The 72,089-nt window shown below is 43.6% G+C and overlaps 1 protein-coding gene across 2 annotated transcripts; it reads left to right on the forward strand.

Moving 5' to 3' along the window:
- The first annotated feature begins 25,278 nt into the window (after nt 1-25,278).
- On the forward strand, nt 25,279-57,665 carry LOC141144076 (fucolectin-like). Of its 2 annotated transcripts, none has more exons than XM_073629439.1 (5): nt 25,279-25,339; nt 47,519-47,595; nt 50,823-51,108; nt 55,449-55,611; nt 57,440-57,665. In XM_073629439.1, the coding sequence occupies exons 1-4, from the start codon at nt 25,308-25,310 to the stop codon at nt 55,609-55,611; spliced, it is 558 nt and encodes a 185-aa protein (XP_073485540.1). In that variant the 5' UTR covers nt 25,279-25,307; the 3' UTR covers nt 57,440-57,665. The 2 variants fall into 2 exon arrangements, with proteins under 2 accessions (XP_073485540.1, XP_073485539.1); XM_073629438.1 differs by having other exon boundaries at nt 25,316-25,339; nt 47,480-47,595.
- The last annotated feature ends 14,424 nt before the right edge of the window (nt 57,666-72,089 follow it).

Raw genomic sequence — 72,089 nt, forward strand, 5'->3', positions numbered from 1 at the left:
ACTGTGCAGAGGACGCACTACACTAACTTGTAAATACTACAGCTGCCTGTGGTACTAATAGGTTTAGAAGAACACCACCAATTTTCTTCAGGTAGCTTTAGGTGCACACTGTGCAGAGGACGCACTACACTAACTTGTAAATACTGCAACTGCCAGCTGTACTAATAGGATCAGAAGAACACTACCAATTTTCTTCAGGTAGCTTTAGGTGCACACTGTGCAGAGGACGCACTACACTAACTTGTAAATACTACAGCTGCCTCCGGTACTAATAGGATCAGAAGAACACCACAAATTTTCTTCAGGTAGCTTTAGGTGCACACTGTGCAGAGGATGCACTACACTAACTGTAAATACTGTAGCTAATAGGACTAATAGGATCAGAAGAACACCAGCAATTTTCTTCAGGTAGCTGTAAATACTGTAAAAACACCTGCCTGCCTGTGAGTAGGAAGAGAATAACAGGAATGGATCTAGCTAAACTGAATACAGTGTATATATATACACTGTATTCAGTTTAGCTAGATCCATTCTTCGCCGCAGTGGAGGAAGAGCACATGGCGGATAGACAGCAGGATCGTGCTAAGTACAGCAACGAGGAGGAGGAGGACGAAAGGCCGGAGCCTGAAACGTCCCGATCCAGAAGGAACTGTTGTACAGTTTAAAATGGCAACTTTCATGTTCATGGGCACATTATTCGTTCGGATCACACATTTTTATTTCGGACTATAAAATAACATTGTTTAGCCCATATGCATTTGGCCACCATTTTGAGGCCCTATACTTGTCTTCAAAGAATTGGGTTGTGTAGATGGCTTTGTTACTCGAATGAAATGCAAACTAGATTCTGTGTAAGGAGAGGACACTGAGCAGCTGTTTTCACATATGGACACTGGAGCACTAGTGTGGGACACAAGAACACCATTTTTATCAGGGGGGCCACACAGGTGCTCCAGTGTATACTATAGGGGGGGCTACATCTGTGAAGCTTGTACTAAACAGGTAAAGTATTGCAGCTTGACAAAGGACGCTAAAAAAGCTACATCTTGGAACTCGGCTAAAATAGATCATTGTACCCCACTTCCAAACAATGTTTCATCTTTATAGTTCTGCCATCAAATATCTGTGTGCTAATTATACCATTTTTGTTTTACATAGGGGAGAAAAGACTCGGAGGACACCCCTCATCCGAGGAGACCAGAGCCCCCCCCCCCCTCTGGAAGAAGGGGAAATCCACCCAACACAAGATGAGCAGGAGGATGAAGACGTGGTGGAACTAGTCACCACAACAGGTGAGTGTCTGCAACCACAGGCTCCGATAAGAGATGGATGGCGGCATTTTTTTTAGACCTAATTTATTTTGGGTTTCCTCTCTTTTTAGGTGATCGTGAGGTTGTGGATGAAGATCCTTTCACATCAGAAAGTGCCCAGATCGTGATCGGGGAGATCATGGGGTGTAATTTACAATTGGAAAACATCAAGCAAAACATCAATGATGTTATTCCAAAATATAAAAACATCATTGATGTTTTGGGGCAAGTTTAAAGCCCCTCCAAATCACTTTCTTCTTTTGTGTGCTACAATGTGCGAAATGTTTTTGTGATTTTTCCCAAAGCCAAATTTGGAGGATGCACACAATGTGCCAACATGTGCTATCTGCCATCACGGGAGATCAATGGACGCGTTTTGGGGGTGCAACCCCTTCCTCAATAATAAAGTAGCGGTGAGGAAGGGCTTTCTCCCCAAAACACGTCCCTTCATCCCCCGTGATGGCAGGTAGCACATGTTGACATTGTGAAATTTGTGTGCATCTTCCAAATTTGGCTTTTCCTGGGGTGATTTCCCCCATCTGAACGCAATATCAAACACAGTTCCTAAATACTCATGTCTGATATTGCCTTCAAGTTCTACCAAATGTGAACTTTGTAAGATCAAGATTTGTGTCTTTCTTGTGGGTTTTACACAGGCCTGTTTTGGATAAAATGCACATTTTGATTTTGGATAATGACACCACAAAAATTGTTATACAACAAACATGTTGGTTTGTCAGAAAAACCTTTGGTAAATGCACATGTGATTGTGCAGGTATTAAAAAGATTGCTCATCAAGAATGTGTGGATTATTGTCTCAACACTACAACACTTTTGGGGTGATGTAATTGTTGTTTTATGAGAAAATGGGGGTTATTTCCTAAGGGCAAATCCACTTTGCACTACAAGTGCAGTTTCAGTGCAGTTGCAAGTGCACTTGTAGTGAAAAGTGTCTTTGCATTTAGTAAATAACAGCCAACAGTGCTTTGTATAAGGTTACACAATCACAACATTTTCTGCACTCCACACATTTCTGTCAGGGTCAGCTAAAACAAACACAAGCAGTAAATGTCCACAAAGAAGAGCCTGGGGGGAGATGCCTGTGGAGAACTTGAGGTCCTGCAGACTTTTCCCTGTGGCCAAATACCGCAAGGTAGCGACCAACCTCTGCTCCGCAGTGATGGCTTGCCTCATGCAGGTATCCTGACTGCTGATATAGGGGGTCAGCGAAGCCAACAAACGGTGAAATACGGGGTCCGTCATCCGGAGAAAGTTCCTGAAATCATCAGGATTATTCTCACGGATCTCACGGAGCAAAGGCATATGAGAGAACTGGTCACGCTGAAGCAACCAATTCTTGGTCCATGAACTCCTCCCCACCCTGTTCATGGACTGGACTTGTGTCAAGGTCAGGACCCCAACACCAAGCCCCCGCACAGCACGAACTCCACGAGGAGTACGCATACGAAACATGGCTAGAAAACGGTCGGCTGCTCAGAACGAAGTAACAGAATGCACTGAAGAACAGCAAGGCCTGTGAAGAGCGACCTGAAAAACAGCAACGAGCGGGCAAGATCGCACAGAAAACTCCGATACGAACTGACTGCACGCACTGAAGAGCAGATACAAACCCACAAGCACAAACTGAACGGCAGAAAACGATCTGAAAGCCACGAGTCTGAAAAAGCGCGAATCGTCTCTCACCAAACTTTTACTAACACGAGATTAGCAAAAGGAGCCCAAAGGGTGCCGCGCTTGGTTCTGAACCAGCCTTTTCTAGTCTCGTCGTACGTGGTGTACGTCACCGCGTTGTTGGCGATCGGAAATTCCGACAACTTTGTGCGACCGTGTGTAGGCAAAACAAGTTTGAGCCAACATCCGTCGGAAAAAATCCTAGGATTTTGTTGTCGGAATGTCCCAAACAAAGTCCGACCGTGTGTACGGGGCATGGATTACTGGAACCATGTCCTGTGGTCTGATGAGACCAAGATAAACTTATTTGTTTCAGATGGTGTCAAGCGTGTGTGGCGGCAACCAGGTGAGGAGTACAAAGACAAGTGTGTCTTGCCTACAGTCAAGCATGGTGGTGGGAGTGTCATGGTCTGGGGCTGCATGAGTGCTGCCGGCACTGGGGAGCTACAGTTCATTGAGGGAACCATGAATGCAAACATATATTGTGACATACTAAAGCAGAGCATGATCTCCTCCCTTCGGAGACACTGGGCTGCAGGGCAGTATTCCAACATGATAACAACCTCAAACACACCTCCAAGATGACCACTGCCTTGCTAAAGAAGCTGAGGGTAAAGGTGATGGACTGGCCAAGCATGTCTCCAGACCTAAACCCTATTGAGCATCTGTGGGGCATCCTCAAATGGAAGGTGGAGGAGCACAAGGTCTCTAACATCCACCAGCTCCGTGATGTCGTCATGGAGGAGGGGAAGAGGACTCCAGTGGCAACCTGTGAAGCTCTGGGGAACTCCATGCCCAAGAGGGTTAAGACAGTGCTGGAAAAAAATGGTGGCCACACAAAATATTGACACTTTGGGCCCAAATTGGACATTTTCACTTAGGGGTGCACTCACTTTTGTTGCCAGTGGTTTAGACATTAATGGCTGTGTGTTGAGTTATTTTGAGAGGACAGCAAATTTACACTGTTATACAAGCTGTACACTCACTACTTTACACTGGAGCAAAGTGTCATTTCTTCAGTGTTGTCACATGAAAAGATAGAAGAAAATATTTACAAAAATGTGAGGGGTGTACTCACTTCTGTGAGATATATACTGGTACATATACTGTATATATATATATATATATATATATATATATATATATATACATATATATATATATATACCATATTTATCAACGTATAACACGCGGCGGCGTATAACACGCACCCCAAGTTTAGGGGGGAATTTTAAGGAAAAAAACTTACATTTAAATGCCCATCAATGCAGCCTTGCACAGCGTCCATCTGCATGCTTGTCCAGTGTCATTTGCAGCCTTGCGGCCTTGGTGTCATTTGCAGCCTTGCAGCCATGCTGTCATTTGCAGCCTTATCAGTGTCCATTTGCAGCCTTGCAGCTTTGTCAGTGCCCATCTGCAGCTTTGTCTGTGTCCATTTGCAGCCTTACCCAGGCTGCAGTTAAACTGCAGTGACTTGTCAGTGTCACTGCAGTTTGAAAATGGCGCCACCAGCGCCAAAATACATAGCCGTGACTTGCGACGGCTCTCGGCCACTTTCGGCTCCACTTGTAGTCCCACCCAGGATGGGCGTGACTGTGAGCGGAGCGACCGCCGCCCATATACAGATAGTCGAGTGTACTCGGCTAGGTTCGGCTAGCTCCGCTCACAGTTACGCCCAGTCCCTGTGTCCATCATAGGGCGGGACTGGGCTTGATTGTGAGTGGAGCTAGCCGAACCTAGCCGAGTACACTCGGCTGTCTGTATATGGGCGGTGCTCGCTCCGCTCACAGTCACGCCCATCCCGGGCGGGACTACAAGTGGAGCCGAAAGTGGCCGAGAGCCGTCGCAAGTCATGGATATGTATTTTGGCGCCGGCGCCGCCATTTTAAAACTCGGCCAGCGATCGCTCTGCTCACGGTCAGCGGGGGATCGCAAGGGATCAGTGTATAACATGCACCCGCGATTTTCCCCTGATTTTAAGGGGAAAAAAATGTGTGTTATACGCCGATAAATACGGTATATCAAATGGACTTGACTTGAATATAGAGTCTACACTGAAAATCTAGTCTACGCTAAATGCAAAGTATATATACACACACACACACACACAGTATCTCACAAAAGTGAGTACACCCCTCACATTTTTGTAAATATTTCATTATATCTTTTCATGTGACAACACTGAAGAAATGACACTTGTCTACAATGTAAAGTAGTGAGTGTACAGCTTGCATAACAGTGTAAATTTGCTGTCCCCTCAAAATAACTCAACACACAGCCATTATTGTCTAAACCGCTGGCAACAAAAGTGAGTACACCCCTAAGTGAAAATGTCCAAATTGGGCCCAATTAGCCATTTTCCCTCCCCGGTGTCATGTGACTCGTTAGTGTTACAAGGTCTCGGGTGTGAAAGGGGAGCAGGTATGTTAGATTTGGTAGATAAAAAGTGCATTTTATATGCAACTATGTAGATCTGACCAAAATGAGGGACAGATGAGGAGGAAAGAGGGACAGAGGGACATTGCTCCAAATCAGGGACAGTCCCTCGAAATCAGGGACAGTTGGGAGGTATGACTTTGATAATAATTATACATTTGGGCGTGCATTATCAAAAGATAGATGATTCAACTTTATATAACACATCAAAACCACATCATATTAAAGTACAATTTAAAGCAAAACCACCTTGATTAATTGTTTACTATTCCTCAAATAGTTAATATTTAATCTAGCTAAAGCAAGCAAGCAGAATAAACTATTGTGTTGATTTTGATAGGGCCTGTTGTCTATTTAGAAGGTCGAGCTGACATATTCCCTGCTGTGACATATTTATCTTGCTAGCTTGCAATAAATCATTTCATTAAACTCAAAGTTTCTAGGCCTTATGAAAGTGATTGAGCCTTACTAAAGTAATGTCAAGCATATACCTATGATTAACTACCTAAAGACCGGGCCTATTTTTCAGACTTGGTGTTTACAAGTTAAAATTTTTTTTTGCTAGAAAATAACTTAGAACCCCCAAACATTATATATATTTTTTTCAGACACCCTAGAGAATAAAATGGCAGTCGTTGCAATACTTTATGTCACACTGTATTTGCTCAGCGGTCTTACCAGTGCAATTTTTTTGGAAAAAATACACTTTTTTGAATAAAAAAATAAGACTACAGTAAAGTTAACCCAAATTTTTATATTGCGAAAGATAATGTTACGCTGAGTAAATTGATAGCCAACATGTCACGTTTCAAAATTGCGCCTGCTCGTGGAATGGCAAAAAACTTTGACCCTTAAAAATCTCCATAGGCCTCACTTAAGCATTTCTATAGGTTAGCAGTTGTGAGCTACAGGGGAGGTCTAGTGCTAGATCATGGTGGTTTGAACATCGTTTTCATATGCAGGCGTGACTTGCGTATGCGTTCGTTTCTGCGCGCAAGCTCAGCAGGACGGGGCGCTTTCAATTTACTTTTTTTTTTCATTTATTTTACTTTTTATTTTTACACTGTCCTTTTAAAATAGAAAATGTGGGTCACTTTTACTCCTATTACAAGGAATGTAAACATCCCTTGTAATACAAAAAAAGCATGACAGGACCGCTTAAATATGAGATCTGGGGTCAAAAAGACCTCAGATCTCACATTTACACTAAAATGCAATAAAAAAAGACCAATGGGTGGAAGTGACGTTTGACGTTGCTTCCGCCATCCAATGGTATGGAGCCAAGTGGGGGCCATCTTTCACTCACTTGGCTCCAGGCTGTTGAGGGGAGAGAACCCGATCGTCTCCATCACTACCGATGGCTCTTGTAAGCGGTGGAGACGACCGGAGCGCGGCACATAATTGTGAAGTGGAAGGAAAACAATAAATAGTTTTCAATTTTTTTTACGGGTGTGGCTAACTGCCAAGCAGTATGGCCGCTTAAGCAGACAGCTCCAGCACGGACCGGAGAATTACCGCAGGAACCCCGCTCAGCAGACAAGATCCCTTACCCACTGAGGGCTCCACAATCTGGGAAGATCACCCCGATATATCCCGCAAGCGAAAGGAATACCGTCTCAGAAGCTGACGGCGTTCTTCACAAAACTGCTGAGAGGTCAAAATGGCGCCCACGGCCATGCACACGCTACTGATGGCTCATATACAGACCTCTCAGACATAGATAATTCTGAAATTATCTCACCAAGAGATGCAGCAGATGTCTCTCCTTCATCCTCAACCTCCTCTACCAGCAACAGCCTGGTAAAGTCACGGATGAGTCTGGACTCTGACCCACTCAGCACTGAGGTGAGCCCTCCATTAGACCTTACACTCATACAGGCAGAACAACCATCACCTATAGCATAATTTCCTACTCTAAACCAGCCAGTGCTCGACACCACACTGAAAGAGATACTCCATACTGCTATCTCATCTATGTGCATTTCATTTACCTCAGAAATGTACTCACTGGGGAAAAAAGTACACCACATTGAAAATCAAATGGGTGACATGACAGAGACAGTTTATGATCTAGTGCAGGCATGTCCTAAGTCCGCCCCGCAGGCCAATTGCGGCCCGTGTTACGGTTTAATATGGCCCACCTGGTGATTTGGATATATACCTTTTGTGGCCCCCCAGGGCCACAAAAAATATTTACTGTATTTATCGGCGTTGCCTCAGAGGGGGCGGGACAAGTGCCATCAGATTACATACAAGACAATCACCTGTCTACTCGGCAGTGTCTGTAATAGGAAGTCCCGTCTCCTGGGCTGCCATTCGACTACTGTTCTGTCTATCATAGGAGGCTTTGTAATAAAGAGGCCGCTGAGTAAACAGGAGATTCTCCTGTATGTTATCTGTTGGCGCTCGTCCTGCCCCCCTCCCTGACCCCTCTGAAGCTGCAGATGGGCGTCGATCAGAATGCACTGATGGCAATGGTGAGGCTGAATTCTTGGGAATGGTAAGGCTGCGATTATGGCAATAGTAAGGCTGCAATTATGGCAATGGTAAGGCTGCATTGGTGAGGCTGCATTGATTGCAATGGTGAGGCTGCATTCATGGAAATGGTAAGGCTGCATTCATGGCAAAGGTGAGGCTGCATTCATGGCAATGGTAAGGCTGCAGTTATGGCAATGGTAAGGCTGTATTGATTGCATTGGTGAGGCTGCATTGATTGCAATGGTGAGTCTGCATTGATTGCAATGGTGAGGCTGCATTCATGACAATGGTGAGACTGCAGTCTCAAGTGAAGCTGTGTGTTATATGCCTGTATGTGTTATATGCTGATAAATACGGTATATCCAAATACCACGCCCAAGCTCATCCTTAGTCCTGAGCAGCGCTCGGGGATTCGTTGGGGCCACAAAAGATATATATCCAAATAACATGCCCGAGCTCATCTTTTCACCACACACACAGCCACAAAGGCAAGAGTATTCTTGTTGGGCAGTGTATTAGTGCTCGGACGAACACACTTAGACCAAATTTTAATGGTTCAAAGAATGTCAGGCGAAATTGTTGGCCCTCACACTTATTCACTTTATCAAATTTGTCCCTCTTTGAAAAAGTTTGGACACCCCTGATCTAGTGGATGCTCATGAACACACAGGGGATGAGCAGCAATGGATGATAGCTAAAATGGCGGACCTAAAAGATAGGTCTCGCCGCAATAATGTAAAGAAACCAGAAACCATCCTCCCATCTGACCTCAATGCCTATGCTAGACAATTCATTTCCACACTGCTCCCAGAGATTTCTACCATGGAAACCATTATAAACCACTAAACCCTCTCATCTCCCAAAGGAAACCCCCGGTGATGTATTGATGAGAATACACTTTTATCTTGCAAGGAGCAACTTCTGACAAAAACAAGACACCTTGGTCAGCTTCCAACCCCGTACACTAAACTACAATTGTACGTGGACATATCACATTTAGGGATGAGCTTGATGTTTGGGTCAAATGTGAGTTCGACTCGATCATCGGGTGTTCGCCCGTTCACTGAATATCGAACATTATGGGGCGTTCATGGGAAATTGGAGTGCTGTGGAGCACCCCATAATGCACTGCGAGATCGCAGTGCATTGCTGTATGATGATTGGCCAAAGCCTGCATGCTTTGGTTAATCCCCACGCCCTCTGCTAAGAGAGCCATAATTGAACAAAGGCAGGGTGCCTTTGGCCAATCATGGCTCAGGGGGACTAAGTCCACGCCTCACACTGTATAAGGCTGCCTGCGCGGGGGCCCTTTGTAGTGTTGGTGTGGACGGAGACATTGACATTTAGATTAAGCAGGCAGGATATTCAGTTAGTGGCAGTGTATTTAATATATATATACAGTCAGTCTAGTATATATATATATATATATATATATATATATATATATATATATATACACATACATACACATACACAGTCCCTGACAAAAGTCTTGTCGCTTCTCTATTTTGTAGAAACTCCTGCTATTAACCTGACTTTTAATTAATCAATTGGTGTTAGAAATAGCTCATATGAAAAGCTAAAGCCCTCCCAAATGATGTTTAATGCACTGAAATAAATTAGTTTCACTGAAAAAAGATTTATTATTTAATCAAGACAGACAGGTCAAATTTTGGCAAGACAAAAGTTTTGTCACCTATACAGAAATTGAACAACTTTACTGAAAATCCAAAAATATGTCAGCAAATTAAGTAGTGGTGCTGTGAGATCCAAATTTAATATCTTGTAGGACTTCCATGAGCTTGAAGGACAGCATCCATGCGGTTTGGCAAGGATTCATACAATTTATTGATGAAGTCATCAGGAATAGCAAAGAAAACATGCCTTGCATGCCTCCCAGAGTTCATCAATATTCTTTGGTTTCGTCTTCCATGCTTCATCTTTCATCCTACACCACATATGCTCAATGATGTTCATGTCTGGTGACTGGGCTGGCCAATCCTGAAGCATCTTGATCTTCTTTGCCTTAAGGAACTTTGATGTGGAGATGGAAGTATGCGATGGAGCACCATCCTGCTGCAAAATTTGGCCTTTTTTATGGTTGGGAATATAAGAGGTAGCTAAGATTTCTTGGCATTTTAGACTATTGATGTTGCCTTCCACCCTGCAGATCCCTCGCAAACCCCCATACTGGATGTAACCCCAGACCATGATTTTGCCTCCACCAAACTTCACTGATTTCTGGGTAAATCTCGGCTTCATGCGGGTTCCAGTAGTTCTCCTGCAATATCTGCGGCGACTGTGGTGTAATTCAACAGAAGATTCATCTGAAAAATCCACCTTTTGCCACTTTTCCAGAGTCCATCCTTTTAGAAGGCTGTGGCCCTTGGCAAAATGCCATACGGTTTTTCAACTGTCTTTTGTTTAGTGCTGGCTTATGGGCACTGATTCGACCGTGGAGGCCATTTCGAGACAGAATCCAACAAACTGTTCTGGTTGACACAGGGACTTCAGGTGACCAGGTCTCGTGGAGCTCTGCTGCAGTGGAAAATGGGCTGGCCTTGGATTTTCGAGCCAACAAACGGTCCTCTCGAGCAGTTGTCTTGCGGGGTCGGCCTGATCTGGCCTTGTCCAAAACGTCTCCAGTCTCTTCAAATCTTTTTTTTTTATCCTCTGAACTTGACGCTGAGACATATTGAAGGTGTCTACCACATCAGCAGTGGATCTGGTCTTCAGCCTCTTGATAATCAACACTTTAGGTGAATCTTAGGCATGTTTGCAGAGGTCTAGTTGCAGTTGAGAAGGTCTAGTGTACTGGTGTTCTTTTTATACACACCTGAGACCCAACTGATCCATTGTTAGTCACAGGTGAAGCTCATATAACAAGGCGACAACACTGTCTTGGCAAAAATGTACTCAATGGGCTTTACCAAGCTATGAATATTAGAATACTTTTTGTCAGTTTCGTTTTGCACTGAAACATTATTACAAAAGCTGTTGGTATTAAAATGACCCATTTCTTGTAACAAAATCTTGATTAGAAATATATTTTAGTGGCACTTCAGGTCAACTTGTACACAAGCGACAAGACTTTTGTCAGGGACTGTATGTATATATATATATATATATATATATATATATATACTCTGCAGCATCCAGTCAGTGTAGCAGCCTATATCTACAGTGCATTCCATGGTGTACTATTTCTAATATACTTCAGGCGGTGTATTTGATATATATATATATATATATATATATATATATATATATATATATATATATATATATATATATAGCACTAACTCATGGTGGAGCTGCTGGTTTAAGCGGGTCTGTTACCTTCACTCTGCTTCCCTCTGTTTCACCGGCACTGGGTCTAGGGGTTCCGTTGAGTTTACTTCTGGACGACACATGCACCAACACTGAAGTACGTTTTCAATGCTTTATTAAACAAACGACTTAGGAAGTAGCAGGAAAGAGGTAGAAAGGAAACTCGCAGAAGTAACTCAAATATTCTCTGAAAGGGTCCTCTTGGCGAAAGGTCTTGGTATAATTCAAATACTATTTGAAATGCTCTCCCCTCGTGGGACACACTCATTGCTTGTCTGGATAGGCCTCTCTCACCGGTCTAGCAGCCAGTATGCTGCACAAACCTCTGCCACAGGATGTATAGATTTGCGGTAGTTGGCAACACTATGCTGTATAGTTACTTTTGGATACGTCCTCCAACCGAGTCACCAGGCCCCTCTATAAACCAGCATGCGGCGTGATCTCTCCAAGGCGGGTCCTCCCCTGGGATCTCCTCGGTTGTCCAGCTTCGTCACACAGGACCGACAGCTCAAGACCATTCCTCGGCTGCGGTGGCAAGCTCGACAAGCCTCTGGACCCACCCCTGCACCTTAGTATCGTGGGCCTCCCGGACGGAGGACCACGAGGTAGCTCCTTAACGCATACCTGTCGGCCAGGAGGGCCAGCAGGTGGCTGTAAAACGAACCCCAAAATATGGCGTCTGTCCCATAAATACCCTCGCCCAGAATACAACTCGGAGGACCACCTCCACCGAGCGTGCCTCCGGGACAGAGGAGCATCCATACACTTCAACACGTTGCCTTTCCAACCCTGACCAGTGGTAACAGCGACACCCACCGGTCAGCACGGAAACACCCACAACGTCAGCCAAGCTGGAACAGAGGCTAACTTTTAACCTTCCTAACACACAATTTACTAAATTTACCTAACATGCGGTAGATTGCAAATCTACCAGTGCTACATACATATATATATATATATATATATATATATATATATATATATATATATATATATATACCGACAGTCTAGTATAGACTGCAGCATCCAGTGTAGCGTATATCTACAGTGCAACCATAGTGCAGTTGCTACTACTTTTCTGGTGGTGTACACAGCACACAATACAGTGCAACCGTAGTGCAGTTGCTGCTACCTTTCTGGTGGTGTACACAGCACACAATACAGTGCAACCGTAGTGCAGTTGCTACTACTTTTCTGGTGGTGTACACAGCACACAATACAGTGCAACCGTAGTGCAGTTGCTACTACTTTTCTGGTGGTGTACACAGTACACAATACAGTGCAACCGTAGTGCAGTTGCTACTACTTTTCTGGTGGTGTACACAGTACACAATACAGTGCAGTGTAGTGTTGCCAAACAAAATATACATCATGTCCGGAAGGCTACCAAGGAGAGGCAGACGCTCACAGTCTACAGTCAACAGTGCTGGTCATGGACATGGTGCATCCTCTGCAGGTGGCCGTGGGGCACACTTGTCCTTTTTTCTGCTGTTGGCTGTGTTATTGAGCCAGAACATGCAGAAAAGTTGGTGGAGTAGATAACAAAGCCGTCCTCATCCTCCTCATCCTCTGTCACCCAGGCTCAGAGTAGTTTGCGTTCCAATGCAGCTGCCAAAGCGGCCTTTTCCACTGGCTCCTTGTCCACAGTCACTCCTTCCGTAGCCCCATCATCATGCACGGAGAAGTTCCCCGAACTATTCGACCACAGTGTCGGGTACAAGCTGATGGAGGATGCGCAGCGATTAGAAGGCTCCCATTTTGGTTCCCTGGTTGAGGAAGGGAGTAATGTGAGCCTAGAGAGAGGGAGTGCCCAAGAAGGACAAGAAACTGGCAGTCATGTTCCCCCAGCCGCAGCATACTGCCAAGTTTGCTACAGTGAAGAGGAGGGAGGGGATGATGAGGTCACTGACTCTACTTGAGTGCCTGATAGAAGGAGGAGTGTCACCCATCTACTCTTTGCTAGTGCCTGCACCTCTTTGTCTCCACCCGCCTCTGTGCTGGCCCCTGTCGGCACCTGCCGTGTACATTCCTGGATCTCCTTTAGTATGGAGGGACTTCTCAGTGCTGACAGTTGCTTCCCCAGATTCAGAACCTGGGCTTCCAGGGAAACAATGTGCTTACATTTTGCACAGCAGTATTCACCCTCGATTGGATGATCAAGAAATGCATACATGCTGCAAAATGTACAAAGATGTACAAAGATGTTTAGACATTAATGGCTGTGCGTTGAATTATTTTGAGGGGACAGCAAATGTACACTGTTATACAAGCTGTACACTCACTACTTTACATTGTAGCAAAGTGTCATATCTTCAGTGTTGTCACATGAAAAGATATAATAAAATATTTACAAAAATGTGAGGGGTGCACTCACTTTTGTGAGATACTGTGTATATATAGGGATGGGCCGAACACCCCCCCCCATGCGAACACTGTTAAAGTCTATGGGACACGAACATGACAAATCAAAAGTGCTAATTTTAAAGGATTATATGCAAGTTATTGTCATAAAAAGTGTTTGGGGACCCAGGTCCTGCCCCAGGGGACATGGATCAATGCAAAACAAAGTTTTAAAAATGTCCCTTTTTTCGGGAGCTGTGATTTTAATAAAGCTTAAAGTGAAACAATAAAAGTGAAATATTCCTTTAAATTTCGTTCCTGGGGGGTGTCTATAGTATTCCTGTAAACATTTCCGTGTTTAGAATAGTCCGCGAGCAAAATGACATTTCTAAAGGGAAAAAAGTCATGAAGTAACAGCGGCTATAGTGAATTGTCGGTTATAGTGAATTGTTTATGGGAGAAATCAAAAGTGCTAATTTTAAGGGTTAATATGCAAGTTATTGTCATAAAAAGTGTTTGGGGACCTGGGTCCTGCCCCAGGGGACATGTATCAATGCAAAAAAAAGTTTTCAAAAATGGACGTTTTTTCGGGAGGAGTGATTTTAATAATGCTTAAAGTGAAACAATAAAAGTGTAATACCTGGGGGGTGACTATAGTATGCTTGTAAAGTGGCGCATGTTTCCCGTGTTTAGAACAGTCTGACAGCAAAATTACATTTCTAAAGGAAAAAAAGTAATTCAAAAGTACTATTGCTAGCGCCGGCTATAATAAATTGTCGGTCCGACAATACACATAAAAGTTCATTGATAAAAACGGCATGGGATTTCCCCACAGGGGAACCCCTGAACCAAAATTTAAAAAAGAAAAAGGTGTGGGGGTTCCCCAAATTCCATACCAGGCCCTTCAGGTCTGGTATGGATATTAAGTGGAACCCCGTGCCAAAATTAAAAAAAAAAATGGCGTGGGGGTCCCCCTCAAAATCCATACCACCAGACCCTTCAGGTTTGGTGTGGATTTTAAGGGGAACCCTGCACAAACATTTTTTCAAAAAATGCCATGGGGGGTCTCCCCCCAAAATCCATACCAGACCCTTATCTGAGTTTGCAACCTGGCAGGCTGCAGGAAAAGGGGGGGAACGAGAGTGCGCCCCCCCCTTCTGAACCGTACCAGGCCACATGCCCTCAACATGGGAAGGGTGCTTTGGGGTCCCCCCCAAAGCATCTTGTCCGCATGTTGATGGGGACAAAGGTCTCCTCTCCACAACCCCTGCCCGGTGGTTGTGGGGGTCTGCGGGCGGGGGGCTTATTGGAATCTGGAAGGGGTCCCCCAGATCCTGCCCTCCCCCTATGTGAATGTACAATGTACCCCTACCCATTCACCACTAAAGTGTCCAAAAAGTAAAAACGACAGCAGACAGTTTTTGACAATTCCTTTATTTTAAAAAAAGTGCCCCGCGATGTAGATCCATCTTCAATCACTGCACCAAAGATCCCGAGAGATAAAAAAAACAGAAAAACTCTACCTCCATGGGAGGCGTCCCGCCGTCTGCAGCCTTTTTGTGGTGACAGCTCTTATATAGCCTAGGGCATGGCCACCCAGTGACATAACCGGCAGACTAATGGGACCCCCAGGCACAATAGTTAAAGGAATATTTCATTTTCATTTTTTAACTTTAAGCATTATTAAAATCACTGCTCCAGAAAAAAAGGCAATTTTAAAAACTTTTTTTTGCATTGATACATGTCCCCTGGGGCAGTACCCGGGTCCCCATACACTTTTTATGGCAATAACTTGCATATAAGACTTTAAAATTAACAATTTTTTTATTTTTCACATGCATGTCCCATAGACTTTAACGGTGTTTGCATGTTTGCACACAGTTTTTGTCTATTCGCATGTTCTGGTGCGAACCGAACCGGGGGGGAGTGTTTGGCTCATCCCTAGCACATATGTATTGGTGTTGGCATATTGGCGTCCAGATGGAGATGGGTTGTTGCCTCTATATAGCTTGCGCTTGAGCTGGTTGTTCAGGGATAATTCCCCATGAATGGAGTAGTTGGAGGCCCTCGTCGCCTGTATAGATGGTATGTTTCTTCCCATTTTTGGTAGCAATTATTTTAGTGGGGAACCCCCACTGGTAGGGAATCTTGTGGTATTTTAGAGGCATGGTAATCGTATTCTGTTGGCGTCTAAGCTGGCAGGTATATTGTGATTAGGGATGAGTCGAACAGCCCCCCGGTTCAGTTCGGACCAGAACACCCGAACATGCAAAAAAGTTTGTTTGAACACGCAAACACTGTTAAAGTCTATGGGACACGAACGTGAAAAATCAAAAGTGCTAATTTTAAAGGCTTATATGCAAGTTTTGCCCTAAAAAGTGTTTGGGGACCTGGGTCATGCCCCAGAGGACATGGATCAATGAAAAAAAAAATTCTGCAATCACCCACATATGCCACGTACTTACAGGAACAGCTAGAAGACTACTTCACCCTCAACAAGGGATCCACAACTGACAATGCCATCTTTTGAAATGCCCTCAAAGCATTTATAAGGGGGATTGTTATACAACTAAGTGCTAGAGAGAAGAGAAAGAGAATGCAGTGTCTAGATTCCCTGACACGGTCCATTAAAGACCTAGAAAAGACAAACCAAACTAATCCTGATCCCACACTTTAATCAAAACTCGTGCTTCTTAGACAAGAACTAAGAAAATTTCTGTTAGATTAATTTCAATAATCTCAGAGAAAATTTGAAGCTAAGCATTACACTACTGGCAATAAAGCAGGGAAAGCCATGGCCCTAAGAATCAAAGGCTACCACAACAAAACTAAAATATCACACCTGTTTCACCCAGCTAAACATAAACCTATTGACCCTCAAGCTATAGCAGATGCTTTCAGCCACTAATACAATAGACTACTGTAGAATCTAAAAGAGGACACCTCGATCCCACAGCCATCCAAAATTGAGATTGACACCTTCCTACAAGAAATTAATCTCCCTACAATTTCCCCAGAACAGCTCTATAAGCTAAATTCCCCATTTATGACCCAAGAGTTGATAGAGATAATCTCAAGTCTACCTTCAAATAAATCCCCAGGTCCAGATGGAGTCACTGGAGACTACTATACACAATTTAAGACAATACTAGCAACATTCTTGACCCAACTTTGCAATAATGCTGCTCTGTCTTCCTCCAGAAATACTTAAATCTCTTATCATTACCCTACCGAAGCCAGGGAAAGAACCTACCTCACCACAAAACTTTAGACCCATATCCCTACTTAATATAGACACAAAAATTAATATCAAATTGCTAGCTATTAGACTAATGAATATATGAATATTATGCCCTCATTAATACACCCTGACCAATCTGGATTTACGAAAAAGGATGCCAAACATTTGACGCTACACAAAGGATTATCAATATCATCCACAATGCTGCGAATACTCAAACACCTCTGCTCCTATCTTTGGATGCAGAGAAGGAGTTTGATAGAGTATGCTGGACATACCTCCAGGCTACACTATGTAAGTTTGGCTTTCAGGGATCTATCCTCTCATCTCAGCCATTATGGCCCTCTACACATCCCCATCAGCTCAAGTGTATACATCAGATATTTTATCCAAACCATTTCATATATCCAATGGAACCCGCCAAGGCTGCCCCCTATCACCACTTATATTTAACTTGATGATGGAACCTCTCGCAGAGCATATCAGATCGCAATCCAACATCTCTGGTTTTCAAATTAGCTCCAAGAAATATAAATTTAACTTGTTTGCGGATGATGTGAATTATTGATCACCAACCCAATTACTTCCCTGGCTTCGGTTCAATCTCTCTTACAGAGGTTTAGCAATATTTCATATTATAAGGTGAATGAAAACAAGTCCTTTATACAAGACCTTGGCTTAGATGGCATTACCATCAATCTACTTGGCAACTTGTTCCCTTATTCATGGGCTGACACAAGTATCTCCTATCTAGGAATCACACTCACTAAGCCCACCAAACACCTTTTCGCCAATAACTATGCAGAAGTCAAACATATGCTCACTCAAGAAATGTCAAAACTCACTCTCTAAATTTGAATTCACCTGGTCTGGAAGGTTGGCCGCCTTTAAGACAATGCTCCTTCCTAGACTTCTATACCTCTTTTGCACACTCCCCTTACCACTATTTCATACAAGACCTTGGCTTAAATGGCATTACCATCAATCTACTTTGCAACTTGCACCCTTGTTCATGGTTCGACACAAGTATCTCCTATCTAGGAATCACACTCACTACGTCCACAAAACACCTTTTCGCTAAAACATATGCTCACTCGAGAAATGTCAAAACTCACTCTCTAAATTTAAATTCACCTGGTCTGGAAGGTTGGCCGCTTTTAAGATGATGTTCCTTCCTAGACTTCTATACCTTTGTTTGCTCACTCTCCATATCACTATCTCATACATACATCAAATCTCTTCAATCAGTCATACACCAATATGTTTGGCAGGGGGAAAAAAACAGGCATGAGCCGAACACCTTCCCGGTTCGCACCAGAACTTGCAAACAGGCAAAAAATTTGTGTGAACACCGTTAAAGTCTATTGGAGACGAACATGAAAAATGAAAAGTGCTCATTTTAAAGGCTTATATGCCAAAAAAAGTGTTTGGGGACCAGGTCCTGCCCAAGGGGACATGCATCAATGCAAAAAAAAGTTTCAAAAACAGCTGTTTTTTCAGAGGCAGTGATTTTAATAATGCTCAAAGTGAAACAATAAAAATGAAATATTCCTTTAAATATCGTGTCTGGGGGTGTCCTTAGTCTGCCTCTAAAGTAGCGCATCTTTCACGTGATTATAACAATACCACAGCAAAATTACATTTCTAAAGGAAAAAATATATAAAATTGCCTGCTGCTGTAATGTATGGCCGGACCCCTGCAATATAGATAAAAATCATTGAAAAAAAAATGGCCACTCTCCGGAGATTGTTTACACATCTACAATTAGACACTACAGAAGTCCCAGAAAAAGTGATAATGTCTATCGACATTGAAAAAGCCTTTGACTCGGTCGATTGGTTCTATATGCACAAAATATTGGAGAAAATGGGTTTCGGGGCTTATTTCCATTGCTGGGTCACCCCCCTGTATAGTGGCCCTCAGACGGCAATTCTTGGTTGGAAGGGGCACGAGGCAGGGCTGTCCTCTCTTGCCCTTCCTCTTTGCCCTGATGATGGAGCCTATAGCAATAATGTTACGCCAATCTCAGGAAGTGGGTTCCATACAGGAAAGCCTTGCGCTCTATGTGGATGACTTGCTTCTGTTCCTCAGAGACCCGAGAACATCTCTACAGGCAGCATTGCGCATACTTGATAAGTTTGCTTCCTTCTCGGGTCTACGTGTGAATTGGACCAAGTCATCCATATTACCGTTGGGACCGGAGGCGCGAAGAGAGGATAACTACAGTCTCCCACTACAGTGGATTTCCGGAATTACTTACCTAAGGTTAAAAGTCACCGCAAAGATACGGGATTACATAACACAAAATTTCCTCCCATTAATTCCCCGGCTAACACAAAAAATACAGGCTTGGAAAAGGCTCCCACTATCTTTAATAGGATGCATAAATCTCTTGAAAATGACGTTCTTGCCAGTAATTTTTTATTTTTTGGGAGGATATGTGGGACCAGCCTTTCAAGCACTTGGTATCCGCAAGGGACCGCCTCATTCACTTTAAGTATCTACATAGGATCTATTACACGCCAGCTAGGCTGGCGCATATATACCCCACCGCCACTGATGAATGCTGGAGATGTTCTTCCTCACATGCAAATGCGGAGCATATTTTCTGGAGTTGCCCGCAGATCAAATGTTTCTGGTCTGCGGTCACCTCCTGTTTGTCTGAGGTTCTCAGTATCCCAGTCCTTATGACTCCAAGAGAATGTCTCATAGGTTTGGTGGAGGAGGTGGTCCCTTCCCTAGCTCACCGCACTTTACTTAATATAGGGTTGTTCTATGGTAGGAAGGCTATCCTATTACTTTGGAAAAAGGCGAATGCTCCTAAAATAGCTTTCTAGAACGGCCTGATGAACTCCGTTATCCACCTTTGTAAGGCCACGTATATCTCAAGGGGCTGTAAGAAAAAGTTCTTCATGGTCTGGCAGCCATGGTTAGATTCCTCTACAACAGTGGGCTGATGTAATCAAGCCGGCAAATTTTCCCCCATGTCTTAGTTTTTTATTTTTATTTTCATATAGATTGTTAGAAGCATGATCTCATTGACAGGGGTTGGGTAATGTACTCCCTTGATGTTGGTGTCGAAGGACATGCTATACAGGTATAGATGACTGTTGTGCTATTTTCCTCCTAGATTGGTGCTCACGGTTGAGTTCTAGGGGGGAGGGGTCATCTAGAGTAGAATTTATATAGGTTGTTTTGTTGAACTATGTTAGTTCTGAATTGGCACTGTGAGGCCTTAGGCTAGGTTCACACTGCTGCAGTGCGAATTTAGCGCGATTTTGATCCGATTGCGTTGCAAATTTGCATTGCAAATTCTTTGTGTGTTCTTGCGATTCTACTGCAAATTTGGCAATCTATGGAGCTGAATTCGCATTGCACACGGATCAAACTCGGACAGGACCCTTTTTTTACGCAGGTTAAATTCGCAACGCATTGATGTGAACAGCACTCATGGAAAACAATGTTATTAAAATGACTTGCGAATTTGAGCGATCGCAGCGGCTCAAATTTGCAATAAAATTCGCAGCAGTGTGAACCTAGCCTTAAAGAGGGAGGGTACGTTGCCCTCTCAGACTCTATGTGTATGTTTGTATACTACTTATACTATGAAAAAAATATTGAATAAAAAGAAATTTAAAAAAAGAAAAAAAACGGCATGGGTTCCCCCCAGTCCATTACCAGGCGCTTTGGGTCTGGTATGAATATTAGAGGGGAACTCCGCAACAAAATTTAAAAAATAATTCTGTGGGGGTCCCCCAAAATTCATGCCAGGCCCTTCAGGTCTGGTATGGATATTAAGGGAAACCCAAAACAAAATAAAAAAAAATGGCATGGGGGTCCCCTCTAAAATCCATACCAGACCCTTATCCGAGCATGCAACCTGGCAGACTGCAATAAAAAGAGGGGGGACGAGAGAGCCCCCTTCCTGAACCGTACCAGGCCACATACCCTCAACATGGGGAGGGTGTTTTGGGGTCCTCCCTAAAACACCTTGTCCCCATGTTGATGGGGAGAAGGGCCTCATCCCCACAACCCTTGCCTGGTGGTTGTGGGGGTCTGCGGGTGGGGGAGCTTATCGGAATCTGGAAGCCCCCTTTAACAAGGGGACTCCCAGATCCTGCCCCCCCATGAGAATGGGTATTGGGTACATTGTACCCCTAGACATTCACCAAAAAAAGTGTCAAAAAAATAAAAATGACAGTAGATAGTTTGGAACAATTCCTTTATTAAAAAATAAATGTCCCCTGATGTCCATTCATCTTCGATCACAGCGCTGACGACCCGGGAAAAAAAAAATAACGGAAAAACTCAGCCTCGATGGGAGGCTCCCACTGCCTGCAGCCTTTTTGCATTGACAGCTGTTATATAGCTGAGGGCGGGGCCACCCGGTGACATAAGTGGGTGAGCCCGCCCCTTCTGACATCATGTGCCATCACGTAACATCAGAGGGGGTGGGGTCACCAGTTTATGTCACCGTGTGGCCCCGCCCTTATCTATATAACAGCTGTCGATGCAAAAAGCCTGCAGTCGGGGGACTCCTCCTGTGGAGGTGGAGTTTTTCAGATTTTTTTTTCTCGGGTCCATCAGCGCTGTGATCGAAGATGGATGGACATCGTGGGACATTTAAAAAAAAAAATAAAGGACTTATCCCAAACTGTCTCCTGTCATTATTACTTTGACACTTTTTTTGGTGAATGTGTGGGGGTACAATGTACCCGATACCCATTTTCCTGCAGCCTGCCAGGTTGTGTGCTTGGATAAGGGTCTGGTATGGATCTTAGGGGGGACCCCCATGCCATTTGTTTTAAAATTTTGGTGCAGGGTTCCCCTTAATATCCATGCCAGACCTAAAGGGCCTGGTAATGGAGCGGGGGGGGACCCTGACCGTATTTTTCAATGATTTTTATCTATAGTGCCAGGATCCGGCAATACATTACAGCCCTGAGCAGTTTTAAATGACATTTTTTCCTTTACAAATGTCATTTCGCTGCTCTCGTTCGTAAAACTATGTACGGCCGCTATGTAAGCAGCCTAACATAGTGTGGGGCGTGGACTCAGCCCCCTGAGCCATGATTGGCCAAAGGCACCCTGCCTTTGGCCAATCATGGCTCTCACAGCAGAGCGTGCTGTGATTGCCCAAAGCATGCAGGTCAGGTGCATGCTTTGGACAATCAGCAGCCGTCAATGCACTGTGATCTTGCGGTGCATTGACAGTCTTGCCGTTCATTATGGGGAGTTCTGTGGGTGCTCGAATTTCCCGAGAACGTCCCACAATGTTCTAAATTCAGCCAATAGGTGAAAACCCGATGTTCGAGTCGAATTTACGTTCGATTTGAACATTGGGCTCATCCCTAGTAAATGCAAAATTCATTAAGCACAGGCTAGCACAGTGTTTCTCAACTCCAGTCCTCAAGGCGCCCCAACAGGTCATGTTTTCTGGCTTTCCATTATTTTGCACAGGTGATTTGATCAGTTTCACTGCCTTAGTAATTACTACAGCCATTTCATCTGAGGGAAATCCTGAAAACATGACCTGTTGGGGCGCCTTGAGGACTGGAGTTGAGAAACACTGGGCTAGCATAATGCTACAATACTAACAATTGAAAGACTGGATGTCTTCACCCCCCCAACGCTATGGGCAAACATTGCAGCCACCATGATACCGGGTGGCAATCTCAAACTTTGGCTATTTAGCACAGTTTCCAGCCCCCCGGGACCCAAACTTCTCTCCCTGACTATCCAGGCCTCTGTTAATGCCTGGAAAACATTACTTTCCTCTAAATGGACACATCTCTCCACCAAAGCCCTCTTAATACCTCTCGTAACATTGCATTTATTAACCCCAGACTTAGTCCTACCTGCCTGTGTAACAGGTCAGATGGTTCACAATTCTGAACTACGAGACAGATTGGCACACAAAATGTTTACTCAAACCCAAACAGTTTGTAAAGCCCCTTGCAAAGACTTTCTTAACTACTATAGAATCCAACATTGCCTACCCTCACCTCAAAAGGAGCTATACCTACTGAGCTTTGGAACTACTACAAAGGCATCTCCTTAATCTACTCAATATTACATGAAAAAAAAAATATTTACCAAATCCATACCGTTCAGGAGATAGGAGGAAGACTTACAGCAGCAATTTACTGATCAACAATGGCAGATGGCCTTGCGCTTGATTTACAAAGCCACAAGTAACGCATCACTCTGGGGATTGACCCAGAAAATAGTTCTGAAGTATCTGACACCCCAGAGACTTGCAAAAGTCTATAACCATTCTACACCTACATGCTGGAGAAACTGTGGCCAAGTAGGTACTTTGTACCATATATTCTGGTCCTGTCCATATTTGAGGGATCTTTGGACAGGCATATCAAATATACTAAAGGATATAGCAGTTTACTGAATCAAATCAGGCAGTGATTGCAATTGGTTGCTGGAGGTTACAGTGTATCATTACCGCTCACTGACTGGCTGCTAGAGGTTACAGCACACATTATGGCTCACTTATTATTTGATAGAGGTTACAGCACATGTCTTCTGCTTGTTTATTGGTTGCTACAGGTTACTGTACATCATTACTGCTCACTGATTGGTTGCTACAGGTTACTGCATATCCTTAGTGCTCAATGATCGGCTGCAAGAGGTTAGTGCGCATCATTGCTGTTCACTGATTGGTTGCTAAAGGTTACAACACATCATCTCCTCAATGCCTGCACACCATGGACTGGGGAGGTGAAGGGACCCATCAATAGACAGAAACTCCTAGAGATCCTAGGACTCCTGGAATCAGTGGCAGTGCTCGGGGAGAAGTGGGGGGGTCAGTGGCAATGCTGGGGGGTTGATGGGATCAGTGGTAGTGGTGGGGGGATGGGATTAGTTAGGAGGCAGTACACTATGGCAAATTCTGAATCATGTAGAGCAAAGCTGGAAATCTTTGGGGAATTTGCAGTGACCACCAATGTGAGGGGGGATTTTTCACTGGCCACCATGTAACGGGGGATTTTACGCCACCCACCAATATAAAGAGGGATTTCTACACTGACACTGATGTAATAAGAGCATTTACACCAACCATCAGTGAAAGGGGCAATATGAAATGACCTTCCTGTAAGAGGGAATTTACACTGACAACCGAGGAGCTTTTTACTGACCACCAATGTAAGGTGACACTTCTACACTGACCACCAATGTTACAATTTACAATTTACAATGACCACTAGTGTAAGGGCAATTCTGCATTTACCACCAATGTAAAGGTGGTAACCAATGTAATCAGGGCCATCTCTAATATTGACAGGACCCTGGGCAAACATTATCTTGGGTCCCCTCTTCCATGCAATTTCACTCTCCACCTGCTATGAGACATACAATAAATAGCAGCTAGACTCAAAATCAGTTTACTGAAGAAGATCAACGATTGCGATTGGTTGCCAAAGGGTACAGTTTATCATTACCGCTCGCTGACTGGCTGCTAGAGGTTACAGCACACATTATGGCTCACTGTTTATTTTCTAGAGGTTACAGCACATGACTTCTGCTTGTTGATTGGTTGCTGGAGATTACTGGACATCAATGCTGCTCACTGATTGATTGCTAGAGGTTACTGGACATCTATACCACTCACTAATTGGTTGCTAGAGGTTACTGCACATTATTACTGCTCACTGATTGGCTCCTAGAGGTTACTGCATATTCTTAGAGCTCAATGATTGGTTGCAAGAGGTTAGTGCACAGAATTACTGCTCACTGATTGGTTGCTAAAGGTTGCATCACATCATCTCCTTACTGCCTGCACACCATGGACTGGGCAGGTGAAGGGACCCATCAATAGACAGAAAACTCCTAGGAATCCTAGGACTCCTGGGATCAGTGGAAATGCGGGGGAGGTATGATCAGTTGCAATGCTGGGGGGTTGATAGGATCAGTAACAGTGGTGGGGGGATGGGATTAGTTAGGAGGCAGTACACTGTGGCAAATTCTGAATCATGTAGAGCAGGGGTAAGCAACCTTTTGAGCACAGTGTGCCGAAAAATGTTTTCAAAGAAATTGAGCGTGTCGATTTTATAAACAAAAAAATGTCAACTTCACACTCTCAATCACGAAAATGATTTTTTATAAAGCAAATGACCCGACAATAAAATACATTTGTTTTTGGTTGTAACGTGACAAAATGTGGAAAATTTCAAGGGGTATGAATACTTTTTCAAGACACTGCATTGTCTGAACATTTATAACATCGTTGTTATAATTTATTGAAAGTTCTGTTGAACTGGTTGACAAAATGAACTTTGCATATCCAAAAATTCAATTACAGTCTGCTGACTTTACACAGCTCCTCCCCCCTCCCCAGGATAATTAGGCATTGGATGGATTTTATCGATAAGTCATACCAGGTTCCCCGCCCTCATTGAGGAGTGGATTTGGTGTGGGAGGAAATGTGTAAAGCAAACACCCATATAAATACAGAGGGGAGGCTATGAAAATTTCAGAAGCTTCAAGACTGTACAGGTAAGAACTTCATATGTAGAAATACCTGTTGGTGGGGGGGGGGGGATGAGGGCAACTGCTTAGGTTACAAAGCACAAGGGGATACAAAGACATCCCAAAGGTATCAGAGAAATTAAAGTGTATGTAATGACAATTTTTTTAGTCAAATAGGATAGATAGAGGAATATTTAGAGGAGTATTTAGGCTCCATTCACACCTATGCAAATTCTACAGTACACATGTGTTTTTTGTGCAATTTTTGTGCCTTGTTTAAGGCAGCCCATTTATTTCAATAGGTTACCCTAAGGCTGGGTTCACACTGATGCGAATTGAATGCAGATTTCTCCGTATCCAATTCGCATGACAGGTGAGTGTGACCGGCTCTTAATGGAGCCGGTCCACATTGGAAAAGGGTCCTGTGCGTCTTTAGCTCAGTTTCAGGTGCGAATTCAGGCAAAAATTTGGACCTGATGCTCACCTGAATCGGTAAATAGACACACACTGGACCTCCCTGTTGTGACCCCCACCCGCATCAGTGTGAACCCAGCCTTAATGTGAAAATCGCACAAAAGTGCATATTCCTTTTTTAAAGTTGCACTGCACCAAAACACAGGGTACTATGCTAGCATGCATTTTGGCGCGTGCAAGGTTGCATGCCTGCAAAAGCGATGTACTTTTTTTCGTGTTATGGAAACATCGACATTGATGGGGGGCATTACGTCATTCTCCCCTAGGCAAGAAAGAAGGACTGTGATGCAGCATTAAAAAGGAATAAGGAATCATTTTCATGTTGTGGGGGAGAGAGGGAGGATCAGGGCCAAAACTTGGGGGGCAAGGGGGATATGTGCCCGGGGTGCCACATTAAGACTGTAAGACGGTATAGCTATTCCTGTGGCCGGCACATCTGAAGAGATGTATAATCTAAGATTAGCTGCACAACCCACTATGTGCAAACAAACATGTGCAATCTATATATCATCAACACATGTTAATTAACCAAAAAACAACGAGTGTTAACCCTTTCATGACTAAGCTTATTTTTGAAATTTGGTGTTTACAAGTTAAAATCCATATTTTTTGCTAGAAAATTACTTAGAACCCACAAACATTATATATATTTTTTTAGCAGAGAATCTAGAGAATAAAATGGAGAGTGTTGCAATATTTTATATCACACGGTATTTGTGTAGCGGTGTTTTAAACGCAAATTTTTGGGAAAAGGGACACGTTCATGAATTTTAAAAAATCCAAATAGTAAAGTTACCCTAATTTTTTTGTATAATGTGAAAGATGATGTTATAATTGCACGCACTTGTGGAATGGCGACAAACTACGGTACCTAAGAATTTCCATAGGCGACGCTTTAAATTTTTTTTACGGTTACCAGGTTAGAGTTACAGAGGAGGTCTAGAGCTAGAATTATTGCTCTCGCTCTGACGATCACGGCAATACCTCACATGTGTGATTTGAATACCGTTTACATATGCGGGTGCGACTTCCGCGTGCGTTTTCTTTGCTGTGCAAGCTCGCGGGGACGGGAGCGCTTTAAACATTTTTTTTTCTTATTTATTTTATTTATTTTTATTTTTATAAATTGTGTTTTAAAAAAAGAAAAAAAATTTTGATGACTTTTATTGCTGTCACAAGGAATGTTAACATCCCTTGTGATAGTAATAGGTGGTGACAGATACTCTTCATAGAAGGACCGGGGTGTATTTTTTAAAAACCTTTGCCATTGGCATCCGAGTAAATGGGAAGTGACGTCATAACGTGGTTTCCGCGTTTACAGTTAGGAGGCTGGAACGAAGCCACCCATGGCTTCATTCCAGCCCGCCCCCAGCCGCTGGAGGCAGCTGATTGGTCACCGGGCCTCCCGATGGCATGGGAGGCGGCGGGAGGCGGTGGGAGGGTATTTTAGCCGCATCGGTTGTTATACTCGGATGGCCGATCGTTTGCTCTAAAAAACGGTACCAGGATGAGGCTTGCAGCTGCGGGCATCATCCCGATGTAACCCCGGAAAGCCGAGTACTCACATCTGCGTACGCTCGCTGGGAAGGGGTACAAATAAAAATAAACTAGAGTAATAAAATGTCCATAATGAATGACATTCAGTATGTCTCAATTGAGAGTAGGTCCTTCGTTGAGAAGGTAAATACGTCCTTCAATAGAAGGGGAGATGCTCTTGTTTCCGTGTGCTCCCGCAGGACAAACTAGGAACAATAAATATACCAAATGGCCGCTTACCAGATCTGTAGGATCTCTATTACGGAGATCATATGGGCCTATACAGGAGGGATCATTCAGGCAGGAATCACACATCTATCCAGATCCTCTCCTCTGCCAGCCAAACCAAAGTGCTGCAATGCTCTCCGTGGGACCCGTGGTATCGTGGGTACACTCGTTAATAGAAGAAAGAGAAGGGACTTCGTACTATGTTTAGAATCAAAGAGTTCCTTTATTCCTTATAACAGGCAACTGACATCTTACAAAGTAATAGCAGAGAATTCAAAATCTAACAGCCGTGGCTCAAGCCAGCCAGCTGATGTGCAGTGACGTCAGATCCTTTCGCTCCACCCGACGCTGCGTTTCTCCGTACTAGGCATCAACAGGGAAAGGAGGCTCAAATGAGACATACTGAATGTCATTCATTATGAACATTTTATTACTCTAGTTTATTTCTATTTTTAATTAACACTCGTTTTTTGGCTAATTAAGACGTGTTGATGATATATAGATTGCACATGTCTGTTTGCACATAGTGGGTTGCGCAGCTAATCTTAGGTTATACAGGTTTGTAAGCTGAATATTCCAGTTTTTCTTTAGCTGCAGAACCATCAATATTTACAGTTTTTGTTTACTATACACACAGTTTCACATATATATCACAGTTTTGGTATAATACATATTTTTATATACTGTATATTTAAAATTTCTTTGGGGTTTAGCGCGGATTAGCCACGTTACACACATCTGAAGAGATGCCAGGGATGCCAGTGCAGAGACAGCTTAGCCAATTAAACAAAGAGCTGGTGGCAAAGGAAGACTTCCACCTAGGGTTGCCACCTGTCACCCGGACAGTTCAGGTTTGTAATCATGTGTCTGGGTTTCAGACTGCCTGAAACCCTTACACATTATTTAGACTGGACTATGGCTTCCCAGCAGGGTTGCTGGCTCCAGGTGTCTGTTACATGCTCTTTCATGCTGCCCAAAGCCAGCACTAACAATCCCCCCCCACACACAAACACATAGACGGAAGAGGAGAGAGGGCTCGATCTGCACCTCTTCCTCCTGCCTCTAACCCTCTGTGTCTGCCCACACTCAAATCTCCAGGGCTGTGCCTCAGAAAAGGAGAGTGGGGGCTGGAAATTTAAAGTCCTGAAGAAATTTTTTGAATATTATGATACAACATGTTGTGAAATAGATAAAGTGATGCGCTGATGTGTTGAAAAGTCTGCTGTGAAAGTCTAATTGGAGACCTCCCGGAATACAAATCCAAAAGTTAATTCACCATTTGTTCTTGTGAAATAATAAACAAACAAAAATATGTGGAAAAAGGTGGTGAAAAAATAGAGTGAAAAATATATTAAAACAGATATATTAAATAAATATGTAGTTGGTAACAATTATAAAAGGATTACACTTGTGTGAATTCCCATACATCTTACTTGAAAAGGTGACTCCTTTGCAGGTTAGAAGAAAAATGATGATGATACCTCTTATCTGTGTTTAAACAAGGCTTACTGAGTCTGGGTTAATCAGCAGAGGATAGGCTTACATCCTCCGGCTAAGGATCATCTAATCTCCGCTTCTCCTGTTCATATGTTTTCCCCCACATGAAATACAAAAGTGGGACAACACCATTGCGCACATAACCTCTACTAAATAAAGTTAACAAAGAGCCCAATAGATCCACTCACATGATGTAAAAGATATAGATCGCATTTCACTGATATATGGTCAGTAGAAATCACTCGCCTCCTTGTTCCTCCGTGCTGATGCTATTCAGGATCACTGCAGGCTGCACACTGACAAGAGCTGACAGGCTCCTTCTCCCTCACGTGTATTGTCACTAGATACGTGACTTTTTCAAAGGTGTTTGTGAGCCACCACTAACTATCAGACCATAAGGCTCCATTCACACTAGCGCGTTTTTTGATGCATTTTGCATTTTGCAGAAATACATGGGAATTTTTTAACATGGGTTCCTATGGAACATGTTCACATCAATGCTTTTTTGTATCTCTGCGTTTTTGGAAAGGGTCGGGGACTTTTTTTCATGCAAAAAGCAGCGTTTTGCATGTAATGGATTTCAATGGACAAGCATCAAAAACGCAAGTGCACCGTTTTTGCAGCGTTTTTGCAGTGTTTTTGGTGCGTTTTTGGTGCGTTTTTGCCGGTTTTTTTTTTGTATTTTTTTTTTTTGTAATTTTTTTTTAAGACTGTAAAAAAAAAAGAAAAAAAAAAAAAAAAACGCAAATCGCGGCAAAAACGCCGCAAAAACGCTACAAAAACGCTGCTCAAAAACGTGCCAAGCATGAAAAAAAAACCTCCAAAAACGCTCAAAAGCAACATGCATAGGTGTGAATCGAGCCTAAGGCTCGGTTCACACAGGGGCGACTTGTCAGGCGACCTAGTCGCCTGACAAGTCGCCTCCCGTTCTGTGCTACGGAACCGTTCTAATAGGAGCGACGCAAGTCGCTCCGACTTAGAAAAAGGTTCCTGTACTACTTTGGGGGCGACTTGAGGCGACTTGCATAGACTTCTATACAGAAGTCGTTTTGCAAGTCGCCTCGGAAGTCGTTTGCAGGTCGCCTCGCTGAGGCGACCTGCAAGTCGTGCCGCCCCTGTGTGAACCGGCACTTAGGGTCTCCAAAACCAATGCTTCTATGTGGAATTAGCCGCCAGCGTTACACATGTCTCATAAATCATGCAAAAGGTCAAAATGAAATATATAAATATGCTGCGCTATCAAAAATACATGATTCAGCATACAGTGCTAAATGTGCAATCCATGCAATATTGCAAATAAAGTGATAATGTGCATACACGTGAACAACTCTGTGGTAACATTCAAAAAAAAAAAAAAAAATATATATATATATATATATATAAAATGAAAGTCCTTGAAAAAATCGCAGGAAAAAAAAAAAAAAAAAAAAAAATATATATATATATATATGAATAATATAACATATATAACAGTGAAATATGCTAAAAAATAAAATATAAAGTGCTGCAGTGTATAGTCCATAAGTGCTCCAAAAATCCATGCGATTCAGTGAGATGCCAGAGGTAAGTTGCTGTATTCACACACAGGTGCTCCCCCCTAGGTGATAGCTGCTCACCTTAAGGCGCGTGACCTTGCTGCTAGGCTTGGTCAAAACACGTCTTTGAATCACTAAAGGGTTCAATAGCGCATCCGGGATCCTGGGTTGATCTTATGTCACTGTACATCAAAGGAGTGCCACTTTTACATTGGTATATAAATAGAGAGAGGGCTTCATGGTGCAGTATGTAAAAACTTTTGTTTATAAAACACAGTAAAATCCCACACAGGATACTCACACTAGCATGGCGCTTCAGGGCACCACTCTAAAATAGCCACAAATAGGTGGGATAAGCCGGCCGATATCGGGATGGTATGCTGATCATGCACGGCAGGTCCTCTGTCCAGCATTCCGTCCTGACCATTCAAGGCCAAAAAACCCCTTAGAGAACCCCAGATTTAATTAAAGAGCAGAGGATCTGGCCCTAGCAGGACAAAAAACAGATCCCTCTAATGCCGCGTACACACGGTCGGACTTTTCAGCTACAAAAGTCCGACAGCCCGTCCGACAGACTTTCGGCAGACTTTCAACAGACTTTTGGCGGACTTTCAACAGACTTTCTAATGACCGGAATTGCCTACACACGATCACACCAAAGTCCGACGGATTTGTACGTGATGACGTACAACCGGACTAAAATAAGGAAGTTGATAGCCAGTAGCCAATAGCTGCCCTAGCGTGGGTTTTTGTCTGTCGGACTAGCATACAAACGGCCGGATTTCTGGGTCCGGCGGCGTTATGACGTAAAGATTTGAAGCATGTTCCAAATCTAAAGTCCGTCTGATTTGCGGCTGAAAAAGTCCGCTGAAAGTCCGGGGAAGCCCACACACGATCGGATTGTCCGCCGGACTTGGTCCGTCGGACTTTTGTAGCTGTAAAGTCCGACCGTGTGTACGCGGCATAATGGTGGAAAAAAGCACCCATCTGAGGGTATAATGTGGCACCCAATGTCACACAGACCAGAGTGTCCTCTTATGCCAGATAGAATTATGGGGCCTGCAAATAAAAAGGGACCCACCACCCAGATTCAATGAAAAAGGGGAAGAAACTGGGTGCTGATTCCAAGGCTGACATCACATAGGGAATGCATCCACCATACATACTTACAGTTAGTGTATTATAGACCTCCTCTCTTAAAGGACATCCTGATCCCCGGGTGTCCAAAGAAAAGGGAAAAGATTGCATACATTAAAGTACTGAAAACCCCATATGTATTTACTTCTCAAATTCCAAAACAATTTACCCAAAAAGTAAAAACACATGTGAAGCCTCACAGTGAGGAGTGGAAGAAAAGAGAAAAGGAGTGCCAAAATGGTATGAAGATGAAGGGCATAAAATGAATCCAACCCCTGGGGGAAGTATCATGCCTTGTAAAGAATCAGTCCATAACATCCTTTTTGAACCATCAGTCTGTTTTTCCCGAACGGAAACCCTCAAGAAACGGTCTGAAGCTCTCCATTTCATTGAGGCTGGGAGGGGGGGGGTCGTGGCTTTTAGGTACCTTTCGCGCTGGAACAGAACTTTATTCCAGTCGCTCCCTCTAATGGGTATATGAAGTCTATCCAGTACGGTAAAATTCACTTTGGGTAATTTATAACTGTGTTCTTTAGCAATATGTATATGTAGATACAAATTACCTATGCCCAAACGGGTGACCCCGCCCCCTCTGACAACATGGGGAGAGCCATAGGGAAGTCCCCGTGCATCAGAGGGGGCGGGATCACCGGGTGGCCCCACCCTCCGTTATATAAGAGCTGTCACCTGAACAGAAGTGTCACAGAGCGGGAGACTCCCACTGAGGCGGATCGGAGGACAAAGAAGCCGGAGGAAGATGCCAGTCAAGAAGACCGGAGGAAGAAGCGGAAGAAGATAGAGGAAGAAGCAAGGGAAGAACAAGAAGGAGGAAGAAGAAGAACACCGAAGGAAGACCAGTGTCGTCTCTAGCTTTCATATTTAGGGGGCGGCACATGGGGGGACAGGGACAAAAGTAGGGGGGCCAACTCTTGCTGTCCTGCCCCTGCTATTGACAGCGCTGGTCTGGTGTCTGTCTCCTTGGCAGCGGCGGCAGTCGTGGAGGTCCAAGCCTGTGTAGGGTGTGGGCTTTGATCAATAAAATCACTATCATATTTAACACTAGGATTTGACTAGGAGCATCACCTGGATTGCATCACGATCAGCATATCAGAGAAGGCTCCACTGCTGCTAAGCAATCTGCAGGGAGCTCAACTATCTGCAACTATAAGGCTCGATTCACATCTATGCATGTTGCTTTTGAGTGTTTCTGCAGTGCTTTTTGCGGTGCTTGCTGCGCTTTTGAACACGTGTTTTTGCCGTGCTTTTGCTGCGTTTTGCATTTTTACAGTGTTTTTTTCTTATACTGTATACAGTGTAAAAAAAAAGAAGGAAAAAATGCAAAACGCTGCAAAAACGCGCCAAAAACGTGGTACTTGCGTTTTGGATGCAGGTCCATTGAATTCTTTTACATGCAAAACGCTGCATTTTGCATGAAAAAAAGTCCCCGACCCTTTCCAAAAACGCAGAGGCACAAAAAATGCATTGATGTGAACATGTTCCATAGGAAACATTAAAAAATTCCCATGCATTTCTGCAAAATGCAAAATGCATCAAAAACGCATTAGTGTGAATAGAGCCTAAGAGATGGGCTCGGGTGTGTTTGAAATCCCACATGCCCGATCCCGACAGGAAGCCGACACTGCACACCGCTAATCACAGGCAGTCAGACATTTCCTGATCTGTGCAGCTGTGAACCCGGAAATGTCTCCCTGCCTGTGATTAGCGGTGTGCAGTGTGGGCTTCCTGGCGGGATTGGGCATGTGGGATTTCAAACACACAGGATCCCATTTCTAACAACCAATTGTGCTGACCCTCCTATGCATGAGCTCATCAACCCCATAAAGTAATCAGCACTGGGTCCTAATATGCTGCTGCCATTGAGACAGAGACCAGCGCTGTCAATAGCCGGGACAGGACGGCAACCCTGATAGTTCTGCCGCAGGTCCACACTGGGAGTATTCCCCCATCCACCTGGAATGTGTAGACGGGGGAATTGGAACATTTTTCTTTTTTCATTCAACCTAACAGTTGAATGAAAAAAGAGATCAATGTATGGGCTGCCTAAGAGCTAAGATTAGCCATAGATAGTTTACATCTCGGCCGGTTCATCAAGAACTGGCTGAGATTAAGGCTGGGTTCACACTAGTGCAATGCGGGAACCCTGCGAATCCACTGCAGGTTCCAGCATTGCGCTCGACTCGCACGGCAGTTCACATTGCCATATGTGAACTGCTGGGGAGTGTTATACAACATTAATGACACCCCCATTTTAGCTCGCATATCTCAGTTCGGACATGAATCGGATTGCATAGGTGTGAACACCCATGCGATCCAATTCTGGTGCGGACCAAAATAAGGGTCCTGTGCAAGTTTAGTCCGAATGCGATGTGATTTCAGCCATACTATGTGTATGGCTGAAATCGCATTGTATGGACATCGCATGTGATTTGCACTGCGGTGCGGTGCGAATCACATACGATCTCGCACTGCGCACCGGTGTGAACCAGCCCTTAAACCATTAATAAGCCGACTGAATGTATCAAGTTGATCGATCAAATTGGGTACAGCCAGCCTGCCGGATTCTCTTATGATTATCACTAGTGGGAGAATACAATTGTTCAGTGGAAAGGATTCCCCTGTCAGCACTGACTGTGCTGATGGGGGGAATTATGCAAATTTCTTTCCTGCAATCTGTGACTGCAGGAAAGAAATCTGTACTTTCTAAGTTTATGAAGGTCTTGGAAGAACAGGAGGGGGGGAGGGAGACAGATGGGGGAGAGAAGGGAGGGAGATGGAGATAAGGACAGTTTGTTTATTACAGTGTACTGCAGTGTGTATTCACCCACAGGTCCTGGCTCAGACAGGCATCATTCACACACACAGAGGAATCTGCATTCTGCAGCTGCTGATTTTCATTTTCTCGCCCACACATCCCCTCTCTCTAGATACATCTGCACCCCAGTGTCTTGCCGAGAAAGTTCCCCCGGCGGATAAGGACCCCCCTGTACTGTGCATGCGCTGTGCTTGCGCAGTATGAATGACTATGGAGCCGCCAAAAGACTCCGAAGTTGAACAGCTGATCGTCAGGTCTACACGGCGCCTGCGTACTGATTCCAGGTTCAGGCCCCACCATCCAAGTGGACATAGAGCTCGAAAAAAACTATGCCGAGCGAAGCGAAGCTGTGCCAGAAGCATGGCGAGTGAAGTGAGCCCGCGAGGGGCCCTGTTACAGGCGCCGTGTACAGCTGACTCTCATCTGTTCGGCTCCGGCTATTTTCGGCGGCTCGTACTGCGCAAGCGCTGCGCCTGCGCAGTACAGGGGAGTCCTTATCCGCTGGGGGGGAACTTTCTCGGCAGAACACCGGGGATAGTGGGGGCGGGGCGGGAAGACACAGGAGGAGCAGAGGTGGGAGGAGGAGAGCTATATTGCTCTGCTCTCCCATCAGTGAGGGGGGGTGGATGTGTTCGCTGGGCTGTGTGTAAGAGTGTCATAGACACTCCTGCAGAGCTGCAGTGACCAGTTTCAGAATTTATAGGCTGATTTCTTCCATCCTACTTTTGGACGTGAGAAGTCAGTCTGCTTTTTTACTGTCACTGAGATACAGAAATGGGAGGCTTGCCCACCCCTGTGCTGGTGGAGTCCGTCCTTCCTGAAGTCGCTCTCCTCCCTCCCTTCAGAGTGTCAGCGAGCAGAAGGAGGGGGAGAAATCCCCTGCAGGAGCTGACAGGACGCTCTGCCTCTCTCTCTCAGGAGAGCTTGTGTCCACTCACGGCGAGCCAAGCAAGATGCGGGACACCCGATACATTAAAGAAACAAAAGGTGTTTCATTTGGAGGGGCACATGGTGGGGCACAGCACAATGTTGGGGGGTCAGGGCCCCCTCTGGCCCCCCTTAGTGACGCCATTGAGGAAGACCAAAAGAAGATGGAAGAAGAAGCGGGGAAAGAAAAAAATAATAAAGGAGTTGTCAAAAACCGTCTATTGTCTTTTTTAACATTTTTGACACTTTTTTTGTGAAATGGTAGGGGTAGATTTGTACCCCATTACCATTTCACACGGGGGGGCGGGATCTGGGGGTCCCCTTGTTAAAGGGGGCTTCCGGATTCCGATAAGCCCCCCCACAGAACCCCACAACCACTGGGCAAGGGTTGTGGAGATGAGGCCCTTCTCCCCATCAACACAGGGACAAGTTGCTTTGGGGGGGCTACCCCAAAGCACCCTCCCAATGTTGAGGGCATGTGGCCTGGTACAGCGCTATGATTGCAAAAAAAGGGAAAACTTGTATGTGATTCAAACATATATGTGACAAAATGAGACAAACTCTAACATAATAGATGTGAATGGATATTAAGCAATATGCTAATATAGTGACTGCACTACACACAAATGTCCAAATTGAACGAAATTATGAAATACAGTCCAATTAGGTTTGTGATCCAATACACATGTGAGAAGTTCCTGGCATTCCTGGGAACCTTGGAGTGAAAAAATGGAAGCAAACACCACCACCGTGAAAGAGGGAGGAGGCTTACCAAATATTATTAACTTGGCGGGGCATATACCACCCAAGTCAACAAGGCTTGTTGGGTTCAAACCACCCAATAGGGGACAGCAGATCCTGGAACTCCGTTAGTCGATCAGCCTTAGACGGTCATGAGATGTTAGACCCCAGATGACGACTGTGCAATCGAAACGCTTTAGGTGGACCTTCTGCTAACATCTGCTCGTGCTTTTACATGCTGTATCAATTTCTTCCAAATGTGAGTGTTGAAATTATAATTTTAATAAACCGCCTTCTTTTTAAACGGTATCACGCTATGTCAGCCCCCTTTTTCTATTACATGATACCCTTTAGGCATGTGTAATTCGTTTCGTTCCGAATTAGTTTTTTAACGAATTTCGACAAATTCGTTAATTCGGGAATATCCGAATTAACGAAAACCCGTTTAACGAACTTTTTCCGAATATTCGTAAATTCGATAAAATTGTAAATTCGTAAATTCGGACATTCGTACATTCATACATTCGCAATTTACGAATGTACATTCGTACATTCGTACATTAGTAATTTAGTGAATTCGTAAATTTGTAAATTTGAAAATTCGGAAATCTGAAATAATAGTTAACTAATAATAACTTAACTATTACTAGTAACTTTTAAATTATAGGTATTGTAATTTCCTTTCAAATTTGGCTGTTAGTGAACATAACACATAGAAAATTTATCCGAAGTTATGAATGATCCGAAAAAACGAATGCCGTATCCAAACGAATGGAACGTAATGAATTAATAATAATGAATAACAATAATAATAATAATAACAACGTTTTATTATTATTATTTATTATTAATTTGTTCCGTTCCATTTGTTTAGATGCAGCATTCGTTTTGGATAATTCGTAACTTTGGATAAATTCCTATTTGTTACGTTCACTGACAGTCAAACTTGAAAGGAAATTACAATACCTATAATTTAATAGCTAGTTACTATTTCAGATTTTGGAATTTTCAGGTTTTTGAATTTTCAAACTTCGAATTTACAAATTTCCGAATTTTCTAATTTACAAATGTACGATTTTACGAATTTACGAATGTACGAATTTATGAATGTACAAATGTAAAAATGAACAAATGTACGAATGAACGAATGTTCGAATTTTCGAATGTACGAATTAACGCATTTACGAATTTATGAATGAACGAATTTACGAATCGCGATCATAACGAATGACCCAAAAAACGAAAAAAATAATAAACGAATGAAATGAAAACGAACAAATTTTTTGGCTGTGCACATGTCTAATACCCTTCCTGTGACAATAAGTTTTCATGCTCCCCGAGACTCCTGGAGCCTTCAGCTAACATCTCATGACCTTCTAAGGCTAATCAACTGACGGAGTTCCAGGATCTGCTGTCCCCCATTGGGTGGTTTGAACCCAACAAGCCTTGTTGACTTGGGTGTTATATGCCCCGCCAAGTCAATAATATAGGTAAGCCTCCTCCCTCTTTCACGTGGTGTTTGCTTCCATTTTTTCACTCCAAGGTTCCCAGGAATGCCAGGAACTTCTCACGTGTATTGGATCACAAACCTAATTGGACTGTATTTCATCACTTCACTCAATTTGGACATTTGTGTGTAGTGCAGTCACTATATTAGCACATTGCTTAATATCCATTCACATCTATTATGTGTCATTTTGTCACATATATGTTTGAATCACATACAATTTTTCCCTTTTTTTGCAATCATAGCGCTGCACTTATTTATTTTCAACCTACTTAGCTCTTTGTCTTCAGCCGTGACGGCTGCTGGATTGCGGAGTCACAGTGCAGTATACACTTTTTATTACTCACTATGTGGCCTGGTACGGTTCAGGAGGGGGGCGCTCTCTCGTTCCCCCCTCTTTTCCTGCGGCCTGCCAGGTTGCGTGCTCGGATAAGGGTCTGATATGGATTTTTGGGGGGACCCCATGCCATTTTTTTAAAAATTTTGGCACGGGGGTTCCCCTTAAAATCCATACCAGACGTAAAGGGTCTGGTATGGATTTTAAAGGTGGACCCTCACGCCATTTAAAAAAAAAATTGCCACAGGGTTCCCCTTAATATCCATACCAGACCTGAAGGGCCTGGTATGAAATTTGGGGGGACCCCCAAGCATTTTTTTTTATTTTGGTTCGGGGTTCCCCTGTGGGGGACCTCCATGCCATTTTTATCAATTAACTTTTATGTGTATTGCCGGACTGACAATTTATTATAGCCGCGAGTAGTTTTAAATTATTTTTTTCCTTTAGAAATGTCATTTTGCTGTCAGACTGTTCTAAACACGGGAAACATGCGCCACTTTACAGGCATACTATAGACACCCCCCAGGTACAAAATTTAACGGAATATTACACTTTTATTATTTCACTTTAAGCATTAATAAAATCACTGCTCCCGAAAAACCGGCCGTTTTTAAAACTTTTTTTTGCATTGATACATGTCTCCTGGGGCAGGACGAAGGTCCCCAAACACTTTTTATGACAATAACTTGCATATTAACCTTTAAAATTAGCACTTTTGATTTCTCCTATAGACTTTTAAAAGGGTGTTCCGCGGCTTTTGAATTTGCCGTGAACACGCCAAATTGTTCGCTATTCGCCGAATGGGCGAACAGCCAATATTCAAGTTGAACTCATGTTCGACCCGAACATAAAGCCCATCCCTAATTGTGAGCAAGAACCACAAGGGTAGGTACCCCAGGTCTTACATGGGTCTCTCCTTGTGTTCCCTTTATACTCACTCTGTGTTAACATATTCCCAATGGATCCTGGTTTTTTATATGTGATCTGGGGCTTTGCTGTAGCCAGGTCAAAATTGGATCCTCAGTGAGGCCAGTATTTACTAATAATTTTCCTAATTTGATGCTGTTCCTTGGAGTACTTCATAATAATCCTGGTGATATTATTATCCTCATTTTTCTTTTTTGGTTTGAAAATAAGGTCTCATCTAGCAATGCCCTTTGCACAATTAAATGTCTTCTTTAGAGTTGTTTTTGTATAACCTCTAGCCAGCAATCTGGTGGTGAGCTCATCACATTCTTTTTGAAAATCCTCATCAGTAGTGCAGTTTCTTCTTATGCGAAAGAACTAACTAAATGGAATTGATCTCTTTAATGTGTCTGTGTAAAAACTGTCTGCATGTAGCAGGGTGTTACCTGCAGTCTCTTTTCTGAAGAGCATACTGCTAAGTCCCCCATTGGAGTCCTTTTGGATACAAATATTCAAAAAGTTGATCTCTCTAAAGTCATAGTTCATTGTGAAAAAGAGATTAAAGTTGTTCTGATTCATGGATTTTAAACACTCTTTCAAGTCACCCTCTGGACCATCCCAGATGATAAGAACATCGTCTACGTACCTCTGCCACATTAAAATGTGCCGAGTGTACATAGACGACTGCTCTCCAGAAAAAAAGTAATTTTCCCACTCCCCCAGGTACAGGTTGGCATATAAGGGTCCTTTTGGATACAAAAATCCAAAAAGTTGATCTCTCTAAAGTCATAGTTCAGCACGTCCCCATAGCCACCCCCTGCACCTGGAAGACAAAACTATTGAATTTCCAATCAGTGGTAGCCCGTTGTCTGAGTACTTGATTAATTGCTGCAATGCCCAAATCCTGTGAAATGCTATTGTATAGCGATTCCACGTCAATGGATACCAAAATCACTGATTCTGGAATCACCAGTTCCTCTAATTTGTAGGAGGTGGATTGTGTCCTTGTACGAAGGTAAATCCATGACATGTGGTCTGAGATAATGATCGATAATCTGACTTACTCCTTAAGAGATGCAGCCATTTGCCAAAATAATCAGCCTTCCTGGGTTTTTTTAAAGCTCTTGTGCACCTTGGGGAGGGCATATAGAGTGGGCAAGCAAGGATGTCTTGTTCTGACGAAGTCCCATATATCTCTTGTGATGGCCCCTTCATTAAGGACTCATCCACAAGTGAGTAGAACTCCTGATTAAATTCCTCCACTACTGATAACATTAGGTGTTGTTAAGTATTTTCAGACACATATTCTCATAGTTAGTGTTGTCCATAAGGACAATGTTCCCACCCTTATCTGATCCTTTAATTGTAATATCAAAATAGTTTTTAAGCGATTTGAGTGCATATTTTTGCTCCAAAGTCAAATTGTCATTATGATGAGTCGTATCCCCTTTTAAAGCCCCAATTTCCCTACTAATTTGCCTAACAAATAAAGCTATTGCAGGGTTTAAATTCAAAGGGGGAAAACTGTGCGATTTCCTTTTCAATTTCTTGTTTATATTATCCTCAGTCTCCTCCTCACTTTCTTCACTGTCTAGATTCTCCTCCCATGCTCCATATAGAGATTCATTTTCTTGTAACAACAGATTCAAGTCTCTATTGGCTCTGAAATCTGCTGCTTTTAAATTCAGGGGTAGCTCCATTTCCTTATTGCTTTGCTTAGTATATAAACTTAAAAAAAAAGGTTTCTAGCAAATAAGTTTATGTCCTTGATTGTCTCAAAGACATCCATATTGTTGTCAGGACAAAAGGATAAGCCCAATGATGGCACATCATGTTCTGCTGAAGTTAGGACATGAGAAGATAAATTGACAATGTTTAATCCTCCTTCTGAAAAAGTTTTATTACAGGAGATTGCATCTCCTATTGTGTCTGAGGTGGGGGAGATGATGTTGGGGGCACCTTGTTTTTCTCTAAAAAATCATCTAGTTGAGTACGTTTTGTTTTGGGGATAGCCCCAAGATCTTTTTTCATATTAGCTTTACCTCGGTTCAGGGAGGAACCTCTAGTATTTCCACTTTGCGCACCTTTCATCATGTATCCCCCACTTTTTCCACCATGTGTTGGTTCCATCTGTGGATCTGTGGGTTTTTTATTTTTCTGTTGAATCTCCCCTTCCATTTCATATCGAAACACATGAGTCACAATTTATCTATAAGCTACACTAGGGTGGATAATACACCCAATAAACCTAGCCTTGGACTCATGATTTTTGGATATGGACCCCATTTGTTTGTATTGTTATATGTAGGAACTTTTTGACCACTTTTTGACCTCTTAACAACACCTAATGTTATTGCAAAATCTCTCCATCAGTAGTGGAGAGATTTAATCAGGAGTTCTACTCACTTGTGGATGAGTCCCTTAATGAAGGGGCCATCACAAGAGATATATGGGACTTCATCAGAACAAGACATCCTCGCCTGCCCACTTTATATGCCCGCCCCAAGGTGCACAAGAGCTTAAACGTCCCCCAGGAAGGCCGATTATTTATGGTCTACCTCATGCAGTTTCAGTGTGGAGCCTTTTACGTGGGGAAGACTCAGCAAAAATTTGGCAGGAGAGTTCGTGCCAGGGGGTCGTGCTACATTTGGGGGCTCATCTGGGAGGCCATCTGCATTGGACCCCAGCCAACCTAGACAATAGCCACAATCCGCATGGGAGGACGCTTTGGTAGCTGCGGTTGCCTGGGGCAGGAGTCAGGAAACACTGTTCTAGAGAGAGAGAGTGAGCACACCTAAAGAGAGATTAGAAAGTGGGTCAGAGCTCTGGCCTCAGGGCCTACATTGTAGACCCGGAAGCTGAATACGACTTGGATCAAGTCTGGGTGCTACTGGAGTGGCAAGAAGAGATGTGTGTTTCCACAGGGAAGAGGTATGCCTAGCCAAAGGAATAATTGCTAGAGTGATCCCGCTCAAACTGGGGGGGAGAGCCCACTGAGCAATAGCCCCCATCAAGGGCTCAGGAAAAGGGCCCAGTATCAGTGGGAGCCACCCCCAAGGAGCCAATGTCCCTCCTTTCTCTTTTTACACAGATATGAACCAGGTAGTCAATAGTTTGGTGAAAAATGGTGCTGGAAAGGCCAACCAGAGCTATCGGAGACTCAGGTTTTTCTCAGGACAGTTACCCCAACTTCTGTAGGGGAAGATGAGTTTGAAACCTGGATGAGTCAAGCTCTGCAGGCCCTGGAAGAATAGAGTGTCCCAGAGGCTGTGAAACGACAACGGCTCAGTGAGAGTCTTCGAGGCCTGGAAGCTGATGTGATTCGTAATCTGGGAAAGAAAACTTGTGTTGCCATGGAGTACATAGACGCCCTGTATGCTGTATTTGGAAGAGTTGAAACTATTGCAGATCTGAAGTACAAATTCAACCACACCCACCAGCAGAAAGGGGAGAGTCTGTTTAAATACATATCTCGAGTAGACCGGATGCTGCATCAAATTTTCCTCAAGAGGGGTATTGATCCCAAAGATGCTGACCAAGCTCATCTAGACCAAGTTCTGCAAGGGGCTAGGTCAAATCACCCGATTGTATTAAAGTTGTTACTAAAGAGAACCAAAGTGGTGCCTACATACCCTGAACTGATAAGAGAAGTATGAGAAGAGGCTTTATTAGAAGAGAAAAGCCAAAGGACCAGGGAGGTGGGTCCTATTGCTTTTATTGGTTTATGGACCCTTGTCCTGCCCCAGGGGACATGTATCAATGCAAAAAAAAGTTTCAAAAACGTCCGTTTTTTCGGGAGCAATGATTTTACTGATGCTTAAAGTGAAAAAAAAGTGAAATATTCCTTTATATATCGTACCTGGGGGGTGTCTATAGTATGCCTGTAAAGTGGCGCATGTTTCCCGTGCTTAGAACAGTCCCGGCAAAAATAACATTTTTAAAGGAATAAAAGTAATTTAAAACTGCTTGTGGCTTTAATGTAATGTTGGGTCCCGACAGTATGGATGAAAATAAGTGAGATAAACTGCATGGGTACCCCCCCCAGTCCATTACCAGGCCTTTTGGTCTTGTATGGGTATTAAGGGGAACCCCGCACCAAAATTAAAAAAGGAAAGGCGTGGGGCCCCCAGGCCCTATATACTCTGAACAGCAGTATACAGGCAGTGCAAACAAGACAGGGACTGTAGGTTTGTTGCTAAGTAGAATCTGTTTGTAATTTTGAACTGGTACATTTTTAAAGTGTAGCTTCAGCAAAAAAATCTTTTGCTGTCTGTGCTCCTCTTCAGAAGATTTCACCTCACGTTCTGTCCCCATGACAAATGTTTTTAGAAAATGTGGGGTTTTAGTGAAACAAGGATTGGTGATAAAGCATCAGTGGAAAGGAGAAAAGTTTTTCCCATATTAACTCTTACAGGAGAGAATTTCCCTTCCTAGGGGTAGATTTCATCTCACTTCCTGTTGTCTCCTTCCGTTTGCAAGTAGGAGTCGTTTGTAAGTTGGATGTTTGAAAGTAGGGGCCTGCCCTATATACTCTGCAGAAATTGTGGCCTTAGGTGTTGGTGTTGCCACAACACTGTAAGCCCTCACAGGGCCCTGCTGTGAAATATTAGATCAAGAATTGTAATTACATGCCCCTGTTGAACAGGGGCAGAAAAATTGGGCCTTTGGTGATGGTGGTGGTGCTGGTGCCACAACACTGTATGTCCTCACAGTTACCCTTGGTAGGCACTGGAACGGGCCCTGCTGTGAAATATTAGATCAAGAATTGTAATTACATGTCTCTGTTGAACAGGGACAGAAAAATTGGACCTTAGGCACTGGTGCTGGTGCCACAACACTGCAACCCCTCACAGATACTCTAGCTGGAGCACAGGAACGAGCCCTGCTGCAAAGAATTGCATCAAAAATTGTAATTACACGCCCCTGTTAAACAGGGGCTGAAAAATTGGGCCGTAGGCACTAGTGCTGGTGCCACAACACTGCAACCCCTCACAGATACTCTAGTTGGAGCGCAGGAATGAGCCCTGCTGCAAAGAATTGCATCAAAAATTGTAATTACACGCCCCTGTTAAACAGGGGCAAAGAAATTGGGCCTTAGGCACTGGTGCTGGTGCCACAACACTGCAACCCCTCACAGATACTCTAGTTGGAGCGCAGGAATGAGCCCTGCTGCAAAGAATTGCACCAAAAATTGTAATTACACGCCCCTGTTAAACAGGGTCTGAGCCACTGGTGGTAGCGCCCAGAGCCAAAAATATTCTTACAAGCTATCAGCATGATCATTCAGGAGGAAGAGGATAGTCACTCAGCATAACAGGATAGTCACTCAGCATCAGCATAGTCTTGAAGGGATCTGACATTGCAAAAAAATTTATTCGGTTACATCAGCATCAGGTGCTTGGTATCTGGTGGTGATCCAGGACTGATTCATTTTTTTAAAGGACAGTCGATCGACCGAGCCGGTGGACAGGCTCACCCTGTGATCGGTTACAAAGCCTCCAGCAGCACTGAATGTGCGTTCCGAAAGAACGCTGGATGCAGGACAGGCCAGTAGCTCAATTGCATACTGTGCAAGCTCTGGCCAGTGATCTATCCTCAAGACCCAGTAACCCAAAGGCTTCGGCGGTGCAGCAGCTGGGGCAGGGAAATTTGCCTGGTCCAATCTAACGTCAGTGTACCGATAGCAGATAGCCCGCAAGTACTTGGCAGTGACACACCTAATTCTACACCTTCATTCCTCTCAGTGCAGGTCTCAGAGAGGACTGAAGGTGTAGTGGGGTTGGAGATCCCAGCTGATGAGGTGCAAGGAGAGGTCCTCTTTGTTCTTTGGTGTGGGTCAGCCAATGAACTGCATGGCAGGTCAACATATGGCTGGTCAAGCATGTGGTGCCCAAGTGGGAGATGTCTTGGCTACGCGAGATACGCTTGAGACATATGTTGCAAATAGCAGCGGTGGGATTTGACTTGTCTCAAAAAAGGCCCACACCAAAGAACTTGTGGAATAACATGCAGAGACAGCAGCGCCCTGCACATGCGGAGCTCTGCGGTGTGATGCAGTCAGTGGCTGGCCCCTGGAGGGCATCCTGCCTTGTTGGTAATGTGCCTCCTCCTCCTTCTCCTCTCTCACCCATGTGAAGTCAGTGACCTCATCATCCCATCCCTCCTCATCACTGCAGCAAACCTGACAGTATGCTGCAGCAGGGGGACCATGACTGCCAGATTGCTGTCCTTCTTGGGCACCCCCTCTGTCTGGGCTCACGTTACTGCCTTCCTCTAGATGAGCACCATCATCGGAGCCCTCAAAATGCTGGGCATCCTCCTGGAGCATGCACCCAACACTGTGGTCAAACAGTTCGGGGGACTCCTCAGGAGGACATGGTGGGGCTAGGGAAGGAGTGACTGATGCCATTGAGCCGAAGGAAGAGGCCGCGTTGGCAGCTGCTTTGCCAGACCCTGAGCCTGGGTGAAAGAGGATGAGGAGGATGAGGACAGCCTGGTCATCCATTCGACCAAGTCTTCCGCATGTTGTGGCTCAACACGGCCAGCTGCAGGAAAAAAAAAAAAAGCCAAGCGTGTCCCACGGCCACGTGCTGATGAGGATGCACCGTGTCCATGACCAGCACTATTGCCTCTAGACACAGAGCCTGCTTGCCCTCTTTTATTGGCTTGTGACTGTCTGCCTCTTTTGTTGGCCTTCCAGACATACTATTGGCCTGCAGTGAGAGTAGCTGCACAAAACTGGGATGTATATATATATCGATTTTACTGCAGCTAGCAGAATCAACTGCCTGCCTGTAGTATTATTAGTATGAGAACGCCTGCACTTGTCTTCAGGTAGCTATACTGTAGGTGCAACTGTGCAGGGTACACAGTACAGAAACTGGAAATACGTCAAGAGCCTACACAAGCACCTGGCCTCAGGTAGTTATACTGTAGGTGCAACTGTGCAGGGTACACAGTACACTAACTGGAAATACGTCAAGAGCCTACACAAGCACCTGGCTTCAGGTAGTTATACTGTAGGTGCAACTGTGCAGGGTACACAGTACACTAACTGGAAATACTGTAAAAACACCTGCCTGCCCGTCAGTATATTCGGAAGAGAAGAACAGGATCTAACTAAACTGAATACAGTATATATATATATATATATATATATATATATATATATATATATATACACACACACAACACCTGGGATGCATATATATATACACAATACACTGTAACTGCAGCTAACTGACTCGACCTGCCTACTCTATCTAACTTAAATCAAATGACACTGTCTCTCTGTCTATCTATCTCTCTCCAGTCTCCACCGCAACACACTACACAAGGCCGCCAAGGAGGTGGCCTTATATAGTGTGGGGCATGTACTAAACCCCCTGAGCCATAATTGGCCAAAGCCTCCTTGGCTTTGGCCAATTACGACTCTCTGTACACACAGCGCTGTGATTGGCCAAGCATGCGGGTCATAGAGCATGCTTGGACAATCATCAGCCAGCAATGCACTGCGATGCCGCAGTGAATTATGGGCCGTGATGCGCCACTCAAATTTGGCGTGAACGGCCAATATCATTCGTAATTCGGCGAACGATCTAACACGCGATGTTCGAGTCGAACATGCGTTCAATTCGAACACGAAGCTAATCCCTAATCCTGTGTAAAGATGGGGTAGTATGAGGGAGGGGGTCCTGTGTAATGGGAGAGTAAAATTGCGCAGGGAGGGGCAAGAAAATATTTGAACAGGGCCCAATCAATATTAAAGAGGAGTTCCAGTCAAAAAAAAAAATTAAAAGTCAGCAGCTACAAATACTGCAGCTGCTGACTTTTAATTGGACACTTACATGTCCCAGGGTCCAGCGATGTGGGGGATCGAAGCCCCGCTTGTCTCCCCCTCCGCTCAGCGGCGCCGGCATTACAACTGTGGGCGCCGGGCTGTGGCTTCACAGCCTGGCGCCCACTGCGCATGCGCGAGTGGCACCGCGCGCCGTGGTTGGCCACTCAGTCACCTGGGACCTGTAATGGGTCCCAGATGATTGACAGGAGGGAGGGAGCAGAGCGGAGCCCTTCCTGTGCCGAGGGGGAAGTGATGTCACCAGCCCAGGCACTGGAAGAGGCAGACTACGAGGGACCACCTAGCAACAGGAATTTAGAGGTAAGTTAAAAAAAAATATCCAAATGTTTTTTTGTTTTTTTTTAGGATTTTTCATGTATTTTTTTTTTTTTTTTGGGTGGAACCCCACTGTAAAGACTGCCCTGTATAGAAGCATTAGAGATACCACCTTTACATATGATGCTCAGTTCCCACTGAACAGAGGGTTCGATGGGCAAAAGTTCAGCTGTTTGTTTGAATGTCCCTAGAATAAAGCCTTTACGGACTGGGGAAAGAGGAGTAAGACATTCCTGGAGTTATTTTCTAATGACTATTTTTATTATAATTGTTTGATTAACCTATTGATTGATTCATTGTAGACAAATATATTTCTGTATTATTTTACTGTTTTAGAATGATAATGGACTTTGTGTGTCCTGATATCTCCTCCAGAATGAAGACTCTGGTTGCTTTTCTATTCCTGGGCTCTTTGGGTCTGGCTTGGTGCAAAGTTAAAATTGATCCTGGAGGTAAGTAAGGAATAATATAAATATAGAAAATAACTGTGGTGCACTAGATAGTGTGTGTGTGTGTGTGTGTGTGTGTGTGTGTGTGTGTGTGTGTGTGTGTGTGTGTGTGTGGGGGGGGTCTGAATACGTTCTCATGGCAGAAGCTAATAAAAAAAAAATCCTAGAAGAATTCTGTTAACAACCCTAAATATGTTTTACGAGGTGATCATTTACAATCACTTTAAAGAGGGACTGTAGTCTGCTGACATAATTTGTAATAAAAACATCTTTGCCATTCTGAAGCTTCCCTTCAACCACTTTGCATATTATTTTATATATACTGTGATTCTGTACTTGCCAAATATGCTGCAGAAATCTCCCTCCACTAAGTCTGGCTGCAGCCATTTTAACTGTGGGCAGCTGAAGCTGCTGCCTGTTCACTCCCTGGATTTACGCAGACACACAGAGGCACACCTCCAGCTCTGCAGCTCTCATTGGCCCTCTTATGACTCACCCCCCTTCCCTTCCTGGAAAACTCTCACAAGAGTGAGAGAGAGCTGTACATGATGTCATAAGCCTAGGCTAATGACCAGACAAAAAACAAGAAGTGGGCTGTATAAGGTATTTATTGGCAGAAAATAAATGTTTTACTATTCAAAGTTAAAACAACAACAAGGGCAGAAGATTTAATAGATGGAAACGTGAAAAAAATGTCTGAAGGTCCACTTTAAGCTGTTAGAAAAATCCCAGTCTGATAGTGTTTATAAAACACTTGCTCAGAGGCTACAGAAAGATACAATGTAACATATTGTTACTTTTGTATCATTCTGTTCATTTATTTGCAGATCAAAGTGATAAACTTCTATTTGCACATGTTTAGCCAAGTCCCGAGGCCCCTTTGATCTAATGAGATCCTCCAGAGTTAGGGATAGCTGACATCCTTCTATGTAGAGTGAGTTACTAGGCATGGTGGGTGTAATGCAAGGTAGATTCATGGACACCAGACACTTCTTGAGTACTAATAAGCTCTGGATCTGCTATACAGGGGTACTATTGAGTTGGTGGTCTGTTGAGTGGGGGGTTCTACTGAGCCCCTTTAAAATAAAGGGATTTATTGTCTCTTAAACAGAACTGTGGGAGAGAGGGTTTAGTGCCAGGACACCCTTTAGTAGTTTCAATGTTAATTGTTAGACCCCGAGACTTCTATAGGTAGACATCTGCATGTGTAGACACGCTGTCTCGTTTGGCAACAATCTTGAACAGTTCCTAACAAAGGTTACAGTGAACTCTTTCACTTCCTCTACAATCTCCTTATTGTAGATCTTCACTCAACTGAGCTCCCAGTCTCTCTCACTAGACTTGTTGATCCACTGCCACTGGCTCTCCTGAACTCTTCCAATCTTCTAAGTATCTTCCTCAAGAATCACCCCATGTTCCTGCTGGGTCCCTAGCTTGGCACTCACAGATACTCCTCAAGCATCACCCCACTGGCCTGCTTGGTCCCTGGCTTGGCACACAAGGCTACTCTGCAAGTGTCACCTCCGCTGGCTGGGTCCCTGGCCCTGGATACTCAGACAGCCTAGCAGCCAGATGTCCCTGGGATAGGCCTCAGGCTCTGGTCTAGCAGCCCGGAGCAGCACATCACACGTCCATCCAGACAGCTGTCCAGGTGGCACAGAACCCGTATCACCTGACCTCAACCAAATAAATAGGCTCTCTCAGCAGGCCAAGGGACCCAAGAAAATCCCTGCCCATTCTTAATCTGTCCTTGCAAAGCCCTTGTCTTATCTAATGCCACCAGATAGCCGGCCATCTAGTGACAGAAGAGAGAAGTGCAACAATTCCAGAATTAGATCAAATACCACCAAAAGAAAGCTCTATTTGTGGGAAATAAAAGACGTACATTTTATTTGGGTACAGCATCGCAGAACCGCACAATTGTCAGTTAAATTATTGCAGTGCCGCAAAAAAATGGCCTGGTCATGAAGGGGGTAAAACCTTCCAGAGCTGAAGTATTTATAGTGTTTGTCAGGGGTGAAGGTTGTTTACCTTCATGCATATGCATGAAGGTAAACAACCTTCAGTGGGCGGCTCCCCCCTTAGCCCCCCAATACTTATCTTAGCATGATCTTGACCCAGTGATGTGCACAAGACCCGAGGCTCTCCGGGGTCTCTCCCTCCTGATTGGCTTCACAGAGCATGTAAGTATGACATGTTTGTAAAGGAAAAAAAATAAAATAACAATCACTTTAAAGCGGAACATCAGTCATTTTTTCATCTTTCCATCTATTAAATCTTCTGCCCTTGTTGTTGTTGTTGTTTTAACTTTGGATAGTAAAACATTTTCTTTCTGCCAGTAAATCCCTTATACAGCCCACTTCCTGTTTCTTGTCTGGTCATTAGCCTAGGCTTATGACATCATGCACAGCTCTCTCTCTCACTCTCTCTCTCACTCTCTCACTCTCGTGAGAGTTTGCCAGGAGGGAGGGGTGAGTCATAAGAGGGCCAATGAGAGCTTCAGAGCTGGAGGTCTGCCTCTGTGTAAATCCAGGAAGTGAACAGGCAGCAGCTTCATCTGCCCACAGTTAAAATGGTTGCAGCCAGACTCAGGGGAGGGAGATTTCTGCAGCATATTTGGCAAGTACAGAATCACAGTATATATAAAATAATATGCAGAGTGGTTGGAGGGAAGCTTCACTACTTGACAAGTAAAATTATTTTTTCCTTTTTGCAGATTTCGCATCACTTCTTGTCTGGTAAATGGTTGTCCCCAGAACAGGAAGTTATTCTGCCTAATCTTCTCCCATAGGTGCCGATAGCCACCTTCCCATCCGTCTCCCCAGGTGGGGGGTGGATGGCATTAGTTTGCAATCCCCCCTGAAATATTTAGCACCAGCCGCCACTGCTTTAGAAGGATGGAAAAACATTATGGGTTAAGTGTATAAAAAAGTGTGCTGAACAAATGTGACAAATATCTGCACTGCTCCAACACATCTTGCCATAGTCTGTATAATTATTTTCTATGTTTGTAAGCGCCATCTAGTGACCATAATGCATTTTGTTCCTGTTTGAGACATTTAGGAAAAAAAAATACATTACAGCCACTAGATGGCGCTTGCTAACATAGGAGATAATTATATTACACAGAATATAAGTTTTGAGGAGCTGTACAGATATTTGTCACATTCGTTTAGCCAACGGACCCCAAAATGTATAATTATTAAGTGTCTCCCGTTTTTCTTTTTCAGCCTTTAATATCGCCAGAACTGGGGAAGCCTCACAGAGCTCCGATTATCATGGCGCTACACCTATAGGTTATGCTTACAAGGCCATTGATAGTGTGAAAGATACAAACTGGTATCATGGCTACTGTACCCACACAAATAATGACCAGTCGCCCTGGTGGAGGCTAGACATGAAACGGAAATACAAAGTAGCTAGCGTTGTACTCACTGGCCGGTCGGATAACCGTATGGATCGGCTGATGGGTGCAAACGTCCGAGTTGGAAATTCTCCAGACAATAACAACCCAGTGTGAGTACCACAAGGACAACAAACTGTAAGGGTACCTATGTCAAGGGTCTTTGGGCTTATGTCAATGGCCTCAGTTTGAGATGCATCTGAGATCACTTAGAATTCAATGACAGGTGCATCTGACCTGCTATGACTTACCTGATCCTGATTTCTTCTCCTTTGGTCTGATATCTTCTGCTAAATTCATCTTTCAGAGGCATAAACTGTAGCATTTTCTTGTGTAGGAACCCGAATACCTGAGTCTGCTGTGGGTACAGTAGGGAACCGGTCCCCTCAACACTCCTCTTTTATCTATCGCACTGATGTATAGACTTCATTATGAATCAAAATTCGGACTAAATTTTCATTATTCGGAGATTCGAGGTAAATGAATCTCTGAATCACAATAGCAACAAAATTACAACAAATCTGAAATAAATTATAAGGAAACTAAATGTAGAGCACTACCCCCATAGGAGCTGCTTATTTGTGAGATTAACTTGAAGAGATCTAGAGATGTATGAGATGCCCATGAATGTTTCAGAAGAATAGGTTATCGTCCACGGCCTTGGCCTTTTCAGTGGATTTCCCCTGTCCAGTCCTTACTGCAAACTATTGATTCCAGTTAACAAGACAAATCACTCTGAATGATTCCCCCTGTATTGGTTCTCACTACGGACTATTCAAATTGGAAAGATTCTGTGAGCCACAATGATCTTATGCCTTGCTTGTGCTACCTCCAGCTGCATGCGCTAATCACGCTTCATATAACGTGCATAGGATAAATTTACAAGTTATGCGCTTGGGTGACCCCAAAAACAAAATTAATAATAACCAACTCTGTGCTTACTAGTGCGATAATATTAAATACAAATAATATGAATGTTGAATAAATAGACAAGGTGTGAAAAAACAAGTGCTTGTTACACCATAAATTAGTGCTTAATAGTGCTTGTTACACCATACATAGTGTCTTAATCAACATAAAAAGTGCTTAGTGCTCAATATAAAGTATCCTGCTTGTTTAAATGAAAAAATTAATAAATAATGAAAAAAAGTTCTCTTTGGCACTCTAAATAGTGCGTGCAAATAATGTCCAGCAGTGATAATAAAACAATGCGTGCAGGTGGTGTTCAGCTGTGACAACAATACAACATCATGCCGAAGATATCCTGAGTGCTGCAAAACATGCTCCAGTGCTCCTTCGTGACCCCCTTAAGCTAATGTGCTCACCTCAGAGCGTGTGACTCAGCTTCTATCCTGAGTCCAAATACGCTTTGGGGCCACCCCTGGGCTCAGTCTCAGTGTCTGCTGCACTCCTCCAGCTGGAAACAATGTGGCTCTATACATATAAATGAAAAGGAACTATATAGTGTAATATAGTCAAAATACTTTTATTAAAAGAAAACGCTCCCCACACTGGGTACTCACATGGCACTGGTGCATCAGTGCACCATACTATAACAGCTTTCTATGCAAAATCACTGGATGTTTGGTGCGGTATGCTATGCTGGGACAGCGCTGGTGTAAAGTCCGTGTCAGTCTCTCCGTCCTGGCCCCTTCCCAAGGGCTTTGGATAAGTCTCTATGAGCTTGCCACATCTTACCATTGGGATTTTTGCCCATTCCTCTTTGCAAAACTGCTCCAGATCCTTCAAGTTGGATGGTTTGCGCTTGTGAACAGCAATCTTTAAGTCTGACCACAGATTTTCTTTGGATTGAGATCTGGGCTTTGACTAGGCCATTCCAACACATTTACATGTTTCCCCTTAAACCACTCAAGTGTTGCTTTAGCAGTGTGTTTGGGGTCATTGTCCTGTTGGAAGGTGAACCTCCGTCCTAGCCTCAAATTACACACAGAGTGGTACAGGTTTTGCTCAAGAATATCCCTGTATTTAGCACCATCCATCTTTCCCTCAACTCTGACCAATTTCCAAGTCTCGACTGCTGAAAAACATCCCCACAGCATGATGGGGATGGGATGGTGTTCTTTGGGTGATGTGATCTGTTGGGTTTGCGCCAGACATAGCATTTTCTTTGATGGCCAAAAAGTTCAATTTTAGTCTCATCTGACCAGAGCACCTTCCTCCATACATTTTGAGAGTTTCCCACATGCCTTTTCGCAAACTCAAAACGTGCCATTTTGTTTTTTCCTGAAAGTGATGGCTTTCTTCTGGCCACTCTGCCATAAAGCCCAACTCTATGGTGCATGTGGCTTATTGTCGTCTTATGTACAGATACTCCAGTCTCTGCTGTGGAATTTTGCAGATCCTCCAGGGTTACCTTAGGTCTCTGTGTTGACTCTCTGATTAATGCCCTCCTTGCCCGGTCCATGAGTTTTGGTGTGCGGCCGTCTTTTGGCAGGTTTGCTGTTGTGCCATGTTCTTTCCATTTGGTTATGATAGATTTGATGGTGCTCCTAGGGATCATCAAAGATTTGGATATTTTTTTATAACCTAACCCTGACTTGTACTTCTCAACAACATTGCCCCTTACTTGTTTGGAGAGCACCTTGATCCTCATGGCAGTGTTTGGTTAGTGGTGCTTTTTGCTTAGGTGTTGCAGCCTCTGGGGCCTTTCAAAAAGGTGTGTATATGTAATGACAGATCATGTGACACTTAGATTGCACACAGGTGGAAATCATTTCACTAATTATGTGACTTTTGAAGGTAATTTGTTGCACCATAGCTTTTTATGGGCTTCATAACAAAGGTGGTGAATACATACGCACATGCCAATTATCATTTTTTTATTTCTGAAAATAGTTTTATGTATATATTTTTCTAATTTTACTTCACCAACTTAGACTATTGTGTTCTCATCCATCACATATAATTCAGATTAAAAAAAGAATTGAACTAAAGGCTGTAATGTAACAAAATAGGTAAAATGCCAAGGGGGGTGAATACTTTTGCAAAGCACCATACATGCAGGGCGCCAGATGCATGGATTCCAATTGGGGGGGGGGTTGAAGCCAGAGGCTCTAATAGGCTTCAAAATAGGGTGGGCTCACCCAGTTGTGTGACACTATCAAATGAAAATTCGCTGTTGTTACACAAATCCTCCCCCCGGCCAATCAGGAAGTTTCCGTTTACCCGTTTCCCAATTGGCCGAAAGGAGAAGCTACGCTGGCCACTGGGAGGAGTAAGGAGACTCGAGTAGAGGAGACACAGGGGAAGCTGGTCACCAGGAGCAAGTGTTGTGGCCCGGTAACCGGCCGGAGGGGAAGGTACAGGTAATCCGACCGGGTCTAGAAATACCACCAGCCGCCATTCGGCATATAAGGAGTTGACTGAGTTCAATTACCTCTTGAAGTGTAGCTCAGGTTGTTTTGCCTAAATCTGGTGCATTTGCAGTTACTGCAGAGGATACAGATTGTCACTCTACACCAGGAGAAGAGACACAGGCATGGCCACACAGTGGGAGGCAAGAGCCGACCACGGCCTGCATCAGCCCTGTCTGAACCACAGCCACCGTGCACCTTCCGTCACAGGGCCCGGTCCCCAACAGGTTGCTCCTGCCAGGACATGCAGCCTGGCGGCCCTGGCAAATGCCTGGTGTGCCCTATGGCCAGTCCAGGTCTGACAATGGGATATGTAGTTTTGACAGCCACACCAAGATTTGGGAAGGGGGGGTTAACTTTAGGCACTTCCTGCAGGTAGCCAGACATTACTGAAAAGATTGAGGAACAACAGTGACTAAAATATCAGCCTTCTCAGAAATGCTTTAAGTGATAGTATTTCTGAGGGTTGCTCTTACAAAATGTTTATTGTTTCTTTTTCTAAGCATTAACAAAGAAGACAGAAAGAAGGCACCTAGAAGATTGGCCAACTCAGAAGACCACCCAAAAAAAACAATATGTAAAATCTATAGCGTAAAAAGGGGAATGTGGAAGCAAAAGAGAGGAACAAGAAAAGCAGGAGGAGAACTAGAGACTAAAGAAAAGGAGGGGGTATGGATGAAAGGATGAAAGGAAAGAGTGGTTACTGCTAGGGGGAACACAGAGAAGCAGAAAAGGCAATATCAAGAAGATGGTCAAATCCAATGGATCTATGATATCCCACCCAAGGAGACCATACTTTGATATACTGTACACTGTATGAGTATCTTTAAAAATAGCCCTAAGCTTCTTATTGATCATAGTGCCTGCAATGCAAACCCAAAAGATAGAGATTGCCCCCAGGATTTAGCAATACTCTGCCTTGTGGCTAAAAAGATGTATTTCTGGCCACATTTATTGTTCTTTGAAGAAGTTTTTAACGATTTATGTTTGTAAACTATGAACCGATTTTGAAAATCTCTTGTAGGTGAACAAGTGCCATTTTCTGTATCATTGTGTTGATCCTCATTTGTCTTCCACAGGTGTGGTACGGTCACCCAAATTACTGATCCTACGTCAACTTTCTCCTGTAATGGGATGGAGGGTCGATACGTCAGTGTGGTGATCCCAGGGCGCAGTGAATTCCTGGCCATTTGTGAGCTGGAGGTCTATGGTGAACCCGTGAGTCGGGTCTACTATTATTAGGTAAACCTCAGAGGAACGTGACAGAAGGAATGCTGAAGTTGATCATCAAATTTAATATCCAGGAAATGACATGTCCTTAAAGTGGAACTACACTGCATGACCAAAAACACAATTGAATTCATTTCTTATATTCAAAGCAAACTCCCCCATCCATCCATGTCTTCATTGCTTTATTTTGTTGAGAAATCAGTTTGAAACCCCCCCCGCCCCCCCAGTTTTGGCCATCTTGAGTAAGAGCAGATGATTCATGCAGCATTTACTTCCTGGAATCCATCAGCCGTTAGTTTAGGCATGCAGACAGGAGGGCTTGCTTAGCTGAAAAAGCCCATCCTCCTCTCCCGAAGACTCCTGGGATGTATGAAATCATTTGCCTAGGCATGGTAACTAGGAAGTAACTGAATAAATGTAAAAAGAATGTTTAAAACAAATTAATATGATATACGTTCCTATCTATTTACTAATGGTAGCAGCATAAGGATTAAAAATAGTGTTGATTGAGAGAGTGAAGTTCTGCTTTAAGGCCCCAGAAAAATATGACACATCTATGTTTTCCCATCTGACTGGAGGAGGATGTTCTCCACACCTTATAGTCTTGAATCACTCAAGAAACTCTTCAGAAACACCAATCTATATATTTTTATTTTAAGAGTGAAACTTAGGGATCTATGTATACATTTTTTCACCCAAAATCCACACAACTTTTACCCAGGATTCACACATTTCCCCAACTGACAGTGGCAGCTGGTGAAGTTTTAGGATGGGGGACGCCAGACCCCACTCTTCCTTTTTGACCCCTCCCATGTCTCATAAGCCCCACCCCTTATAGAATCCACTCACTCCGTCCCCTGTATTCCACTTGCTTCTACCCATAGTGTCAAGAGTATACAGCTCAGCATCACAGGACAGAGTATACAGCCCCAGAATCACAGGATCAGGGTATATAGATCATCATCACAGATCAGGGTATATAGATCATCATCATAGATAAGACTGACAGCACTGCCCATACCACCCCCCGCATGGGTCTCGCTGGTGCACTGACAGTACCCCTACACCCCCCTGCGGCGCGGGTCTCGCGACACCGAAAGCACCTCCACTGTGCTGCGCGGGTGACTGAGAGCAAAACACACCCATCCACCCCACCTCCCACCCCCCATGGGAGGTCTGGCACTTACCGGGCTGTTGGGTCCTCTTCCCCTGTGTCTCAGTGCGGGCAGCAGTGGCGGTGGAGGAGTCCGTTCCTCCAGCTTCCTTCCCTGCGTGTCTCCTCTTCCGCCAAATCGCTGAGCATCCAATAGGATCACCTGGTGCTTTGGCCAATTGGGCAACAGGTCTCAATGACCTGCCTCCTGATTGTCGGGAAGGCACTGTTATGTAAAAAATAGTGAAAAGTCATTTGTTATGGTCACACAACAGGGTGGGATCAGGGTGCACTCTCTGCTCCCCGAGCCCACTCTTTTTTGAATCCTATTAGAGCCTCTGGCTCTTATAAAAATACCCCCTCCCACTCCCGCCATAGGAGTCCATGCGTCCGGCGTCCTGAAAGCAGCAGGGATAGGGAGGGATAGGGAGAACGGCGGCGTGCACCCACAATGCACAGGCCACCACTGCCAACTGAACCTAATTTACTCCTGGGTGAAATTTGTGAGTCCTATGTAAAATAAAAAGTATAAATAGACTCTCTAAACAAGAGTATCTAAAGCCAAATCTTCATTTTCAGTTGTGGATGGAATGTGTAAGGGTTTGAACCACTGTCTGTTTTTTATTGATGCCTGTGTCTGCTTCATATATCACAGCTAAGTCCATGACCTCTCTCCAACTCTTTTAGGCCAGATGGTCTGAGGTACCAGTTCTGAGACTCCTCCAGCCTGTCGTCTGTGTTACCTTGACATCCCTCCAGCTGTTTGCCTGTGTTATCAAATTTATCCTTGTTGATTGCAGCATTTTCCTTTTATTGGGTGGTGTGGGGCCTTATCTGAAACATAACTGAATGTATCAGAAGTTGCTTAAAAATGTAAATAAACAAATAAATAAAATGTGTTTGCAGAGAGCAATGACTTGTATTTATTTATAGGATTTATTGTGTGCAACTGTTGGAAACACAAACCTAATTCTAAAGTATGCTGTCTTAATCATACAAGCTGTCAATCTAGTTCTATGGATAAAGTGTATTGTTTAAAGAAATGGATGTGGTTCCTTTTACTAAAATTCCTGGCTGGTTCCAAGAGCTTGTGATCTATTTCCACTGTCGGCATAATCTGCTCAGTACTGTATGTAGCTCTAACTCTCGGTGGAGCTGCTGGTTTAAGCAGGCTTGTTACCTTCACTCTCCTTCCCTCGGTTTTACCGTCACCGGGTCTAGCGGTTCCGTTGAGTTTAACTCTGGACGACACACACACCAACACTTGAGTACGTTTTCAATGCTTTATTGAACAATTTTCTAAGGAAATAGCAGGAAAGAGGCAGAAGGGAAACTGCAGAAGAAACTCAAATATCTTCTCATAAGATTCTTGACAAATGTCCTGGTAGAATTTGGATATTAAAATAGAATGTGCTCCCCTCGTGGGACACACTCCTTGCTCGCCTGGATAGGCCTCTCTCACTTGCCTAGCAGCCAGTACGTAGCACAAACAAAAGTCTCTGCCACAGACTTGTTTGGGATAAACCAGTACGATCCTCTGACACAGGATGTATTGTTTTTTTCTGCAATGAACGTCAGTCACAGTGCTTGAACCTTTAAGCCAACCCGGCAACACTATGCTGTATAGTTACTTTTAGGATACGTCCTCCAACCGAGTCACCAGACCCCTCTCCAGACCAGCATGCTGCGTGATCCTTCCATGACAGGTCCTCCCCTGGAATCTCCTCGGTTGTCCAGCTTCCTCCCTTTGGATAGACAGCTCAGGACCATCCCCTGCTGCTGTGGTAGGCCCTAGACAAGCTTCTGGGCCCACCCCTGCGCCGCAGCGGCGTGGGCCTCCGGAACGGAGGACCACGAGATTGCTCTCTAATGCATATCTGTCTGCCAGGAGGGCCAGTAGGTGGCCGGAAAACGAACCCCTGAATATGGCGTCTGTCCCATAAATACCCTCGCCCAGAATGCAACTCGGAGGACCACCTCCACCGAGTTGTCTCTGGGACAGAAGAGCATCCATATGCTTCGACACGTTGCCTTTCCAACACTGACCAGTAATAACAGCGACACCCACCGGTCAGTCTGGAAACACATACAACATCAGCCAAGCTGGAACAGAGGCAAACTTAACCTATTTAACGAACAAGTTACTAAATTTACCTAACATATGGTAGATCGCAAATCTACCAGCGCTACATGTATGAAGAGGTAATCAGGTCTTGTATCATTACTCATCCAAGAAAGCTTCAGCTTTTAAACCCTGATTGTGCTACTTACTCTGCTACCAAAATAGAGGAATGTACCCCACAGATGGACTGCCAGTGACCCCCGCTTTAAACAGCCCCCCTCCAACTGTACTGTTTTACATGGCACCAGTGGCGTCCGGGGGTATATTTTTTGGGGGGGTGGCAAACAGTGCACAACCACCCCCCCGAGTCGGTCGGTCACCCGCAACAATTACCTCAGGCAGCGCTTACCTCCTCTGCACGTGCATCTCCTCCTCAGCAGCATCTGTGAGTATCCTCCTTGGCATCACGGCGGCGTCCTCGCCGTGCGTCTCCTCCCTCGGCCAATAGGGTAGCTTCTCCTTTTGGCCAATCGGGAAACGGGTCGCAGGATACACGTCCTGATTGGCCGGGAGGCAGAACCAGTGTGACAATAGCGAATATTCATTCGCTATTGTCACACGACTGGGTGGGCTTCGGGCGCAGTACTCTGCAGTACTACCCTTTTTTAAGCCTATTAGAGCCTCTGGCTCTAGCCACATGCTAAAAAAAAAAAATCCCCCATTGGAATCCATGCATCCGGCGCCCTGCAGGTAGATTAGGGGGCCTGACACACGGATGGGGGGAGGGGGGCGGCGCCGTGCACCTCATAAGGAAGCCACTGCCTGGCACAGTTACGGGGGCATGTAGCAGTCTGTCCTGGATTTTGCGATTTGTCCTGGAACCTGTTGTCTTCTGGGCTATCAGTTTGACCCATGGATCCAACACTACTCATACACATAGCTGGCCCTGATGGTCCAACTGACAGCTGAACCCCACAGATTACCCCGAGACAGAGGTACTAACATTGGCTCTTGAATTAACCTCTTACAGTCTGCGAGCCTTCTGGCAGGTTTAAAATGTCGGTGGGGCAGGGCTTATGGTCATGTGATTGGCTGTCACGGGGGTCACATGATCAGAAAGCTCCAGATCGCAAGCAGCGAATGGGACCTTTCTGATGGCCACCAGTAACTGTGCCAGGAGCATGGGGCACACGCTCTGGGCACAGCTCTATCGGCGCTATTGCATGCAAATATGTGGCCACTCTGTGCCAAGGCCTGGCTGCAAAGAGGCCACATATTTGTGTGCCCTTGGTGCAAAGAGGTTGAAGTATGCGAAAATGTGAAAAATAATATCCGTTTGAAACCCATATTATCCACTTCAGCCCCGGAAGAATTAAACCCCTTCCTGACCGGGCCATTTTTTGCGATACGGCACTGTGTCGCTTTAACTGACTGTTGAGCGGATCGTGCAACGTTGTACCCAAACAAAATTGATGTCCTTTTTTTCCCACAAATAGAGCTTTCTTTTTGGTGGTATTTTATCATATCTGCGGTTTTTATTTTTTGTGCTATAAACAAAAGACGGACTATTTTGAAAAAAAAGCAATATTTTTTACTATTTGCTATAATAAATATCTCCAAAAATATATATAAAAAACTAATTTCTTCCTCAGTTTAGGCCGATATGTATTCTTCTACATATTTTTGGTAAAAAAAAAAAAAAAAAAATCGCAATAAGCGTATATTGATTGGTTTGCGCAAAAGTTATAGCGTCTACAAAATAGGGAATAGATTTATGGTATTTTTATTATTTATTTATTTTTTTACTTGTAATGGCGGCGATCTGCGTTTTTTATCAGGACTGCGACATTGCGGCGGACAGATCGGACACTTTTGACACTATTTTGGGACCATTGACATTTATGCAGCAATCAGTGCTATAAATAGCCACTGATTACTGTATAAATGTCATTGGCAGAGAAGGGGCTAACACTAGGGGGCGATCAAGGGGTTAAATGTGTTACCTAGGGAGTGATTCTAACTGGGGGGGATGAGACTGCCTGGGTGAGGAGACCGATCCTTGTTCCTAATCATTAGGAACAACAGATTGCTCGCCTCACCCTTGACAGAACAGAGATCTGTCTGTTTACATTGACAGATCTCCATTCTTTCCTTCTCTGGAGCAATCGCGAGTAACCGGCGGCTATCAGGGCCACCGGCCACACGCACAAACTCCTATGTCACGCCACGGGCGTGCGCGTCCTATACTCCTTAAAGTGCCCGCAGGAGTGCCATTCTGCCACTGTCAATCAACGGCGGGCAGTCGGCAAGCGGTTAAAGAGTAACATAAGTATATCTGAGCACCACAAACAGAAAACATTCATGACTGAGGGACCTGCAGAATGCAGAGGCTCCAATTATCACTAAAACATGAAACACTTGACCATTTGCCCCCTTCCAAAATGACCAGATGTTACATTTTATATGGAGTCGAATGGTCATAGCAGCCTTTTATTACAAACCATTAAATACAACATTCACAAGAAAACAAGTTCAATGCATATAATACAAGTAATGCATAACAAATAAACTGACTTCAGCTTATGCCCAGTCTAAGGTCTTTGAAGGCCTATATACTCGCAATTAACCAGTTGTATCTGCCACCCAATCAAAGGCCCCCCGCCACAAATACACCGGCTCAGCAACAATTAACCACTTACCAGTGGCGTCTCCAGCTTTCAAATTTAGGGGGGCACATGGGGGGACAGGGACAAAAGTAGGGGGGCAACTATAAAATGCATATATATATATATATATATATATATATATATATATATATATATATATATATCCTGGGGCCCTTTACTACGACCCCACAACGGGCCCTTTCACATGTTCTGCAGTGAGCTCCCTTCCTACTGTATTGGGGTCCCCCAGGGTGGCAGAAAACAAGAGATATATGTCACCAGCATATCAAGAAAATATAAGGATCCAAAGCAATGGGAGAACTATCAGGGTTGCAAAGGTTGTCTTGCCTCCGGGCCCTGGTGTTCTGCCACTGTGGGGTTCCCCAGCCTCCTCTTGCTGTCCTGCCCCTGCTATTGACAGCTCTGGTCTGGCATCTCTTGGAATTTACAGGCTGGTCCTCCTGTCCTAAGGACGGGAGAAATCAGTCTGTTTTTTCAGTAACTGAAAGTCCTGGTGGAGTCCTTCCTGCAACTCGCTCTTCTCCCTGCCAATGAGGATGCAGGTGAAGGAGCAGATCAGGCGGCTGTGGTTGTGTGAACCCTCGCATTATGCAGTGTCAGCGAGCAGGGGAGGGGGGAGGAATCACCCGCAGGAGCTGACTGGGGACTCTCTCCCTCTTAGACATTGATTTTTTGTAAAAAAAAAAATTTTTTTTGGGGGGGGCACATGGTGGGGCACAGCATAATGTTGGGGGGTCAGGGCCCCCTCTGGCCCCCCCCTAGGGTCGCCATTGCCACTTACGTACTATCAGATACAACCTAATTAATACCCGATGTTACCACTGTATTGTTAGGAAGGGACACCCATACCTCAGATAGGTCCAGCCCACAATTTTCCACAATGATTTAACCAGCACCTCCTTCAAAGACCCAATAGACCCCCTGCCTAATGCTATTACAAGAAAATAAGGTCTAAGGTCTTTGAAAGCCTATATACTCACAATTAACCGCTTGTAACTGTCATCCAATCAAAGGCCCCCAGCCACAACTACACCAGCTCGGGGACAATTAGCCACTTATGTACTACCAGATACAACCTAATTAATACCCCATAGTTACCACCATATTGCTAGGAAGGGACACCCATACCTCAGATGGTCCCAACCCACAATTTTAAACAGTTAGGAAGTGACACCCATACCTCAGATGGGCCCAAACTACAATTGTCCACAGTTAGGAAGGGACACTAATACCTCAGATGGGCCCAACTCACATGTTTCCACAGTTAGGAAGGGACACCCATACCTCAGATGGGCCCAACCCACAATTTTCCACAGTTACGAAGGGACACCCATACCTCAGATGGGCCCAACCCACAATTGTCCACATTTAGGAAGGGCCACCCATACCTCAGATGGGCCCAACCCACAATTGTCCACAGTTAGGAAGGGGCATCCATACCTCAGATGGGCCCAACCCACAATTTTCCACAATTATTTACCCAGCACCACCTTTAAAGACCCAATAGACCCCCTGCCTGCTGCTATAACAAGAAAATAAAAGCACTAAGAAATTGAATGGCAAGCTAATAACATAAAACCTGAAAATACACTACAAATACCCCAGCACCGTGAGAAAGTAAGAGGCTCCCCAAACCAAAACAAAAAAGGGAGGGAGGATGGGAGAAAACTGTCTGATGCTGTGATGAGCTCTGACTGAGCTGTGACATGATTCCCCCTCCTCTCTACCCACTACAGGACGCACCCTCTGCCTTGAACTCTTCAATCTGCTAAGTAGACTGCATCATTCTAAATCACTGTTCGATTTTCCTTTTTACGGTAATAATATCGATATTTCAATAATTCATATTGATGAGGAAAGTTCCAGGAAAGTCTGTTCAGTTCTCGTGTAAAAACTCAAAAATGAATTTAATAATAAAAATAGCAAAATATTACAAGAACAATATCAAAATATAGAATGTCATTAATAATGTATTATATTCTTAACATAAAAATTGAATCAAATGTGTTTCTTTGTGTGTCTGTGTAGCTGTCCTCGTGGTGTCAGTGTCTGCAGCCAAATCTGCCTTTCTGTCTGTTTAACTCCTTTTACTCCTAAATTCAGCCCCCACCTTCTCCTATCCTAATAAGGCTGGCTTGTCTTAAAGTTCCACAGACTTGGTGGCAAATGGTTTTCTAACTTTCAGTCTAACGCCAGATGTTGAAATACAACACCATCTCTATTCAAATCATTCCATCGGATGGGCAAGACTGCTATGTGTAAAGTTTTAAACATATACAATATAACAACTAAATCAATTACTACATATACTTATATCTATATCTATATATATATATCTATATCTATATCTATAGCTATATCTATATATATCTCTATATATATATCTATATATATAGATATATATATATACTCATTGAAAACTTAATGTTCTTATTAATATCCTGATCAAGAAATATTGTATAAGAAACTTATATTCCTAACTACCATTAAAACTTTAGCATCTTTTAAAAAATGCAAATCCTTCCTGCTCACAGGTGGGCGAAGGTGAAAGGAAACCAACTAATTATTGCCATATGTGAGCTCTCCCAAGAAATGCTTATGAGCTTATAACAGCATATACTTTCACAAGTATAAAAATCTTATATAATTTCACTTTTTCCATACATAGAAGAGATATAAATATATATATTCAACTCAATTATTCTGAAAAGATCTCATCCATGCATTAATTTGGTAATGTTTGTTAATTGATGAATTTTAGATTCTAACTATCACCCACTAATACTCCACCTCTTCTACAGGCCCCAGTCATGCTGGCCCTCCTCCTAGTATCACTTTGCTCCAGGCCATATACTTTTCTGCGATTCAGTGCAAACCCGCCCATCCATGTGTAGCGATACCCTTGTGAGGTTCGCTGGTAGAATCTGTACCCCACTAGTTGCCCCAACTCTGCAAGTCCTCCGACACCTCTAACACCTTGGGTTCAGCCATTTTTACCAACTATTACCAAAATAATGAACTTACACAATGTCAGTGAAACAATTTAGATTTGTTTACTGAGGCAAAAGTGGCACATAGAAAAACATAGCATAAGACTGTACATCATAAAGATAACTTATTAGAAATAGAACAGCATTAGTATGTAATGTGATTGTGATCTAAAGACCCCTACTTAGTAACACAAAAGGAATGCAGAGAAACACAGTACACATGCAATCCCTTTAAATCCTTGAAACCTATGTGAACAGGCAGCAGAGAAGCAAGGGACTGACACTTAATAGGACTATGTCAGACCACTCCTCTCTATCTCCTCAGCCCACAGGCACTTAACATCAACTACTGACAAACATTAGGAAACTGTTGTATTAAGGTTGGCTGGCTCCTTTAAACAGAGTTCCAGAGAAATGTGAGCAGACCCCTTTGTGCTAAATATTAGTCTCTTAGGAATATATGGAAACGCTACTTGTTATGAAAGAATTAATGTACCTTCATCTTATTACTAATTAGAAATTTGGACAGTTGTGGAGGCAACATGGACTCCCGTAGTACGGTATAAACTTACAACAGTAAGTTTACAAAAATATGTTTAAAAAATTCATAGGTTGGAGAAATCTATGTCACAGCCATCATAATTCAGATAATTAAATTCAAAGAATACAATCAAAGCATTACAATTGGTGATACACACCAATGAAGTCTTCACAAACAGTGCATGCAATTTGGGCGGGGAGAGAGTGTGTTATCCAAATGGATATTGAAGTCAGGTATAGATGGAAATAGTCCAAGGAACCATCCAAAGCCATATATATATATTCTATGTAATAAATGAAGAGCATTAAAGAAACTTATTGTTAGAATGGTTGAAACATCTTAGCACCAATCTAGTCCTAATAAGAGTAATCAAAAGAAACACCAACCTATCTGAGAGATCTCAAGGTATAATGTCAGGATCACATCAAGCGGATTGGATATACTCAATAGGGATCCAAGCTTCAAAAAATGTTCACAATGAAATATTACACAGGATCTCAGACAAACACCAGATCCACCAGGATCTGTGGACAAACATATCATTAGAAGTGGTTTCTACAGGAACACTTCATAAGGGTCATACCAACGCATATAACAAGACACATACCAGTCGATCAACTCCACAGAATGTCTCTCCGCTGCCATGCAAACTTCCACAGGAACATCTGAAAAATCAGTTCCCCTTAAATACCATAAGATACACCTGATTCCTATCCGTTGAGACGTCATTATTTCGGGTATTATTTCAGGTACCATAAAGCTAGAACCACTGACAGAATGGAAAGGAAAGAGAATGGGGACTTTTAATAGAAAGAGCAAACAAGTATTTAAAAAAATTATATAAGCAGAGACAGGGATAGCTCCATGAGGTCCTAAGGGATACCAATTGGTCCCATGGGATCAACGCTTACAAAAAGGGTCTGTAGGAGTTGACCTCATTAATCCCTGGGGGATCAAGAGCAGAGAGCTTTTCAATCCAGTAAGTCTCGGCCCTTAATAATAATACATTTTATTTATAATGATATTATTTATAAAGAATTATCAAATCTGTATGTAAACCTATGTGTCGGGTGACTGGTGTCACAATTTTACCTCCACCGGAATAGTAAAGATGATCCCTCATCCTTAATCCGAGCTCACGAATGGTCTTGCCATTGTAAAATGCATTGTAAAATGCATGGCATTGACAGGTCAGCAAATAAATCACTCCTCTCCAATCACTAGCACAATCAGCATATTGTCTCAATTGGAACCATTGGCCATTAGGTAGATATATGCCAGCACCCTCACAGATCCATGGGCAGTGGCTACATCTACCACAGCGGTAGGTTCCCTTACAGGAGCGAGGTAAGGTCTCCGAATTGGGTTGGTAATAGCAACTAGTCAAAGTATCACGCAGTAAGGTCACCCTCCTAAATACCAATTCCGGGGTAGAACATACTTATTTAGCCAGGGTATAATCTTCGGCTAAAAGGTGCCAGTTATTAGAAATCAGCGAACGTAAGTAACGTTCATAAGCAGAAAAACGAGTGATGAATTTCACTGTATTAATTCAGTTTTTGGTAGTTTCTTTGATAAGAAGTTCAGCTCTTGGTCTTATTCTAGCTTTATTGAAGGCTTTCCTCAGCAAAGTTCTAGAATATCCCCTGTCAGGTAGTCTTGATCTTAAAAGATCAGACTGATGGGGGCGTGGCTAACCGGTGCAGTAAATGGACGCTCACTGAAAGAGCTCCTCTCTGCCACGGGCCATCAGGAGCAAAATACAGCGACTAGAAGCCTCGTTTTTGAGAACAGACAGTGCGGATCAGCTTGGGGACCCCTCAGGATGTCTTCCAGGAAGAGAAAGGAAGAAACATATCCGACCAAACTGCCGGATTACTTCATGTGGCAGCGCCAGTCTCCGGAGCAAGATGGCGGCGGCAAGCAGGGGAAAGGCACACGAGACTCTCACTCACAAAGCAGCACAGCACAAGCGAGACACTCGGGCCACTCCTACAATACACCAGGGAAAGAGAACTACTCCCCACCTCCTTCAGCCTCTTCTAGCCCAGCCAAAAGCAAACCGAAATTGGATTGCACTGAGGAAGAAGATGAGGAGGTAAGCCTGAATTCTTCCCAAGACGATACTAGGGAGTTGCAGGATTCTATAACTGACTTCCCCACGGCTAACACACCAATAATGGACACGACTCTTAAAGACATGCAGATATCCCTAAGATCCACGTTATATGCAGACATCCAAGCATTAACCAGGCAATTTAAATCAGAAATTTCCACGGTGAATAAAAGAATATCCCATGTGGAAACAAAAATGGGGGAGTTCATATGTACCTTTAATGACTTAGTGGACGCCCACAACGACAGGGAAGACGACATGCTGCAGATGAAACTTAAACTGGCAAATTTAGAGGATTGGTTCAGGAGGAACAACGTCAAAATAAGGGGGATCCCTGAGACAGTTAAACCTCCAGATCTAAAATCCCACTTCACACAAATGCTGAAAACAGTTCTTCCAGATGTACCCCAAGAAGAATTTATTGTGAACCGCATCCACAGGTTACCTAAGCCCAAACATATTGCTGCACACCTACCCAGGGACACTATTGTCAGAATCCACTTTTACCACATTAAGGGTCAGTTTATGGCAGCAACTAGAAATGGGTATTCTTTACCAGGGAATCTGCAGGATCTTTCCTTTTATGCTAACCTGTCAGCCTTCACTATGCAGCAAAGATGACAATTAGCTACCATTACGAAGCCTCGAAACAACAATCACATCACATATTGTTGGATATATCCAGTGAAGCTAATGATCACAAAAGATGGTACTACGCATCTGATATCCAACATGAAAGATGGTCTCCGCCTCATGCAGGAATGGCAGATTATCTCATCTGATACTACTGACAATGACAACCATGGCTAAACTGTGTTACCCAGCAATAATCTACATGCAGCACAAGCAGGCTAACATCACTTTCATGAGTATCGTACACATATTAAACCCCTGATGGCCCAGGGGATCTCCACTTTTTCTGTTTATCTTTTAAACACCCCTTAAGTTGAGCGGTTGTTACTACCGCACAGATTCTTTTCAGAATCGCAAGTTATTATTGTTATTATTTGTGAACTTTGCTAACTGTTCCTTCTAAGTTTTCCAAAAGACCCATCCATCTTTGTGTACTACTAAGGAGATTGACACACCGTTCACAACTAAAGATCTACCTACCAGGACTATCTACACTCTCCAACCTGACCCGAAGTTTCCTGCAGACCTACACATCTCTGCGAACTATAATGACGACCGGCATACCATAACCAGCCGAACACCAACCTACTGGAATCATCTACATTCCCTATTTAAATCCAGGTAATTCAATACCATATCACTGTATTGCACCTATACATAAACAGTCACTAGAATAATTCCAACATGACCATCAAAATTTCATCCCTTAATGTTAAAGGGCTAAATAGTCCATACAAAAGGAAAATGGCATGGAAAGAAGCCAAAAGTCTCCACAGTGACTTAATCTGTTTCCAAGAAACTCACTTTATTTCCCACAAACCACCTATTTTCCAAAACCGTCAATTTCCTCATATTTTTCAAGCAAACTATTCTTCAAAAAAAAGAGGAGTAGCAATAGCAATTAAAGACACTATACAATTTAAAAGTTTGGATGTTCATCTGGACGATTCAGGAAGATACATAGTCCTTGTGTGTGAACTGAACAACAAAAAATATACATTGGTGAATGTGTATCTTCCCAACACCAAACAACTTTCCTTTGTAAAAAAGGTCTGGAAAAAAGTCTCAACAATGAGGCAAGGTCTTATTATCATGTGCGGAGACTTCAATATAGTCCCTTACAGAGATATGGACGTGTCCAGCCAAACAAAAAATCAACAAAGAAGAGCAACTCTAAATAATTTCATCTCCTCCTCAGGTCTGTATGATGTATGGAGATGCCAACACTCATCGGAAAAAAAATTTACGTTTTACTCCAATATACATCACACATACTCTCGAATCGACATGTTTTTGGTGAATAAGTTTATTTTGCAACAAATTTAGAAGTCAGTTTTGCATTGTATTACATGGTCGGACCATGCTCCGATCTCTATTGATGTGGGGGATCGTTGTGCCGAGACCAGGGTTAACAGATGGCGAAACGACATATACACATTATCTCAACCTCAAAATTTAGCACAAATTGAGAAATCAATTAAAGAATTCTTTACCATCAATGCCCCCTCGGTTGACGATCCCTTCACATTATGGAATGCCCATAAAGTTTATATCAGAGGCTTGCTTATACAGAGTGCAAGGGCAAAGAGACAAAGGTCAGAACGGTTAAATGAACTGCTAGCGAAAATCCAACAATTAGAAAATACAAATAAACAGCAATCCACACAAAAAATCAGGAAAGCATTGTTTACTACCAGACAAGAACCCACCTGATAGCACAACATGGCAGGAAAGCTATTAGCTACACAACTCAAAGAAAAAAATATCAAACAGAAAATCCCTTACATAATTAATCCTAAATCTAAATAGTAAGTTACCAACCCAAAAGAAATCGCAGACGCATTTAGCGATTACTATGAAACACCGTACAACCTTAATAATGACCCAGACACACACCAACCTAATGACTCGGTAATCTCTGACTTCTTAACCACAGTAAACCTACCTAAAATATCCCAAGAAGACTTATCCCTCCTGAACCAACCCTTCACAGTACAAGAAATAGAAAAATCCATTAAACACCTCCCCCGCAACAAAGCCCCAGGCCCAGACGGATATTCTTCCGAATATTATCAATTATTTAACTCCATCCTGTCTCCTCATTTGCTCCCAGTTTTTGAAGCAGCCACATCCACAGCAAAATTTCCTCCAGAAATGCTCACAGCAACAATCATTACCCTCCCCAAACCAGGTAAAGAACCAAACCTCCCACAAAATTTCAGGCCAATCTCTTTATTAAATGTAGATGTTAGGCTACATGCTAAATTAATAGCGAATAGAATATAAACCTTGTTACCTAAACTAATAAATTATGACCAAGTGGGATTTGTGATGGGCCGCCAAACCACGGACCCCACCAGGAGAATGATAAATCTACTGCATATGGTCGGGGAAAACAAAGAGCCTTCTCTGCTTCTGACATTAGACGCAGAGAAGGCCTTTGATAGGGTGCACTGGGGGTACTTAGCCAAAGTTTTGGAAAAATTTGGACTTATAGGCCCATTACAGAGAGCCATACTAGCACTATACTCCTCACCTTCAGCATTTGTTTATACAGAAGGAATGTTTTCTAAAACACTCCTTATTATGAATGGGACTAGACAGGGGTGCCCCCTGTCCCCCATAATATTCACCATGCTTATGGAACCACTAGCGGAGAAAATAAGACCTGACCCGAACATACCAGGCATTACAACTCAGGAACGTCAACATAAAATTTCGCTATTTGCTGACGATGTCATTCTGTCATTATCAAAATCAGCTACATCCTTGCCCACAGCACATGATGTACTAAACTTATTCAGCAAAGTTTCCTGCTATAAGGTTAACGCCTCTAAGTCAAACATAACAAACTTGAAAAATCCCTCAAAAAAGCTCTCCCATACCCATGGACCACAGACTCCATTACATATTTAGGTATCAAACTTACACATCCCATTGTGAATATGTATGGTATCAATTATGCCCCATTACTGAACGCCTTCCAACCAGAACTTTCTAAAATCCGGAAATTTTTCCTGACCTGGTTGGGTCACTTGGCAGCGTACAAAATGTTAATACTTCCTAAATTAATGTATATCTTTAGGGCATTGCCAATACCAGCTCCTACATCATTTTTTACAACAATGCAAAAACAACTCTCAAATTTTGTATGGGTGGGAAAAAAGTCCAGATGTTCCCCTGAAATACATAGCAAAAATAAATCCATTGGAGGCATGGGATTACCAATATTAAAGGACTACCACACAGCTGCGGTTTTGGACCAACTTAAAAATTGGTTCAAAAACCCCATCATAAAACCCTGGTGCCAATTAGAATTATCATGGTTAAATAAATTATCACCACTGTCATTTTTGATAGCTGCCAAAGCATCTAAACATAGCAAAAAACCCAACCCCCCACAATACAAACAATAGTACAAACCTGGGAAGAACGTATTGTAAAAGGGAATGAATTTTACCCATTAACAAGCATCCCTATCCCTTTGGAAACTCTACAATGGATAATACCCAATATAAGACTTCACAACTGGACAAGCAACAACATACTAAATTTAGTGGATATCACTAGTGGTGACAGATTGCTGCCATTCACAACATTACAGCAGAGATTCAAACTCCCAAACTCAGAATTCTTGACATATACCCAAATTTCCTCCTACTTCCAAACAACAAAAACCACCCACATATCAATTATAGGGAAAGTATGGTCCTACCTTCAATCAAACAACCCCAAAATGAAAGGTATAACATTGATATATAACTCATTACAATCCAAATATGCATTTATCAAACACAAACCATTAAAGGGGTTGTAAAGGTCAAGTGATACAGTGAGCGGCTATGGCCGCTGGCTGTATCACGAGAGCGCGCCCGCAAGAACTAACCACCATGCGAGGGAGCTCACATTAAGGTGGTTAGTTCTTGCGGGGAGGAGCTGAAACAGCTGCCGAGGAACCCCAGAAGACCAGGTTTGGGGCCACTCTGTGCAAAACGAGCTGCACAGTGAAGGTAAGTATAACATGTTTGTTATTTAAAAAAAAAAAAAAAAAATTACTTTTACAACCCCTTTAATTAAATGGGAAAAAGAAATTGGTAAAGAATTTACAGATCTTCAATGGAAAAATGCAGTTAATACCAATCGCAAATTCTCAAGATGCTCCAACTATGAAGAACTATCGCAGAAACGTATGTTGAGGTGGTATTACACCCCTTACATAACAGCAAAATTCTCCAAAGAAAACTCAAATCTGTGTTGGAGAGGGTGCGGGCAGGTGGGGACCCTGACACATATGCTTTGGTTCTGTCC

This window comes from Aquarana catesbeiana, linkage group LG05 (assembly GCF_042186555.1).
Source record: "Aquarana catesbeiana isolate 2022-GZ linkage group LG05, ASM4218655v1, whole genome shotgun sequence".
NCBI classification, from domain to species: domain Eukaryota; kingdom Metazoa; phylum Chordata; class Amphibia; order Anura; family Ranidae; genus Aquarana; species Aquarana catesbeiana.

Excerpts from the sequence above, each read along its gene's own strand:
- LOC141144076 (XM_073629438.1), top strand. The coding sequence starts at position 47,481 with ATGATAATGGACTTTGTGTGTCCTGATATCTCCTCCAGAATGAAGACT. Across the intron at positions 47,596-50,822 it reads AGTTAAAATTGATCCTGGAG|CCTTTAATATCGCCAGAACT; the intron begins GTAAGTAAGGAA and ends TTTCTTTTTCAG. Across the intron at positions 51,109-55,448 it reads CCAGACAATAACAACCCAGT|GTGTGGTACGGTCACCCAAA; the intron begins GTGAGTACCACA and ends TGTCTTCCACAG.